Consider the following 72,089-nt stretch of genomic DNA (forward strand, 5'->3'; position numbering starts at 1 on the left):
TGCCTTAGCCAGACAGCCTGACCAGGTAAATGCTCACCTTCATTCCTGCATTGCAGCCGCAGGCGAGTTTGTGACTGCAATGCACTCCAATGGATTTAATAGGTCTCTGTACACATTCTGGGGGATATATAACGTCCAGGGCCAGCTCCAGGATTTTGTGGGCCCAGGGCGAAAGAGTCTCTGTGGGCCCCTTTAACACATACCACGCTTCATGATGCACAGATACAGCAGAGAAATATATATATAGTAAAAGGCCAAAGATTTCACTTCTTACATTACATGACCGATATCTATTGTAAATTCCACAGCTCAGAAACCGGTGAATAATGGCCCCCATATTACGCTCTGTACAGGATACTGGCCCCCTTATAATGCTCCATACAGAATACTGGTCCCCAAATAATGCTCCATGCAGGATACTGACCCCCATATTACGCTCTATACAGAACACTGGCCCCCTTATAATGCTCCATACAGAATACTGACCCCCAAATAATTCTCCATGCAGGATACTGGCGCCCATATTACGCTCTGTACAGGATACTGGCCCCCTTATAATGCTCCATACAGAATACTGGCCTCAAAATAATGCCCCATGCAGGATACTGGCCCCCATATTACGCTCTGTACAGGATACTGGCCCCCTTATAATGCTCCATACAGAATACTGGCCTCCAAATAATGCTCCATGCAGGATACTGACCCCTATATTACGCTCTGTACAAAATACTGGCCCCCTTATAATGCTTCATACAGAATACTGGCCCCCAAATAATTCTCCATGCAGGATACTGGCCCCCATATTACGCTCTGCACAGGATACTGGCCCCCTTATAATGCTCCATACAGAATACTGGCCCAAAAATAATGCCTCATTCAGGCTGTTCCCCCCACATAATGCCCCATGCAGTCTGTCCCCCCACATAATGCCCCATGCAGTCTGTTCCCCCCACATAATGCCCCATGCAGGCTGTTCCCCCCACATAATGCCCCATGCAGGTTGTCACCTCTCCCCTCCCTTATAATGACCCATGCAGGATGTCACCCCCTTATAATGCCCCATGCAGGATGTCACCCCCCCTTATAATGCCCCATGCAGGCTGTTTCCCCCACATAATGCCCCATGCAGGATGTCACCCCCCTTATAATTCCCCATGCAGGATGTCACCCCCCCTTATAATGCCCCATGCAGGATGTCGCCCTTCATATAATGCCCCAAGCAGGATGTCACCCCTCATATAATGTCTCATGCAGGATGTCACCTCTCCCCCTATATAATGCCCCATGCAGGATGTCACCCCCTCTTATAATGCCCCATGCAGGATGTCACCTCTCCCCCCCCATATAATCCCCCGTGCAGGATGTCACCCCCTCTTATAATACCCAATGCAGGATGTCACCCCCTCTTATAATGCCCCATGCAGGATGTCACCCCCCCTTATAATGCCCCATGCAGGATGTCATCTCTCCCCCCCTTATAATGCCCCATGCAGGATGTCATTTCCCCCCTTTATAATGCCCCATGCTGGATGTCATTTCCCCCCCATATAATGCCCCACGCCTCCATATATTAAAAAACAAAAAAACAAATATCTCACTTCTCACCTGCTGCCACTGCTTCAGACTCCTCACCCGCACCAGCATCTTCCTGTTCTGCGCTGTGACGGGTCAGGAGAGAGCACAGTGTAAAGACGTCACAGCACCTTCTGATCTGAGACGTCGCTGTGCAGCAGTCGCGGAAGAGACCGGAGCTGCTACAGAGGCACGGGAAGAGGTAAGTATTGTAGTATTGTGCCGGGGCCCTGAGCAAGCGGGGGGGAGTGGGCACTGGCACCGCAATGCTCACGGGTCTCATAGCACGCAGGGGTCCCCGACAGTGAGTGGGCCCCTCCGCCTGCTCAGGGCCCCGGCACCTGCCCGGGTGCACCGGGTGCTGACGCCGGCCCTGATAATATCCCTCGTATATTATCCCGGTTACTGCCTCACATATCCCCCCCCTCTGTTAAAACTTGTGGGGTTGAACATTTGACACCATACAGGCATTTGCCTGCGACTTCCCAGGGCGATGTTCTACAGAGAAACTGAAATTTTGCAGTGACAGGAACCACCTGGTGACTCGTGCACTCCTCTCCTTGGCGTTCCTCATCCAAACCAAGGGTGAGTGGTCTGTCACGAAGCGGAACTGATGCCCGAGTAAATAATAACGTAGTGATTCCAAGGCCCACTTAATAGCCAAACACTCTTTCTCTACCACGCTATAGTTTTTCTCTGCCGAGACAAGTTTTCTACTCAAGTACGTGACTGGGTGCTCTTCACCATTCACTTTTTGTGACAATACCGCCCCTAGGCCTACTTCCAAGGTATCTGTCTGTACAATGAAGGTTTCCTTGAAGTTGGGGCTGATGAGGACCGGCTGTCCACACAGGGCAAACTTCATGGACTGAAAGGCTTCTTCTGCCTGAGGGTTCCACCGAACCATTACCGATTTTTTTCCCTTTCAAGAGATCGGTCAGGGCCGCCGTTCTCTCAGCAAAACTAGGTATAAACCGGCGGTAATACCCAAGGATGCCAAGGAACGCCCTGACTTGCTTTGTACTTGACGGTTTAGGCCAATTTTTTATGGCCTCAACTTTATTGATTTTGGGCTTGATAACTCCATTGCCAATCACATACCCCAAATATCGGGCTTCCTCTAGCCCTATCACACATTTTTTTGGGGGTTGCCGATAACCCCGCTGCTCTGAGAGAATCCAGCACTGCTTGTACCTGGGATAGATGCGTATGCCAGTCGGTACTAAAGATGATAATATCATCTAGATATGCGGATGCGTACTCCTGATGAGGCTTGAGCACTGTGTCCATCAACCTCTGGAATGTAGCCGGGGCCCCATGTAACCCAAAAGGTAACACCACATAGTGATATAGACCCTCCGGAGTTATGAAGGCGGTCTTTTCCTTCGCCGATTTCATGAGAGGTACCTGCCAGTAACCCTTGGTGAGATCGAGCATGGTAAAGTACTGGGCCTGCCCCAGTCTCTCAATCAGCTCATCCACCCTGGGCATTGGATAAAGGTCAAACTTGGGCACTTAATTTAGTTTTCGGAAATCATTCCAGAAGCATAACGATCCGTCTGGTTTCGAAATTAGTACGATGGGGCTAGCCCACTCACTCCGTGATTCCTCGATGACGCCTAACTGGAGCGTTTGTTTTACCTCAGCCGTGATGGCTTGCCTCTGGGTTTCGGGTACCTGGTACGGTCTCATTCGCACTGTTACCCCAGGTTCGGTGACAATGTCATCTTGGAGAACTGTAGTCCTACCCGTTAGCTCTGAGAACACGTCGGTATTCTGCTGCACCAGTGAGCGAGCCTCCCGTCGCTGCTGTTTAGTGAGAGCATCACTTATCCTGACCTCTCCCAAGGACACATCCCTGGCTGAAGGTAGAGAACTCTCTGGTGATATGCCCGGTGTGACATCTGTAACTAAACACTCTCGATCTTTCCAAGGTTTTAGCAAGTTTACATGATAAAGCTGCTCAGGTTTCCTCCTTCCGGGCTGATAGACCGGGTAATTTACCTTCCCCACCTTTTCTCGAACCTCATATGGCTCTTGCCACTTGGCCATGAGCTTACTCTCGGCTGTGTGTCCCAGTACTAACACCCGATCGCCCTTGTTAAAAGACCTGACTCTGGCTCTTTTATTATATGTGCGCCTCTGGGCTGCCTGGGCATCTAACAGATGTTCTTTCACGATGGGCATGACCGCCGGGATATGGTCCTGCATACTAGCCACATGTTCAATTATACTCCTATGTGGAGTCGGCTCTTGTTCCCACGTCTCTTTGGCTACGTCCAACAGACCCCTAGGGTGTCAGCCGTACAATAACTAAAAGGGAGAGAACCCTGTGGAAGCCTGGGGTACCTAACGGACGGCGAACATCAGATAGGGTAGCAACATGTCCCAATCCCTTCCGTCCTTAGAAATCACCTTTTTTAACATGGACTTGAGGGTTTTATTGAAACGTTCTACTAGCTCGTCAGTTTGAGAGTGGTACACCGAGGTGCGCAATTGTTTAATTTTTAGCAGTTTGCACAGTTCCCTTGTCACTTTGGACATAAAAGGGGTCCCCTGATCCGTCAGGATCTCCTTAGGCAGTCCAAGGCAACTGAACATGGCAAACAGCTCCCGTGCAATCAGTTTTGCCCAGGTGTGGCGTAGCGGTATAGCCTCCGGGTACTGGGTGGCATAGTCGACGACCACCAGTATATGTTGGTGGCCACAAGCGGATTTTACAATGGGCCCTACCAAGTCTATTGCAATCCGTTCAAAAGGTACCTCTATCACTGGCAGGGGTACCAATGGGCTACGGAAACTTGCAGTGGGTGTGGTCAACTGACATTCGGGGCAGGATTCGCAGTACTTTTGGACCTCCGCGTAAATCCCCGGCCAAAAGAACCGCTGCAAGATGCGCTCTTGCGTTTTTTTAACCCCTAAGTGTCCACCCAGCAGGTGTGTGTGTGCCAACTCCAGAACCGCCCTACGGTACGACTGAGGTACCACTAACTGTTCCACGACCCCGTCCATGATTTTGTCTACCCTATAGAGCAACTCACCGTTGACTACCATGCGTGTAAATACAGTATCTGCACGGGGCTGTTGAGCTACGCCATTTACCTCTAACACCCTTTCCCGCGCCTGAGCCAGAGTGGGATCCTGTAGCTGAGCTGTCCCAAAGTGCCCCGGGACACTTCCAGCTCGGGGATCGATGGGGTCTCCTCAACCTCTCCTGCCAGCACCTCTAGGGGAAACCTATTGGGGTCACACTCTGTCCCTAGGTTGGACATCCCTATGGCAGGTACCCCTGACTCGGGTTCGTCGGGTACAGCGCCTGTAATAGATTTTACCGGGGGAGAGTGGATTTTGTTTTTCCACAGAGTCCGGAAAAGGGGCAAGTCTCTTCCCAACACAGTCCCATAGGGAAGAGTTTTTACCACCCGCACCTCATGTTTTATGTCTGCACATGGCGTGGACAAAACTACCTCCGCGGTTGGGTACTCTCGGAGGTTCCCATGGATACACACAACCCCGACTGTCTGTCCACTGGGGTTGTCTCCTGCCACCAGCGACCCATGTACCAAAGTCACTAGGCTCCCCGAATCTAGGAGGGCCTCCGTGGGGTACCCATTAACCAGTACCTGGCACAGTTGGGGTTAACGGTCCAGGGGGTCGGAGCTCGCAGTGCAGACAGTCTGGGCGTACATTGAGACCCGGTGGATAAACCCACAGTCCATGGGTTCTGTAGTCAGGGGGCAGTTAGCAACCATATGTCCCGGCCCCTGACACCGTCAGCACCTAATGGTGGAGGTACTGTTAGGTCTTATGACTGTTTGGGAGAGAACCAGTCTCCTGCTACTCTCATTCCGGGTTACCCCTTCAGCACGGGTACGGTGCTGACTGTCCTCAGCAGAGGGACGTGACCCCTTGCCCGGTTCCTCGGTTGGCAGGGATCGGTGTCACAGCCGCGAGGGGGCAGAGTCCCGGATAAAGTCCTGACTGGTCGAGTGTGCCAGGGTCCCCTTGCCCCACCCAATGTTGGATAGCGGTTGGCAGAGTCCTCACCAGCCGGTCAACCACCACCCTCTCCACCATCTGGGCTGGAGACAAAGTCTCAGGCTGGAGCCACCTTTTCACCAGCTGCAGGAGGTCATAAGCCTGAGACCGGGCTGGTCGGGTCTCCATGTAGGCCCATGAAAATACACGCTGAGCCCTCACATATGTATTGACCCCCAGTCAGGCAAGGATCTCACCTTTGAGCCTCTGGTAGTCCTGGGTGTCCTTCCGACTGAGATCGAAGTAGGCCTTTTGGGCATCGCCGACCAGAAACGGAGCCACCACTTCTGCCCACTGGCCGGCCGGTAGGTTTTCCCGCTCTGCTGTGTGCTCATAAATGGTCAGGAAGGCTTCAACGTCGTCCTCCAGTCCCATCTTCCTCAATGCTGAGCGAACCTTGTACCAGGCCCCTCGATGTTCCGGGGCTGGTGCCGTCGGCGTCTCCTGCAGGGCTGTGAATTGCTGCACGATCAGCTCATTGGTGGGCTGCTGCTGCTTAAGCTGCTCATGCTGCTTGAACTGTTCCTGCTGCTGCAGCTGCGTGAGGACCAATTGCCTTAACAGCTCCTCCATTTTGTCCACGGGGTTAGGCTGAAAGGTGGCTGGCCGGATTATGGTCATGCAGCTGCCGGTGGGGTATGCCTCAGTCACTATGCCCGCATTCTCCACCAAGCTGTAAAGCGGCGGTGTTCACATCGTGCAGTAACTGAGGCAGTGACCCAAAGCAAGTCCAACATAAACAGCTTTATTCAGCAACTCACGGGTAAACAGAAAAGTCCTCCGCTTCGCAGCCGGGTTAACACGAGTCCTTAAACAACGGTTGCCGTGGGCAACGGCCGCGCCGGGCCGCTTAGAGCCTGACAGGTGCAGAGCCTTCCCAGGCGTGGGTTCAGCCACACTCAATCCTGCTGAGTTTTCTTGCTAAGCTCCTAGCAGGTTCCAACATAGAACAACACATCCTTAGTGCAGGGTTTTTAAAGGACCTGTGGCAAGAGACACTGGTAAACTCGAGTTGGAGGGAGGAGGCCGCCCCACTGCCTTCCTGTAGCCTCCCCCAAGAAATGAAGGCCCTGCCGGGTTTTACTTAATCTGCCTTAGCCAGATAGCCTTACCAGGTAAATGCTCACCTTCATTTCTGCATTGCAGCCGCCGGTGAGTTTGTGACTGTAATGCACTCCAATGGATTTAATACGTCTCTGTACACATTCTGGGGGATATATAACGTCCTCATATACGATCCCGGTCACTGCCTCACAGTAGATAGATAATAAATAGATAGATACAAGATAGATAAATAGATAATAGATAGATAAATGGATAGATTAATAGATAGATAAATACTTACAGTGGGTACGGAAAGTATTCAGACCCCTTTAAATTTTTCACTCTTTGTTTCATTGCAGCCATTTGGTAAATTCTAAAACTGAAATATCACATGGTCATAAGTATTCAGACCCTTAGCTCAGTATTGAGTAGAAGCACCCTTTTGAGCTAGTACAGCCATGAGTCTTCTTGGGAATGATGCAACAAGTTTTTCACACCTGGATTTGGGGATCCTCTGCCATTCTTCCTTGCAGATCCTCTCCAGTTCCATCAGGTTGGATGGTGAACGTTGATGGACAGTCATTTTCAGGTGCTCAATTGGGTTTAGGTCAGGACTCTGGCTGGGCCAGTCAAGAATGGTCACCGAGTTGTTCTGAAGCCACTCCTTTGTTATTTTAGCTGTGTGCTTAGGGTCATTGTCTTGTTGGAAGGTGAACCCTCGGCCAAGTCTGAAGTCCAGAGCACTCTGGAAGAGTTTTTCATCCAGGATATCTCTGTACTTTGCCACTGCAAGAAAGTCCTTACTGAGAACTGGAAGAGCCTTTAAAACAGTGTCGATAATTCTTCAAAGCAGAGAATGAAGTTTATTCAGAGGTACATGGCAGAACAGTTCAGAATACAGGCAGGGAAAATACATTTGACACTTGCAGGTGTCTAGATAAGCAAAACAGCATTGGGATATGTGGCAATGGTCTGGCCATGGTATTAACAATTTTAACACCTTTGTCCCTTGGTTTGTTAACCCTGCGCACTCCTAAAACCATGGGGCCTATTATGCTAATGATAACAAAGGGACCTTCCCAATTAGCTTCCCAGGGTCCTGTTTTTCTGAAATTCTTAATCATCACCTGAGCTCCTTTAATAAATTTAGACTCTTAGGATTTTTCCGTAGGATCTGCACAACTTTTTGCCATCTGAAAAGCAGCATACTGCTGAAGGTGCTTAATGTGTTGTTGTATTTGTTGTAACCACTGATCCCTCTGCACTACGGCTTGCTCAGGACTAGGAAGTACAATATCATTTTGAAACTGAACAGGCATCTGTCTCCCATTCATTAATTCAAATGGGGAAATGTCGGACTTGGATGCCACAGCACAGATGGCTAACAGAATAGCCGGTAAATGATTGACCTAATCATTGCCTTTTTCCTGAATCATCTTGGACATTTTCGACTTTAGGGTTCTGTTCATGCGCTCTACCATTCCTGCAGACTGCGGATTATAGGGGACATGAAACCTCTGCTGGACCCCCAGCAGAACACAAAGGTGGATCATAACTAGAGATGAGCGTTGTTCTACTCGAACTGTTCGCCAATCTCAAATTCGAGCTGTTTTGGGCGGTGTTCGAGCCGGTCGGCGAACACGAACAATTTGAGAAAAATTCGGCTGTTCGAGGTTATGTTCGATAACTGTTCGTGCACCAAAATCATAACTGGATTTTTTCTCAGTAATGATGAAAATTAATGTTAATACGCAGTTTGAGTGTACAGCGGGGCGGGGGGAGGGGCAGGGGATGGATCTCTGCAGGAACAATGAAGATCTCCATTTTTTTTTCTCTTTCCCGCATTTGCAGTGGGGAGGTGCAATCTGTCAGCCTATCAGCAGCGCACACACGGAGCGAAGTGCTTTTTTTCACACAAGCAAGGGCATGTGTGATTGGCAGTGTATGTCACATGTCCTTGCCCTATAAGACCAAGCCATTTTCCCCGTCGCCACCATTTTCTCACTGCTGCAGCTGCGTGTTAGACGGCACCGCTGTTGCTGTGTGCGCTATACCTTGTTAATTTCAAGCCAATTTTCGCACAAATATACAGATAGCTTGGGAGTAGGGAATAGTTGTGATTGCAGTCCTTTTAAGGACTAGGTTACAGCATTTCCTACGACTTTTATCAGGCAGGTCTGTGCTCTTTAATAGATAGATTGTGGGAGTAAAGACTAATTGTAATTGGAGTCCTTTTCAGGACTAGGTTACATCAGTTCCTATCAGTTTTTGCCAGGCAGGTCTGTGCCAGTGCTGTGCAAGTTTTTTTCACAGCATTTGGCTGAATCTAGCAAAGCTAATCCTTTTTGGCCTATTGCAGAGTGTGTTAGTCAGTGGAGTAGCCTATCTGTGTTGCAAGATATACCACCTGTGTATAGAATACCAATTTTTTTACTGCAGTGAAGTAAAATCTTTTGGGCATAGCATCATTCTATTAGTCCATCTATACTGACCTCCATCAGGTTGCAAACTGAATATCATTTTTTTCTGCATCCAGCTCTGAAAAAATATTTGGGCTTCTAGCAGTGTGTGGGACTTGGTCTATTAGTCCATCTATACTGACCTCCATCAGGTTGCAAATTAAAAATAATTTTTTTCTTCATTTAGCTCTGAAAAAATATTTGGGCTTCTAGCAGTGTGTGGGACTTGTTCTATTAGTCCTTCTATACTGACCTCCATCAGGTTGCAAATTGAATATAATTTTTTTCTGCATCTAGCTCTGAAAAAATATTTGGGCTTCTAGCGGTGTGTGGGACTTGGTCTATTAGTCCATCTATACTGACCTCCATCAGGTTGCAAATTAAAAATAATTTTTTTCTGCATCTAGCTCTGAAAAAATATTTGGGCTTCTAGCAGTGTGTGGGACTTGGTCTATTAGTCCATCTATACTGACCTCCATCAGGTTGCAAATTAAAAATAATTTTTTTCTGCATCTAGCTCTGAAAAAATATTTGGGCTTCTAGCAGTGTGTGGGACTTGGTCTATTAGTCCATCTATACTGACCTCCATCAGGTTGCAAATTAAAAATAATTTTTTTCTTCATTTAGCTCTGAAAAAATATTTGGGCTTCTAGCAGTGTGTGGGACTTGTTCTATTAGTCCTTCTATACTGACCTCCAGCAGGTTGCAAATTGAATATAATTTTTTTCTGCATCTAGCTCTGAAAAAATATTTGGGCTTCTAGCGGTGTGTGGGACTTGGTCTATTAGTCCATCTATACTGACCTCCATCAGGTTGCAAATTAAAAATAATTTTTTTCTGCATCTAGCTCTGAAAAAATATTTGGGCTTCTAGCGGTGTGTGGGACTTGGTCTATTAGTCCATCTATACTGACCTCCATCAGGTTGCAAATTAAAAATAATTTTTTTCTGCATCTAACCCAGCCAATAGTTTTGGCCTAATACCACAGTTTGGCCACTCAGCTCTGCTCGGTTACCATCCATTGTTTTTTTGTGCAAACAACTCCAGAGTTGTGAATTAGTTAACCACCAAAATGAGTGGAAAAAGGCCTGCTGCTGGTGGAAAGGGGAATAGGCGTGTTGGGAAGGGGAAAAAAGGTTGTGTCCGTGGGGTAGGTGCAGAAGAAAGACCATCTTCCAGCCAAACTAAAATGTCTACTTCTTTTAGCGGACAATGTGATAAGATCCCTTTCTTACGGCCACGCCAATCGCTACAAATTCCAGATGAAGCACAAAAACAGCAGGTGCTTCAACGGATATCAAGTGCTCCTTTAAGTGGGCTCTCCTCCACATCAACTTCAACATCACAAATACTCCAGTCCTCAAAGGTGTCACCCAAATCGCACTTGCTTCCTCACAGCTCCCAAATCTCCAGCTGCCCGTCTGAGTATAAGGTAGAACAGATGGTTGAGTCTGCAGAGCTGTTTACTCATACTATAGCCTGGGAATCAGAGGTCGACTCCAGCGCTTCTGTGAATCCAGACGAGGAAATGATCTGCACTGATGCCCAGAATCTTTATGAGTCGGATCCAGGACCAGACGCAGAAGGTTCTGACCATAATGTAGACCCTCATTCCCAAACTGTAACTCCTGTTGGTGGAGACAATGAGGAAGACGATGATAAGACTCAAATACCTGATTGGAGCGACAACTTTAGTTTTTTGTCAGGGCAGGAACAGGTTGGCTCTGAGGACGACGGGTGTGATAACGCACAGGGTGATGATGATGAGGTCGGAGATCCCACTTACTGTCAACCCACTGTCAGCCAAGAGATGAGGTCAGCAGAGGAGGTGGAGGAAGATGCTAGTGACGACGAGGTCAGGTTGCGCCTTCCTGGACAGAGACGTAGTACTGGAAGCACGTCAACAACTGCATCCTCAAACACAACTCTGCCTCTCACCACAAGTCGTGGTGGCTCTTCAGGTCGCATGGGTGCTTAGCCTTGCATAGCCTGGGCATTTTTTCAGATCGATAAAGATGACCCAACTCGTGTTATCTGTAACATTTGTCAGCAAAAGCTAAGTAGAGGCCAAAAAATACATAGTTTGAGTACTTCATGCATGAACCGGCACATGGACATGAAGCATAAGTTGCAGTGGGAAGCTCAGTGTGCTACAATGCGGTCTAGCCGGCCGGGCCAACCACCGTCTGCCATATCTTGTGCATCCGCGGCCTCTTCATCCTCTGTGACTGGGGGGACAGCAGTCACACCTGTTTTGGGGCGCAGACCTGCCACCTCTTTACCCGCAACAGCCAGCGTGATTGGCAGGTCATCATTTTCTTTGGAGGTGGTAACACCAGCTGGTCTTGAGCGCTGTCCGACATCGATAGCACCACCTTTGGATCAAGGCAACCTAACATGTCCGCCTGCATCTTCCTCACAGACCGGCAGTTTGCCGGGGACACCCTTATCAACCCCGTCTAAGCACAATAGCCAGCCCTCGGTCCCTCAGATGTGGACAAGTAAAAGACCATTTCCTCCTAGCCATGAGAAAGCTAAGAGGTTGAATTTCACCATCTGCAAGCTCTTGGCTACAGAAATGCTGCCTTTCCGCCTGGTGGACACAGAGGATTTTCGAGACCTTATGTCCGTCGCAGTGCCCCAGTACCAGATGCCCAGTCGGCACTACTTCTCAAAGAAAGGTGTGCCTGCGCTCCACCAGCATGTCGCACACAACATCACCGCTTCTTTGAGAAACTCTGTGTGTGACAGGGTGCATTTCACCACAGACACTTGGACGAGTAGGCATGGACAGGGGCGTTACATGTCGCTGACTGGGCACTGGGTAACTATGGTGACAGCAGGACAAGGGGCTGCTGTCCAAGTCTTGCCGTCCCCACGAGTTGTGCGTCAATCCTCTTTATGTCATTTTTCCTCCACTGCTTCTGCCTCCTCAACCTCCTCTCGGTCTTCCACCTGCACCCAAAGCCTGTCTGGTCATGCCACAAGCTTTCTAACTGCGCAGAAGGGATCCTGCACACCCCCTTACTATGCTGGCAGTAGGGCTCAACGTCATCAGGCGGTTTTTACATTGAAATGTCTGGGAAATGTGAGTCACACAGCTGAGGAGTTGTGGTCAGCTCTGGAGAACCAATTTCATGAATGGTTGTCTCCACTGGACCTGAAACCAGGGAAGGCCGTGTGCGACAATGCTGCAAACCTGGGTGCGGCCCTTCGCCGGGGCAATGTCACACACGTGCCTTGTATGGCTCACGTGTTGAACCTGGTTGTCCAGCAATTTTTAGCCCACTATTCCAGACTAGATGGCTTTCTGCAGAGGGCACGGTCGCTGTGTGCTCACTTCCACCGTTCGCATCCCGCAGCTCAGCGACTTACATCTCTACAGAAGTCGTTGGGCCTGCCACTTCACCGGCTAAAATGCGATGTGCCTACCCGGTGGAATTCAACTCTGCACATGTTGCAGCGACTGTGGCAGCACCGACAAGCCCTGGTGCAATACGTTCTGACGTATAGCCTGGGCCAACGAGATTCAGAGGTGGGGCAAATCACGCTGGAGGAGTGGTCTCAGATCAGGGACCTATGCACCCTTCTGCACAGTTTTGAAATGGCGACGAAGATGTTTAGTGCTGACGATGCCATTATCAGCATGACTATTCCGGTGATTTACATGCTGGAGCACATGTTAAACAGAATTTGGAGTCAGGTGGTGGCACAAGAGGAGGTGGAGGAAGTAGAGGAGGAGGAGAACCACTCTCCATAATCTTTGAAAATTCTTGGAGAACAGGAGAAGTCCCAGAAGACTGGAGAAGAGCAAATGTTGTTCCTATCTTCAAAAAGGGGAAGAAGGTGGACCCAGGGAACTATAGGCCGGTGAGTCTGACTTCTATACCAGGAAAGATCTTTGAACAAATTATTAAACAACATGTATGTAAGTACCTGGATAAGAATGAAGTGATTAACCAGAGTCAGCATGGGTTTATAACTAACAAGTCATGTCAGACTAACTTAATTTCCTTCTATGACAGAATCACTGACTGGGTGGATCAGGGAAATGCTGTAGATATAGTATATCTTGACTTCAGCAAAGCATTTGACAAAGTATCTCACACCATCCTTATTGAAAAAATGACCAAGTATGCAATGGACCAGGCAACTGTTAGGTGGATTCATAACTGGCTTAGTGATCGGACTCAAAGGGTGATTGTAAATGGCTTCACATCCAGCTGGATGAATGTCTCAAGTGGGGTACCACAGGGCTCCGTCCTGGGACCTGTATTGTTCAACATCTTTATCAATGATTTAGATGAAGGAATTGAGGGTAAACTGATTAAATTTGCTGATGACACAAAGCTAGGAGGGATAGCTAATACTAGAGAAGAGAGAGAGAGGATTCAAAAAGACCTAAATAAACTGGAGCAGTGGGCAGCAACCAACAGAATGGTTTTTAACAGGGAAAAATGCAAAGTACTACATCTGGGCAATAAAAATGAAAAAAGCATATACAGAATGGGAGGAATAGAGCTAAACAACAGTACATGTGAAAAAGACTTAGGTATACTAATAGATCATAGACTGAACATGAGTCAACAGTGTGATGCAGCAGCAAAAAAGGCAAATACAATTCTGGGATGTATTAACAGAAGCATACAGTCTAGATCACGTGAAGTCATTATTGGTCTTTACTCCTCTTTGGTCAGACCTCATCTGGAATACTGTGTACAGTTTTGGGCACCACATTTTAAAAAAGACATAGACAAACTGGAGCAAGTTCAGAGAAGAGCGACCAGAATGGTGACTGGTCTGCAAACCATGTCCTATGAGGAACGGTTGCAGGATTTGGGAATGTTTAGCTTGCAAAAAAGAAGACTGAGAGGAGACTTAATAGCTGTCTACAAATATGTCAAGGGCTGTCACATTGTAGAAGGATCATCTTTATTCTCATTTGCACAAGGAAAGACTAGAAGCAATGGGATGAAACTAAATGGGAGGAGACACAGATTAGATATTAGAAAAAACTTTTTGACAGTTAGGGTGATTAATGAGTGGAACAGGCTGCCACGAGAGGTGGTGAGTTCCCCTTCAATGTACGTCTTCAAACAGAGGCTGGACAGACATCTGTCTGAGATGATTTAGTGAATCCTGCTTTGAGCAGGGGGTTGGACCAGATGACCCAGGAGGTCCCTTCCAACTCTACCATTCTATGATTCTATGATTCTATGAGTTGTATGCGGAAGGGCTAACATCTGCAAGGTCCAGACGGTTGGCAGCACCAAGGCGGCAGGCATGTGAGGGTGGGGGAGATGATTTTACCAGGGCGCATGGTAGCAGCCAAACTAGTGAGGAAGGTGCAGGAGCCCAGGAAGAAGTGGAGGACGAACTGATGGAAGACTCATCAGATGAGGGAGACCTTGATCACATTTCTGTTGTGCGAGGTTGGGGGGAGAGGACAGAGGAAGGAAGCATGATTGCTACCTCGCCACCAACACAACAGGGACTTGGTGCTCCTGGATGCGCAACACACATGAGTGCCTTCTTGCTGCACTACCTGCAACATGACCCTCGAATTGTGAGAATTAGAAATAATCCTGACTACTGGGTTGCCACACTGTTAGATCCCCGGTACAAAAGTAAATTTGCAGAAATTATTCCTGCCATAGAAAGGGATGCACGCATGCAGGAGTATCAGCAGAGACTGTTGCAGAATCTTACATGTGCTTTTCCACAAAATACCAGTGGTGCACGTAGTGAATCTCACAGTTCCAACTTGCCAACCGTGGGACCGTCAAGTGTTCAGCACTCAAACTGTAACAGAACCACAGTATCTGCTGGTAACATCAATTTTGCGGAATCATTTCACCACTTTTTTAGCCCATCCTTTGCAAGGCCACAGGAGACAAGAAGTCTGACACATAGTCAACGCCTAGAGACGATGGTACAGGAGTATCTCCAAGTAAACATTGAAGCCACGACTGTGTCACTGGACCCTTGCTCTTTTTGGGCTTCCAATCTGGATAAATGGCCGGAGCTAGCCACTTACGCCTTGGAGATCTTGTCATGCCCCGCAGCCAGCGTTCTGTCTGAACGTGTGTTCAGCGCTGCTGGTGGTGTGCTGACAGATAAGCGCACGCGGCTCTCCACTGATAATGTAGACAGACTCACGTTCATAAAGATGAACAAATCATGGATCCGAAACGACTTTTCTACCCCTGTGTCATCCTGGGGAGAGTAAAAGCTTGATGATTGGTTAAAATCACCCTACCAACCGTTTTAAGCTTTCAAATTACTAATCATGTTTATCTGTATCTTGACTGGAAAATAATTTGGCCTTTGTAGCAGTGTGCAGCACTGATCCTATTAGGCCATCTATAATAAGCTTCACCAGATTTAAAATTAAAAATAATTTTTAGCTGCATCTAGCCCGGAAAATAATTTTGGGGCTCCGAGATGCGCAAGACACATAAGTGCCTTCTTGCTGCACTACCTGCAGCATGACCCTCATATTGTCAGAATTCGAAGTAATCATGACTACTGGGTTGCCACACTCTTAGATCCCCCAAACTTTTCGATCAACCTTTTCATTTTAATAAAGACCAAAAAAATGGTCATTTTTGAAATTATAAGCATTAGCAGGTTGTTAGAAACTGAAATCAAACAGTTTTCAACTCAAAACTTTATTCTAGGTGATGTTACATTTTCACATAGGACCCCTTGTTCGAAAGGAGCTTCTGAACTCTCTCGTCCATTGAATTTGTCAGGTTTTGGATGGTTTCTGCTTCAATTGTTTTGCATGAGGACAGAATACCCTCCCAGAGCTGTTGCTTAGATGTGAACTGCCTCCCGCCATCATAGACACTCCTTTTAATGATGCTCCAAAGGTTCTGAATGGGGTAGAGGTCAGGGGAGCATGGGGGTCACACCATAAGTTTGTCCCCTTTTATGCCCATATCAGCCAGAGATGCAGATGTTTTATGTGCAGCATGAGATGGTGCATTATCATGCAGAAAAATGATCTTGCTGTGAAATACACGGTTCTTCTTCTTGAACCATGGCAGGAAGTGCTGTTTGAGAAAATCCACATACATTATGGAGTTCATCTTTAGCGGCTTCAGGGATCCTAAAGGGGCCGACAATCTCTCTCCCCATGATTCCAGCCCAAAACATTACTCCACCTCCTCCTTGTTGGCGCTGTAGCCGTGTTTGCGTGGGGTGTCCATCAACCAGCCATCCTCCACTCCATTCATCTGGACCATCGAGCGCTGCACGGCACTCATCCGTGAACAAAACAGTTTTGAAATCAGTCTTCATGTAATGTTTGGCCCACTGGAGCCGTTTCTGCTTGTGTGAAGTGGATAGAGGAGGTCGACAGGATGGCGTATGCACAGCTGCAAACCTCTGAAGGACCCTGCATCTTGTTGTTCGGGGGACGTTGGAGGCACAAGCAGCTTCAAAAACTTGTCTGCTGCTATGACAAGGCTTTTTTGCCGCTGCTGTTTCAACCTGACGTAATTGCCTGTAGGAAAGAGTCCTCAATTTGCCCTTATCAGCACGCACACGTGTGTACTGTGAATCAGCTACATACTTCTTGATTGCCAAGACACTTCATCCTGATCATCGCACAATGTTGATTGTAGTCATGCCTTGACCTAATCACTCCACAATTTGTTGCTTCTCAGCAGCCGACACATCCTTTTTCTTTCCCATTTTGGCAGAAAATGTAGGCTGCTTAATAATGTGAGAGAGCCTTCTTAAGTAGTCTTGCCTTTCATTGGACACACCTGCCAAACTAATTAGCACAGGTGTCTGCAATTGCTTACAGTGATATAAAGAGCCCTGACACACATCACCATCAATGAGTTTAACTGACAAACAAACAAATTCTTCCCTTATCACTCCTAAACACTTTTTGCATAATAATTTGGAACGCGGTGTACATGTGCTTTTCCACAAAACACCAGTGGTTCACGTAGTGAATCTTACAGTTCTAACTTGCCAACCGTGGTCTGTATGGAATTGTTCAATAAAGGGCCCAAAATTAAGATAACATAGATGGGAGAGGTCTCTATGAATAGGAATTCCTAAGTATTTGATACCCTGTGAGGGCCAGGCAAAGGGAAAGTTGGACTGGATGGAATCCTATATGGATTTAGGGAGGGAGACATCGAGGGCCTCAGACTTCGCTGCATTGATTTTAAAATTTTACCATGTAACAAAGTGATCTATTTCAGCCATAACAGCAGGGATGGATATATGTGATTGAGTGATATATACTAGGACATCATCAGCAAATAGAGAGCACTTGTACTCGGTGCCTCCCACCTCAATCCACCTAATATTGGGGTTATGGCGAATTGATGAGAGCAGGTGCTCCGTCACTAGGATGTATAAGAGAGGGGACAGAGGACATCCCTGCCTTGTCCCATTGGTGATTGTGAAAGGTGATGAAAATGTTCTGACGCACCCCCTGGGCCTTGGGACACCCGGAGCCGGACCCTTTTTGGTGGATGCTGGTGGTTGTAGTCTTCGTGGCGGCGATCCGGTTCCGTGGCTCAGGGCGGTCAAACCAGTGGCGGAACTATTTATGTGGTTTTGATGTTTAAATGTCCGACTACGCCACCCGTGGATTGCGGTCAGAGTGAACCGCCGCTACAGGGCAGACCGCTAAGGCTGGTGTTGTGGGTGCAGCAGAGCGTAGCATAACTCCCCACGGGAGGAGTATAGCCTCAGGGCAGTGTATGCGGAGGATGGGGGTGATGGTGCAGGGCAGCAGCAGTAACGACACGGAGTCAGTGATGCAGTTCAGGGCCTTTACTCACAGTTCTTATTATCCAGACCACGTCTGCAGGTAACGGCTGCCCACGTCGTACTGTGCTCACCAGGTGAGGGGCTCAGACAACTCCCAGATAACTTTGGAGCGCTTCACAGGACCCCCTTTGTGTGTCCTTTGTCTGGCCTTTCTTACCAACACTTCTGTCCGGCTGCCTCGGGCCTCCTCTTGGTAAACTTGGCGCCAGTTTCCGTGACCCTATGTGGTGCCTTCCTAGCGGGTGGAGCAAGGGGCTGCGCCACATAAAATGTCAGAGCCTCCGGTTTCTAGCTGAGGGTCGTTTCCTGCCTCCACTAGTTCGGGGACCGGTCTCCCCTTTTGGCCTGACCCCTCCACGCAAGTGGATTCGGGCGTGCGGTGGCGACTCGCCCGTCCGCACCCCTGGGATCCCTTCATTCCTCGTTCCTGGAGCCTTCTCCGCTCCTCTTCCTTCCTTCTCCCTCTTGCAGGCCTGGGCCTCTGTTACTAGGCCCGCCTCCGGAGCAGAGCTCATGCAGAGCCCCTGCTCCCTGCCACTTCTGCTCAGACTTCTCTGCACTGAACTAAGATGGTGCCCACCTTTTATACTCCCTTCTCAATGCACCCAGGAACTGCTTCCTCCCTGCTCCTGCACTGCAGGGTTCCCCTTCCTCAGTGTTCCCTCCCCCCACTCCAGCCAGGGACAGGGGCTGTCGTGCCCATCTCAGGGGCATATTGGTCGCCCTGCCCCACGGCAATGTGGTGTAATGCATGCAGGTGTCGGGTCCTGATCCACACTCCATCCTTATCTGAGAGTGAGATATCACACCTCTGGGTGAGGTGCAATACGTCTGTAGCAACCGAGCCCTCGGTGCTACAGTTCCATTTATCTTCAGCCTAGGTGACGTATTGTGATACAGGGCCGTGATTTTGGCTATAAAAGGGTCCCCTAGACCCCTACCCCAAGCTTTTTAAGAGAATCATATATGGCGTGCCAGGAGACTCTATGGAATGCTTTCTCAGCATCCAACGAGAGTATCTACTTACAAATTTTTAACTGCATCTAGCCCAGGAAATACTTTGTGCCTAGTAGCAGTGTCTGCTAGTCAGCGGATTATCCCGGCTGTTAAGCAAGCTACACCACCTGTAGTTTGGACACTTAATTTTTTCAAAGGAAATGCTTCGGGACCACGGGATACTTAGTGAAGAGCATCAGGAGGCACCCCAAGGCATAGGGGCTGGGACTGGCACTAGGATGCCTTGCGGTGGACAGCCGAGCTCGATCCTTATAAAAGCTTTTTAACTGCAGCAGCTTTAGTGGACGCTACTGGAGCTGGAATTACGCGGCTGCTGGCATGAGACTTGCCCTCCAATAGATCCTTGTAAATGGATTTAAAGTGTATTCATTCAAATTAGAGGGACAATTTAAATTAAAAAGCTTAGAGCTGCCTCCACCACAGGGGGGCTCTCTCGACCCACCAGCGGACAGGCACCAGTATTGGGAGAGGGGGGCTGGCCGTCAGGGTTCACCGCGGCTCTGGCACAAACCCGGCGACACGGAGGTGGCACGGGCAGGAGCGGACTGGCCGTCTCGGCTTCTCACTTTTTGGATTTTAGAAGGGCATGACATGCCTATATCTGTGTCTCCCCCTCCTTTTACTCCTCCACCTCTTTTCTTTTCGCATGACTATATGTACTTGTCACTTTTCCATGTGTTAGTTGTGTCTTCTGAGCAGTTTGTCAGCTTTTGGACACCTTTGAAGGTGTTTTCTATGTGTTTCTATGTGTTTTTGTTTGCCTGCCATTGGTTTTAACGGTGTTCGACGAACAGTTCGACGAACAGTTCGGCGAACACACGGGTGTTCGACGAACCGAACCGAACTCGAACACTACGGGGGTGGCTCAACACTAATCATAACCTGTCCCACAAAGTGAGGGCCAATGTGACTTTTAATTATTTTAGGGAGACCCCAATGTGAGAAGACATTTTTCCACAAAAGTCTAGCTGTAGTCAGGGCAGTATTGTTTGTGGCTGGGAGTGCCTCTACCTATTTAGAAAAGACGTAGACTAACACAAGGGCATATTCAAAACCTCCTTTTGCTGGAGGGAAGGGACCAATAAAATCTATTTGAATAGACTGCCAGGGACCCCAGGGCCGGCCCGAACGTATAGGCGAACTAGGCGGCCAGAGAAAAAATAGAAAAAATTATAAAAAATCTTTTCAAAAGGCAAAAAGTTTTAGGGATGGAAAGAAAAGTGTACATAAATTTTTTTACCATAAATTTAAAAGAAAAACCGTTGAGCTTCAATTTACGCATGGAAAGGAGGTGCTAAACTACGGACGTGAGTCGTTTGCATCGTCTGCTGACAGGTGTTTGATCCCGCGCGTTTATTTTGCTCCAAAGTTTTCAAATGTTGGCAAAGCAAAGCAAACAACCAAAAATGCACACACTACACTAAGGGGGCGCCCGAGAGAAAAAAATACATATACTTAAAAGGTAAGTGTACCATATGGCCTATTTATACGTAGTTTGGACTTTAGGTACTAGGTACTAGTTGGCGATTATATTGATAGATGTCATCAGCAGTCGATGCGGCTAGTGGGAGGAGTCTGTTTTGACGCATTGGCGTAGACTGCCCTGACTGCCAGTCAGGCCAGCTAAGGCAAGGGAGATAGTATCTATGTTTTTTGCATATCGGCGCGCGCGATTATAATATTTTCGAGGTATATCTCTACTGTTTGCATGCTTTATCATGTGAGCCATTGCTGTTATTTTGTATATTCATTAGATTCATTGTTCCATGAGGTTTCATGAATGCAAATAGAAAATAGGAGGTTTTTAGTAAATTTTTGGCCTAGGTTCTAAAGTGTTAGGCGCTGCGAGGTAGGTATATTGTTTTGATTTTCAAAAATATTGGAAACATTGGAAATTGTTAAAGAAATTTGTGGTTTTTGTCTTAAAAGTAAAATCGTATTATATAATGTTCAGATAACAATTTTAATCGGCGCGTTAACTTTTAGGTAAATGCTGTGTGCTGTAACGAGTCATGGCTGATAAGAAGAAAAACCTTTCGGGGTTTCAGAACCGTAAAAGAAAAGCTGAGGAGGAGAAATTACTTTCAAAAATCAAAGGGTCATTTTTAAAATATCTAAGCAATAGAAATGAAGACGCGGAATTCCAAACGTTGGAACAACAGGCTTCTGTTGCCTCGGAAATATCGAATGTGGAAATAGAATTTGTTTCTCATGCTGAAAATAGTGAACTACAACCATCAATATCTGGTGGTAGATCTGATCAAAGTACCAGTACTGACATGGAGGCTGGTACATCTATAGAAATACTACGCAAAGACTATTCGGACGATCCCTCTACGTGGACCGTAATCAATGATGACTTACGCCTAGATGTAGTAAAACTCGGCCCCACACAAGTTAAAGATTTTGATTTTCCTTTGGACACTAATCGCAGAAAATTTTCTTGTGTTCACTATAAACGTCGTCTTGTCAATGGTGAAAGTCTTGAATGCAATTGGCTAACGTATTCTATTCTGAAAAATTCAGTTTTTTGTTTTTGCTGCACGTTGTTTCCAGACTCATCACTTCAACTAGGAATCATCAAACGCTCAGCCTTAGGTACTGATGGTGTAAATGACTGGAAAAACATATCTGCTATTTTAGCCAGCCACGAAAAAATCAAAGATCACATGATTAGCTTTCAAAAATGGAAGGAACTCGAAAATAGACTTAAGATGAACAAGACCATTGACGAAGAACACTTACGCAAAATTGAAGAGCAAGAAAAATACTGGCATCAAATTTTAGAAAGGTTGATAGCTCTAGTGAGGGTACTAGGTACGCAAAACTTAGCGTTCCGTGGATCAAATGATGCATTGTTTGCATCTAATAATGGGAACTTTTTGAAATTTGTGGAGTATTTGGCTATGTTCGATCCCGTCATGTGTGAGCACATTCGGAAAATCCGGGACAAAGAGATTCATGCACATTATTTGGGAAAAACAATACAGAATGAGATGATTCAACTGCTAAGTAATGGTATTCAGGAAAAGATTCTTGACGATGTCAAAACTGCAAAATACTTTTCTGTAGTGCTGGATTGTACTTCTGACGTGTCTCATGTTAAACAAATGACTATCATTGTTCGGTTTGTTTCCACATCAGAAGACAAAAAGTTTGAAATTAAAGAGCACTTCTTGGGATTCATTCCTGTTTCTGATACAACTGGAGGTGGTTTGACAGCCGCTGTCTTGAACAAATTTGAAGAACTGTCGCTCTCTGTGGACAACTTACGAGGGCAAGGCTACGACAATGGGAGCAACATGAAGGGAAAAAACATTGTACTACAAAGACAAATTTTGGACACAAACCCACGTGCATTCTTTGTGCCTTGCAGCTCCCATTCTCTAAACTTAGTCATCAACGATGCCGCTAAAAGTTGTTTTGGAGCGACAACTTTTTTCCTGTTAGTTCAAAATCTCTACGTATTTTTCTCTTCGTCAACTCAGCGTTGGGAAGTACTCGTGCATCATTTGCCATCTCTGACTCTAAAACCTCTAAGCGAAACAAGGTGGGAAAGTAGAATTGATGCTCTGGCCCCCCTCCGTTACCAACTGAGCGAAGTCCATGATGCCCTAATGGACATAGCAGAAAATATTAGTCTCACAGGAAGCTCTGGAAATGTCTCCCGGCTAGAAGCTCAAGGTCTTGCTAAACAAGTTGGAACCTTTTCTTTTGTTACATCTGTTCTAGTATGGTTCAACATTTTGTACGAAATCAATTTGACAAGTAAGTTACTTCAGTCACAAGAATTCGATTTAGCTGCTGCTTCTCAACACCTTGACAAAACAAAGAAATATCTGCAATCATTAAGAAGCGATGAAGAGTTTGAGAAGCTGTTAGTTGATGCGAGGGAAATCGCAGAAGAGCTTGGAATACCAGCTAATTTTGAGTCAAGTTCTGCGCTAAAACGTTTAAAGAAAAAAAACAGACAGTTCTCTTATGAAGGGAAAGATGAGCCCATAAGAGATGAGAAACAGAGTTCCAAAATTAACTTTTACTTTGCGATCTTAGATACTGCTATAAATTCAGTTGATGAGCGGTTCACTCAGCTGAAAGAAATGGAATTGAAATTTGGATTTTTGTACCACATCCGTTCACTTGAGGGAAAGCCAAGCAAATTTGTTCTGGATAAGTGTAAAGCTCTGGAAAAGTCTCTTACACACAACGAAGTAAAAGACATCGATGCCATAGAGCTATGTGGTGAACTGCAGGCAATGTCAAGACGTGTTCCAGAAGATTCATCACCAAAAGACGTTCTTGAACTTTTGCTTAAATCTGACTTGAAAGAAAGTGTCCCCAACCTGGTGGTGGCTCTAAGAATTCTTTTGACTCTGCCTGTGTCCGTGGCCTCAGGAGAGAGAAGCTTCTCAAAACTAAAGCTAATTAAAACATATTTAAGGGCAAATATGACGCAAGAGAGGTTGGTTGGGTTGGCAACAATTTCGATAGAATCTGAAGTTGCTAAACAAATTAATCTCGGTGACTTAGTGTCATCCTTTTAAAAAAAAAAGGCAAGGAAACAAAAATTTTAATTACCTATGGTCGTTTTTGTTTTGTGTTATTGATTACTTTGTATATATTTGTCCTATACAACTTCTCAGAAGATTAAAGAGTTAGGAGAGAGTTAATTAGTCATTGTTGTTGTGGTTTATTTTGCTCCTAAATTTATATCCCAAGTTTTCATCTACTGCCAAGAATAGTAGGGGCACAACAAAATAGTTTCGCCTAGTTCGCCGTAATCTCTCGGGCCGGCCCTGTTGCTCTTAAGACTTTCATTGGGGTGTACTCATTTTTACAACTTGATCTTGCATTAATTTAAGAAAATTATTTTTTGGAGTGAAAAATAAAAAAATCGTGAGTGCAATCAATGGCCCTCATTTGTGGGAGTATTTTTAGTATGGTATCCCATAGAAAATGTTGATTCTGAAAGCAAAATAAAAGCTTGCTGACAAATCTGTTTGGGCGTACTCATTTATGCTGATTAAAGAACATGTAGACAAGTCCCATTCCCCCACATATTACATATAAATACATTTCCCCCTTCCCCACATATAGTATACTGTAAGTGCCTAAAAAAAATCCACAATATCAATAAACGTAATTTTTGTGGGTAGCCTAAATTATATTCTTATCATAAACACTAATGCTTCTTTTAATGAATCTCATAACTTTATTTGCCTTGACAGTAGCTACATGCCAGTGGTAGCAAGTCAAGTTTACTGTTCACTAATATTCCCACCAATGTCAGTTTTGCCAAGTGTTTAACTATTTAATACATATTTATATAATTTGCTTTCTCAGCCCAAGTGCATGACCTTACATGTATCACCATTAAATTTAATTTCACATTTCTCCACTAAAGACTTAAAATTCCTCAAATTATACAGTAGTTTAGGTGCAGTGTTAATTTCCTTACAGAGTTTAGTATATTTGCAAAAACTGGTATTATATTGTGTATGTCCCCTAGCTGTGCATGAAAAACATGTTGTTATGGTGGCACAATGGCTAATGTGCCAAACTGAACTTAAGTAATCAAACAACTGTTGGACAACTGTGTAGTAAATAGAGATGAGCGTTGTTCGACTCGAACTGTTCGCCAATCTCAAATTCGAGCTGTTTTGGGCGGTGTTCGAGCCGTTCGGCGAACACGAACGATTTGAGAAAAATTCGGCTGTTCGAGGTTATGTTCGATAACTGTTCGTGCACCAAAATCATAACTGGATTTTTTCTCAGTAATGATGAAAATTAATGTTAATACGCAGTTTGAGTGTACAGCGGGGTGGGGGGAGGGGCAGGGGATGGATCTCTGCAGGAATAATGAAGATCTCCATTTTTTTTCTCTTTCCCGCATTTGCAGTGGGGAGGTGCAATCTGTCAGCCTATCAGCAGTGCACACACGGGGCGAAGTGCTTTTTTTCACACAAGCAAGGGCATGTGTCATTGGCAGTGTATGTCACATGTCCTTGCCCTATAAGACCAAGCCATTTTCCCCGTCGCCACCATTTTCTCACTGCTGCAGCTGCATGTTAGACGGCACCGCTGTTGCTGTGTGCGCTATACCTTGTTAATTTCAAGCCAATTTTCGCACAAATCTACAGATAGCTTGGGAGTAGGTAATAGTTGTGATTGCAGTCCTTTTAAGGACTAGGTTACAGCATTTCCTACGACTTTTATCAGGCAGGTCTGTGCTCTTAAATAGATAGATTGTGGGAGTAAAGACTAATTGTAATTGCAGTCTTTTTCAGGACTAGGTTACATCAGTTCCTATCAGTTTTTGCCAGGCAGGTCTGTGCCAGTGCTGTGCAAGTTTTTTTCACAGCATTTGGCTGAATTTAGCAAAGCTAATCCTTTTTGGCCTATTGCAGAGTGTGTTAGTCAGTGGAGTAGCCTATCTGTGTTGCAAGATATACCACCTGTGTATAGAATACCAATTTTTTTACTGCACCTAGTGAAGTAAAATCTTTTGGGCATAGCATCATTCTATTAGTCCATCTATACTGACCTCCATCAGGTTGCAAATTGAATATAATTTTTTTCTGCATCTAGCTCTGAAAAAATATTTGGGCTTCTAGCAGTGTGTGGGACTTGTTCTATTAGTCCATCTATACTGACCTCCATCAGGTTGCAAACTGAATATAATTTTTTTCTGCATCTAGCTCTGAAAAAATATTTGGCCTTCTAGCAGTGTGTGGGACTTTCTCTATTAGTCCATATATATTGACCTCCATCAGGTTGCAAATTAAAAATAATTTATATCTGCATCTAGCTCTGAAAAAATATTTGGCCTTCTAGCAGTGTGTGGGACTTTCTCTATTAGTCCATCTATACTGACCTCCATCAGGTTGCAAATTAAAAATAATTTTTTTTCTGCATCTAGCTCTTAAAAAATATTTGGCCTTCTAGCAGTGTGTGGGACTTTCTCTATTAGTCCATCTATACTGACCTCCATCAGGTTGCAAACTGAATATATTTTTTTTCTGCATCTACCTCTGAAAAAATATTGGGCTTCTAGCTGTGTGTGGGACTTGTTCTATTAATCCATCTATACAGACCTCCATCAGGTTGCAAACTGAATATATTTTTTTTCTGCATCTACCTCTGAAAAAATATTGGGCTTCTAGCTGTGTGTGGGACTTGTTCTATTAATCCATCTATACAGACCTCCATCAGGTTGCAAACTGAATATAATTTTTTTCTGCAACTACCTCTGAAAAAATATTTGGGCTTCTAGCTGTGTGTGGGACTTGTTCTATTAGTCCATCTATACTAACCTCCATCAGGTTGCAAACTGAATATCATTTTTTTCTGCATCTAGCTCTGAAAAAATATTTGGCCTTCTAGCAGTGTGTGGGACTTTCTCTATTAGTCCATCTATACTGACCTCCATCAGGTTGCAAATTAAAAATAATTTTTGTCTGCATCTAGCTCTGAAAAAATATTTGGCCTTCTAGCAGTGTGTGGGACTTTCTCTATTAGTCCATCTATACTGACCTCCATCAGGTTGCAAATTAAAAATAATTTTTTGTCTGCATCTAGCTCTGAAAAAATATTTGGCCTTCTAGCAGTGTATGGGACTTTCTCTATTAGTCCATCTATACTGACCTCCATCAGGTTGCAAATTCAAAATAATTTTTTGTCTGCATCTAGCTCTGAAAAAATATTTGGCCTTCTAGCAGTGTGTGGGACTTTCTCTATTAGTCCATCTGTACTGACCTCCATCAGGCTGCAAATTAAAAAATAATTTTTATCTGCATCTACCTCTGAAAAAATATTTGGCCTTCTAGCTGTGTGTGGGACTTGTTCTATTAGTCCATCTATACTGACCTCCATAAGGTTGCAAACTGAATATAATTTTTTCTGCATCTAGCTCTGAAAAAATATTTGGCCTTCTAGCAGTGTGTGGGACTTTCTCTATTAGTCCATCTATACTGACCTCCATCAGGTTGCAAATTAAAAATAATTCATATCTGCATCTAGCTCTGAAAAAATATTTGGCCTTCTAGCAGTGTGTGGGACTTTCTCTATTAGTCCATCTATACTGACCTCCATCAGGTTGCAAATTAAAAAAAATTTTTTGTCTGCATCTAGCTCTGAAAAAATATTTGGCCTTCTAGCAGTGTGTGGGACTTTCTCTATTAGTCCAGCTATACTGACCTCCATCAGGTTGCAAACTGAATATATTTTTTTTATGCATCTACCTCTGAAAAAATATTGGGCTTCTAGCTGTGTGTGGGACTTGTTCTATTAATCCATCTATACAGACCTCCATCAGGTTGCAAACTGAATATAATTTTTTCTGCATCTACCTCTGAAAAAATATTTGGGCTTCTAGCTGTGTGTGGGACTTGTTCTATTAGTCCATCTATACTGACCTCCATCAGGTTGCAAACTGAATATAATTTTTTTCTGCATCTAGATCTGAAAAAATATTTGGCCTTCTAGCAGTGTGTGGGACTTTCTCTATTAGTCCATCTATACTGACCTCCATCAGGTTGCAAATTAAAAATAATTTATATCTGCATCTAGCTCTGAAAAAATATTTGGCCTTCTAGCAGTGTGTGGGACTTGTTCTATTAGTCCATCTATACTGACCTCCATCAGGTTGCAAATTAAAAATAATTTTTTGTCTGCATCTAGCTCTGAAAAAATATTTGGCCTTCTAGCAGTGTGTGGGACTTTCTCTATTAGTCCATCTATACTGACCTCCATCAGGTTGCAAACTGAATATATTTTTTTCTGCATCTACCTCTGAAAAAATATTGGGCTTCTAGCTGTGTGTGGGACTTGTTCTATTAATCCATCTATACAGACCTCCATCAGGCTGCAAACTGAATATAATTTTTTTCTGCATCTACCTCTGAAAAAATATTTGGGCTTCTAGCTGTGTGTGGGACTTGTTCTATTAGTCCATCTATACTGACCTCCATCAGGTTGCAAACTGAATATATTTTTTTTCTGCATCTAGCTCTGAAAAAATATTTGGCCTTCTAGCAGTGTGTGGGACTTTCTCTATTAGTCCATCTATACTGACCTCCATCAGGTTGCAAATTAAAAATAATTTTTATCTGCATCTAGCTCTGAAAAAATATTTGGCCTTCTAGCAGTGTGTGGGACTTTCTCTATTAGTCCATCTATACTGACCTCCATCAGGTTGCAAATTAAAAATAATTTTTTGTCTGCATCTAGCTCTGAAAAAATATTTGGCCTTCTAGCAGTGTGTGGGACTTTCTCTATTAGTCCATCTATACTGACCTCCATCAGGTTGCAAATTCAAAATAATTTTTTGTCTGCATCTAGCTCTGAAAAAATATTTGGCCTTCTAGCGGTGTGTGGGACTTTCTCTATTAGTCCATCTATACTGACCTCCATCAGGCTGCAAATTAAAAATAATTTTTATCTGCATCTACCTCTGAAAAAATATTTGGCCTTCTAGCTGTGTGTGGGACTTGTTCTATTAGTCCATCTATACTGACCTCCATCAGGTTGCAAACTGAATATAATTTTTTTCTGCATCTAGCTCTGAAAAAATATTTGGCCTTCTAGCAGTGTGTGGGACTTTCTCTATTAGTCTATCTATACTGACCTCCATCAGGTTGCAAATTAAAAATAATTTATATCTGCATCTAGCTCTGAAAAAATATTTGGCCTTCTAGCAGTGTGTGGGACTTTCTCTATTAGTCCATCTATACTGACCTCCATCAGGTTGCAAATTAAAAATATTTTTTTGTCTGCATCTAGCTCTGAAAAAATATTTGGCCTTCTAGCAGTGTGTGGGACTTTCTCTATTAGTCCATCTATACTGACCTCCATCAGGTTGCAAATTCAAAATAATTTTTTGTCTGCATCTAGCTCTGAAAAAATATTTGGCCTTCTAGCAGTGTGTGGGACTTTCTCTATTAGTCCATCTATACTGACCTCCATCAGGCTGCAAATTAAAAATAATTTTTATCTGCATCTACCTCTGAAAAAATATTTGGCCTTCTAGCTGTGTGTGGGACTTGTTCTATTAGTCCATCTATACTGACCTCCATCAGGTTGCAAACTGAATATAATTTTTTTCTGCATCTAGCTCTGAAAAAATATTTGGCCTTCTAGCAGTGTGTGGGACTTTCTCTATTAGTCCATCTATACTGACCTCCATCAGGTTGCAAATTAAAAATAATTTATATCTGCATCTAGCTCTGAAAAAATATTTGGCCTTCTAGCAGTGTGTGGGACTTTCTCTATTAGTCCATCTATACTGACTTCCATCAGGTTGCAAATTAAAAATAATTTTTTGTCTGCATCTAGCTCTGAAAAAATATTTGGCCTTCTAACAGTGTGTGGGACTTTCTCTATTAGTCCATCTATACTGACCTCCATCAGGTTGCAAACTGAATATATTTTTGTTCTGCATCTACCTCTGAAAAAATATTTGGGCTTCTAGCTGTGTGTAGGACTTGTTCTATTCGTCCATCTATACTGACCTCCATCAGGTTGCAATCTGAATACAATTTTTTTCTGCATCTACCTCTGAAAAAATATTTGGGCTTCTAGCTGTGTGTGGGACTTGTTCTATTAGTCCATCTATACTGACCTCCATCAGGTTGCAAATTGAATATAATTTTTTTCTGCATCTAACCCAGCCAATAGTTTTGGCCTAATACCACAGTTTGGCCACTCAGCTCTGCTCGGTTCCCATCCATTGTTTTTTTGTGCAAACAACTCCAGAGTTGTGAATTAGTTAACCACCAAAATGAGTGGAAAAAGGCCTGCTGCTGGTGGAAAGGGGAATAGGCGTGTTGGGAAGGGGGGGTAGGTGTTAAAGCAACAGTAACATCTGCAGAAGAAAGACCATCTTCCAGCCAAACTAAAATGTCTACTTCTTTTAGCGGACAATGTGATAAGATCCCTTTCTTACGGCCACGCCAATCGCTACAAATTCCAGATGAGGCACAAAAACAGCAGGTGCTTCAACGGATATCAAGTGCTCCTTTAAGTGGGCTCTCCTCCACATCAACTTCAACATCACAAATACTCCAGTCCTCAAAGGTGTCACCCCAATCGCACTTGCTTCCTCAGAGCTCCCAAATCTCCAGCTGCCCGTCTGAGTATGAGGTAGAACAGATGGTTGAGTCTGCAGAGCTGTTTACTCATACTATAGCCTGGGAATCAGAGGTCGACTCCAGCGCTTCTGTGAATCCAGATGAGGAAATGATCTGCACTGATGCCCAGAATCTTTATGAGTCGGATCCAGGACCAGACGCAGAAGGTTCTGACCATAATGTAGACCCTCATTCCCAAACTGTAACTCCTGTTGGTGGAGACAATGAGGAAGACGATGATGAGACTCAAATACCTGATTGGAGTGACAACTTAAGTTTTTTGTCAGGGCAGGAACAGGTTGGCTCTGAGGACGACGGATGTGATAACGCACAGGGTGATGATGATGAGGTTGGAGATCCCACTTACTGTCAACCCACAGTCAGCCAAGAGATGAGGTCAGCAGAGGAGGTGGAGGAAGATGCTAGTGACGACGAGGTCAGGTTGCACCTTCCTGGACAGAGACGTAGTACTGGAAGCACGTCAACAACTGCATCCTCAAACACAACTCTGCCTCTCACCACAAGTCGTGGTGGCTCTTCAGGTCGCATGGGTGCTAAGCCTTGCATAGCCTGGGCATTTTTTCAGATCGATAAAGATGACCCAACTCGTGTTATCTGTAACATTTGTCAGCAAAAGCTAAGTAGAGGCCAAAAAATACATAGTTTGAGTACTTCATGCATGAACCGGCACATGGACATGAAGCATAAGTTGCAGTGGGAAGCTCAGTGTGCTACAATGCGGCCTAGCCGGCCGGGCCAACCACCGTCTGCCATATCTTGTGCATCCGCGGCCTCTTCAACCTCTGTGACTGGGGGGACAGCAGTCACACCTGTTTTGGGGCGCAGACCTGCCACCTCTTTACCCGCAACAGCCAGCGTGATTGGCAGGTCATCATTTTCTTTGGAGGTGGTAACACCAGCTGGTGTTGAGCGCTGTCCGACATCGATAGCACCACCTTTGGATCAAGGCAACCTAACATGTCCGCCTGCATCTTCCTCACAGACCGGCAGTTTGCTGGGGACACCCTTATCAACCCCGTCTAAGCACAATAGCCAGCCCTCGGTCCCTCAGATGTGGACAAGTAAAAGACCATTTCCTCCTAGCCATGAGAAAGCTAAGAGGTTGAATTTCACCATCTGCAAGCTCTTGGCTACAGAAATGCTGCCTTTCCGCCTGGTGGACACAGAGGATTTTCGAGACCTTATGTCCGTCGCAGTGCCCCAGTACCAGATGCCCAGTCGGCACTACTTCTCAAAGAAAGGTGTGCCTGCGCTCCACCAGCATGTCGCACACAACATCACCGCTTCTTTGAGAAACTCTGTGTGTGACAGGGTGCATTTCACCACAGACACTTGGACGAGTAGGCATGGACAGGGGCGTTACATGTCGCTGACTGGGCACTGGGTAACTATGGTGACAGCAGGACAAGGGGCTGCTGTCCAAGTCTTGCCGTCCCCACGAGTTGTGCGTCAATCCTCTTTATGTCAAAGTTCCTCCACTGCTTCTGCCTTCTCAACCTCCTCTCGGTCTTCCACCTGCACCCAAAGCCTGTCTGGTCATGCCACAAGCTTTCTAACTGCGCAGAAGGGATCCTGCACACCTCCTTACTATGCTGGCAGTAGGGCTCAACGTCATCAGGCGGTTTTTACTTTGAAATGTCTGGGAAATGTGAGTCACACAGCTGAGGAGTTGTGGTCAGCTCTGGAGAACCAATTTCATGAATGGTTGTCTCCACTGGACCTGAAACCAGGGAAGGCCGTGTGCGACAATGCTGCAAACCTGGGTGCGGCCCTTCGCCGGGGCAATGTCACACACGTGCCTTGTATGGCTCACGTGTTGAACCTGGTTGTCCAGCAATTTTTAGCCCACTATCCCAGACTAGATGGCCTTCTGCAGAGGGCACGGTCGCTGTGTGCTCACTTCCGCCGTTCGCATCCCGCAGCTCAGCGACTTACATCTCTACAGAAGTCGTTGGGCCTGCCACTTCACCGGCTAAAATGCGATGTGCCTACCCAGTGGAATTCAACTCTGCACATGTTGCAGCGACTGTGGCAGCACCGACAAGCCCTGGTGCAATACTTTCTGACGTATAGCCTGGGCCAACGAGATTCAGAGGTGGGGCAAATCACGCTGGAGGAGTGGTCTCAGATCAGGGACCTATGCACCCTTCTGCACAGTTTTGAAATGGCGACGAAGATGTTTATTGCTGACGATGCCATTATCAGCATGACTATTCCGGTGATTTACATGCTGGAGCACATGTTAAACAGAATTCGGAGTCAGGTGGTGGCACAAGAGGAGGTGGAGGAAGTAGAGGAGGAGGAGTTGTATGCGGAAGGGCTAACATCTGCAAGGTCCAGACGGTCGGCAGCACCAAGGCGGCAGGCATGTGAGGGTGGGGGAGATGGTTTTACCAGGGCGCATGGTAGCAGCCAAACTAGTGAGGAAGGTGCAGGAGCCCAGGAAAAAGTGAAGGACGAACTGATGGAAGACTCATCAGATGAGGGAGACCTTGATCACATTTCTGTTGTGCGAGGTTGGGGGGAGAGGACAGAGGAAGGAAGCATGATTGTTACCTCGCCACCAACACAACAGGGACTTGGTGCTCCTGGATGCGCAACACACATGAGTGCCTTCTTGCTGCACTACCTGCAACATGACCCTCGAATTGTGAGAATTAGAAATAATCCTGACTACTGGGTTGCCACACTGTTAGATCCCCGGTACAAAAGTAAATTTGCAGAAATTATTCCTGCCCTAGAAAGGGATGCACGCATGCAGGAGTATCAGCAGAGACTGTTGCAGAATCTTACATGTGCTTTTCCACAAAACACCAGTGGTGCACGTAGTGAATCTCACAGTTCCAACTTGCCAACCGTGGGACCGTCAAGTGTTCAGCACTCAAACCGTAACAGAACCACAGTATCTGCTGGTAACATCAATTTTGCGGAATCATTTCACCACTTTTTTAGCCCATCCTTTGCAAGGCCACAGGAGACAAGAAGTCTGACACATAGTCAACGCCTAGAGACGATGGTACAGGAGTATCTCCAAGTAAACATTGAAGCCATGACTGTGTCACTGGACCCTTGCTCTTTTTGGGCTTCCAATCTGGATAAATGGCCGGAGCTAGCCACTTACGCCTTGGAGATCTTGTCATGCCCCGCAGCCAGCGTTCTGTCTGAACGTGTGTTCAGCGCTGCTGGTGGTGTGCTGACAGATAAGCGCACGCGGCTCTCCACTGATAATGTAGACAGACTCACGTTCATAAAGATGAACAAATCATGGATCCGAAACGACTTTTCTACCCCTGTGTCATCCTGGGGTGAGTAAAAGCTTGATGATTGGTTAAAATCACCCTACCAACCGTTTTAAGCTTTCAAATTACTAATCATGTTTATCTGTATCTTGGCTGGAAAATAATTTGGGCTTTGTAGCAGTGTGCAGCACTGATTCTATTAGGCCATCTATAATAAGCTCCACCAGATTTAAAATTACTAATCATGTTTATCTGTATCTTGACTGGAAAATAATTTGGGCTTTGTAGCCGTGTGCAGCACTAATCCTATTAGGCCATCTATACTAAGCTCCACCAGATTTAAAATTAATAATAATTTTTAGCTGCATCTAGCCCGGAAAATAATTTTGGGGCTCCGAGATGCGCAAGACACATAAGTGCCTTCTTGCTGCACTACCTGCAACATGACCCTCATATTGTCAGAATTCGAAGTAATCATGACTACTGGGATGCCACACTCTTAGATCCCCCAAACTTTTCGATCAACCTTTTCATTTTAATAAAGACCAAAAAAATGGTCATTTTTGAAATTATAAGCATTAGCAGGTTATTAGAAACTGAAATCAAACAGTTTTCAACTCAAAACTTTATTCTAGGTGATGTTACATTTTCACATAGGACCCCTTGTTCGAAAGGAGCTTCTGAACTCTCTCGTCCATTGAATTTGTCAGGTTTTGGATGGTTTCTGCTTCAATTGTTTTGCATGAGGACAGAATACCCTCCCAGAGCTGTTGCTTAGATGTGAACTGCCTCCCGCCATCATAGACACTCCTTTTGATGATGCTCCAGAGGTTCTGAATGGAGTAGAGGTCAGGGGAGCATGGGGGTCACACCATAAGTTTGTCCCCTTTTATGCCCATATCAGCCAGAGATGCAGATGTTTTATGTGCAGCATGAGATGGTGCATTATCATGCAAAAAAATGATCTTGCTGTGAAATACACGGTTCTTCTTCTTGAACCATGGCAGGAAGTGCTGTTTGAGAAAATCCACATACATTATGGAGTTCATCTTTAGCGCCTTCAGGGATCCTAAAGGGGCCGACAATCTCTCTCCCCATGATTCCAGCCCAAAACATTACTCCACCTCCTCCTTGTTGGTGCTGTAGCCGTGTTTGCGTGGGGTGTCCATCAACCAGCCATCCTCCACTCCATCCATCTGGACCATCGAGCACTGCACGGCACTCATCCGTGAACAAAACAGTTTTGAAATCAGTCTTCATGTAATGTTTGGCCCACTGGAGCCGTTTCTGCTTGTGTGAAGTGGATAGAGGAGGTCGACAGGATGGCGTATGCACAGCTGCAAACCTCTGAAGGACCCTGCATCTTGTTGTTCGGGGGACGTTGGAGGCACCAGCAGCTTCAAAAACTTGTCTGCTGCTATGACAAGGCTTTTTTGCCGCTGCTCTTTTAACCTGACGTAATTGCCTGTAGGAAAGAGTCCTCAATTTGCCCTTATCAGCACGCACACGTGTGTACTGTGAATCAGCTACATACTTCTTGATTGCCAAGACACTTCATCCTGATCATCGCACAATGTTGATTGTAGTCATGCCTTGACCTAAACACTCCACAATTTGTTGCTTCTCAGCAGCCGACACATCCTTTTTCTTTCCCATTTTGGCAGAAAATGTAGGCTGCTTAATAATGTGAGACAGCCTTCTTAAGTAGTCTTGCCTTTCATTGGACACACCTGCCAAACTAATTAGCACAGGTGTCTGCAATTGCTTACAGTGATATAAAGAGCCCTGACACACATCACCATCAATGAGTTTAACTGACAAACAAACAAATTCTTCCCTTATCACTCCTAAACACTTTTTGCATAATAATTTGGAACACATTGTACATGTGCTTTTCCACAAAACACCAGTGGTTCACGTAGTGAATCTTACAGTTCTAACTTGCCAACCGTGGTCTGTATGGAGTTGTTCAATAAAGGGCCCAAAATTAAGATAACATAGATGGGAGAGGTCTCTATGAATAGGAATTCCTAAGTATTTGATACCCTGTGAGGGCCAGGCAAAGGGAAAGTTGGACTGGATGGAATCCTATATGGATTTGGGGAGGGAGACATCGAGGGCCTCAGACTTCGCTGCATTGATTTTAAAATTTGACCATGTAACAAAGTGATCTATTTCAGCCATAACAGCATGGATGGATATATGTGATTGAGTGATATATACTAGGACATCATCAGCAAATAGAGAGCACTTGTACTCGGTGCCTCCCACCTCAATCCACCTAATATTGGGGTTATGGCGAATTGATGAGAGCAGGTGCTCCGTCACTAGGATGTATAAGAGAGGGGACAGAGGACATCCCTGCCTTGTCCCATTGGTGATTGTGAAAGGTGATGAAAATGTTCTGATGCACCCCCTGGGCCTTGGGACACCCGGAGCCGGACCCTTTTTGGTGGATGCTGGTGGTTGTAGTCTTCGTGGCGGCGACCCGGTTCCGTGGCTCAGGGTGGTCAAACCAGCGGCGGAACTATTTATGTGGTTTTGATGTTTAAATGTCCGACTACGCCACCCGTGGATTGCGATCAGAGTGAACCGCCGCTGCAGGGCAGACTGCTGAGGCTGGTGTTGTGGGTGCAGCAGAGCGTAGCATAACTCCCCACGGGAGGAGTATAGCCTCAGGGCAGTGTATGCGGAGGATGGGGGTGATGGTGCAGGGCAGCAGCAGTAACGACACGGAGTCAGTGATGCAGTCCAGGGCCTTTACTCACAGTTCTTATTATCCAGACCACGTCTGCAGGTAACGGCTGCCCACGTCGTACTGTGTTCACCAGGTGAGGGGCTCAGACAACTCCCAGATAACTTTGGAGCGCTTCACAGGACCCCCTTTGTGTGTCCTTTGTCTGGCCTTTCTTACCAACCCTTCTGTCCGGCTGCCTCGGGCCTCCTCTTGGTAAACTTGGCGCCAGTTTCCCTGACCCTATGTGGTGCCTTCCTAGCGGGTGTAGCGAGGGGCTGCGCCACATAAAATGTCACAGCCTCCGGTTTCTAGCTGAGGGTCGTTTCCTGCCTCCACTAGTTTCGGGGACCGGTCTCCCCCTTTGGCCTGACCCCTCCACGCAGGTGGATTCGGGCGTGCAGTGGCGACTCGCCCGTCCGCACCCCTGGGATCCCTTCATTCCTCGTTCATGGAGCCTTCTTCGCTCCTCTTCCTTCCTTCTCCCTCTTCCAGGCCTGGGCCTCTGTTACTAGGCCCGCCTCCGGAGCAGAGCTCATGCAGAGCCCCTGCTCCCTGCCACTTCTGCTCAGACTTCTCTGCACTGAACTAAGATGGTGCCCACCTTTTATACTCCCTTCTCAATGCACCCAGGAACTGCTTCCTCCCTGCTCCTGCACTGCAGGGTTCCCCTTCCTCAGTGTTCCCTCCCCCCACTCCAGCCAGGGACAGGGACTGTCGTGCCCATCTCAGAGGCATATTGGTCGCCCTGCCCCACGGCAATGTGGTGTAATGCATGCAGGTGTCGGGTCCTGATCCACACTCCATCCTTACCTGAGAGTGAGATATCACACCTCTGGGTGAGGTGCAATACCTCTGTAGCAACCGAGCCCTCAGGGTGCTACAGTTCCATTTATCTTCAGCCTAGGTGACGTATTGTGATACAGGGCCGTGATTTTGGCTATAAAAGGGTCCCCTAGACCCCTACCCCAAGCTTTTTAAGAGAATCATATATGGCGTGCCAGGAGACTCTATGGAATGCTTTCTCAGCATCCAACGAGAGTATCTAATTACAAATTTTTAACTGCATCTAGCCCAGGAAATACTTTGTGCCTAGTAGCAGTGTCTGCTAGTCAGCGGATTATCCCGGCTGTTAAGCAAGCTACACCACCTGTAGTTTGGACATTTAATTTTTTCAAAGGAAATGCTTCGGGACCACGGGATACTCAGTGAAGAGCATCAGGAGGCACCCCAAGGCATAGGGGCTGGGACTGGCAGTAGGATGCCTTGCGGTGGACAGCCGAGCTCGATCCTTATAAAAGCTTTTTAACTGCAGCAGCTTTAGTGGACGCTACTGGAGCTGGAATTACGCGGCTGCTGGCATGAGACTTGCCCTCCAATAGATCCTTGTAAATGGATTTAAAGTGTATTCATTCAAATTAGAGAGACAATTTAAATTAAAAAGCTTAGAGCTGCCTCCACCACAGGGGGGCTCGCTCGACCCACCAGCGGACAGGCACCAGTATTGGGAGAGCGGGGCTGGCCGTCAGGGTTCACTGCGGCTCTGGCACAAACCCGGCGACATGGAGGTGGCACGGGCAGGAGCGGACTGAACGTGTCGGCTTCTCACTTTTTGGATTTTAGAAGGGCATGACATGCCTATATCTGTGTCTCCCCCTCCTTTTACTCCTCCACCTCTTTTCTTTTCGCATGACTATATGTACTTGTCACTTTTCCATGTGTTAGTTGTGTCTTCTGAGCAGTTTGTCAGCTTTTGGACACCTTTGAAGGTGTTTTCTATGTGTTTCTATGTGTTTTTGTTTGCCTGCCATTGGTTTTAACGGTGTTCGAAGGTGTTCGACGAACAGTTCGACGAACAGTTCGGCGAACACACGGGTGTTCGACGAACCGAACCGAACTCGAACACTACGGGGGTGGCTCAACACTAGTAGTAAACCACAAAATGCACCACAACCCTGTAAGCCGAATGTGAGGGAGTTGCCAATAATAAATGGTGACACGTTCCACCATTAGATATTAAATAACATTAAAAATATATTCTGCTCATACCATTCAAAAGTAGAAGTATATGGTCCGGTCTGACTCATGTATAATGGCTGTTTTCAATGTAGAAACAATAGATGGCAAATCAATCCAGATGTGTTACTAGCACAAAAAAATCATACGATCTCCAGAAAGAAGCAATAATAGCTAAAATATGTAGCCTAGCCTTTTCAGTTATGTCAGGGGCAGGACCACACAGAAGAGGGCCCCTTGCAAGAAGAGTATATGATGCCTTTGCAGTCCAATAATGTGTCTGTGGCAGAAGCTGCTTGCTGCTTTTGAGGCTGTAGAAGTTGCACCACTGGTATGTCCAGCCCCGAGTGGATCTGATGCAAATTCCAAATTAATTCAGTAGTCCACTTTTTGATGAATTCTTATCTCACAGTTAGTTGTGTCGCACCCCCGGGGGCCTTACTGTTTGGGGACAGTATATATATCACGGTGGCTGGCCCAGGGCGGACAATGCACAAAAGGAGTAGCGATTGCTAATAAAGTTCAGAGAAATTCGTGACGCCACCTGTGGTGTCTGGTGAAGGTCACCAGCGCTGCAGCAGTCCTCTGAGGCAGGTGACAAGGCAGCTAAAGATGGTACAGCTCCCCACAGGTGGAGCGGGCCTCAGGGCAGTGTAGATAGATGGTGGAATAGTGTGCTGTGCGTTGTTGTGCAGGTAGAGAACACAGCAGGAGTAACGGTCAGAGACAGGGGGTTTTGCTTCGTTACCTTTACTGGTACAGCTGGTAGATACGGTCCAGGGTACTCTAGGTGAAAGGCGCACTTTTGGACTTCTCCCCATGGAGTGGGTATAAGGCCTCCTGATCCGTGTCTGCCTCTGTGTAAGCTCCTGGCCAGCCTGCAACTGTGCCTAGCTTATGTGTCTTGCTTTTTCTACTCCACCTGTTGCTCTGAAGTAGGACCTTCGGTTGGTAACCACTTTCCCTGGACGTTGGGGCCTTCGTGGTTCCTGGTCCTGTATGTGTCTAGCTTCAGGTTTGCCAGGGACCTGTAGTCCTCCTGGGATTCCGGTTATCCCTACTGGGGGTAAAGGGTCCCTGTAGGCTCGGACCCGGTGTCCGGTGTATATACTGGGGTGAGCCTGTTATGCTCCTCTGCCCCCTTTTTGTCACTCTTTCCTTCCTCTCGCCTTCGGCCAAGCTCGGGGCCCTCACTAGGCTTCAGTGCTGCTGGAGCCCTAGCTTGCCTCACACAGCAGCCTGCGTGCTCCTCTCTGAACACTAACTGTAGACCAAACTAGAAAAACTCTAGACTAGACTGAGCTGCCTGGCTCCACCTTCCCTTTATATATCCCTATCAGGGCTCCCTCTGCTGGTATGAGGTAGAAGGTGGAGGTGTTTGCATGTAGTGAGGGCCTCTTGTGGAGAAATCCATCCGTGCACCCTTCCGGGTTTTGTGGCACCTTGCGCAGCAGGGCGCCACAGTTGTAAGTCGCAGTTAACGGGGCTCTGCGGGCAAAATTAAAATTTTACCAGTGGCTTAGTATATTAAAAAATAACAAATGAGGCCATACTCACCTTACGGCAATTACCCAATTACCTGGATATAAGGAAGGCCGCTTCATGATCTGTATTTACACCGGAAGGAAGATGTCACCGTTTAAGTGGCACTAAGACCAATTTGGCTGCCTTAACATGCCCCCTTAACTATATAGAGAAGATGAGAAAGGAAATTGTCGTGGGAGTACTGCAACAGAGAGTAGTTTCCTCTATTGCAGGGGTCAGAACATCTCAGTGTTTGGCTATACACACACCAGCACTGTTTGGATCTGCTTTGCTTTCCAGTTAGCTGCGGAGATTTCCCTTGTTGTGTTCTTGCAAGGGTTAAACACTTCTGCTTGTCTCCTAAAGCTTTCCATCCTGAGTTATCTCAGCTGTTCTGATTTATTCACTCCCCTCTGGTATAAGTACTCACCTGTTAGCTTCTTTAATTGCCAGTGATAGCTTGCAATATCTTGAAATTGGTTTGGAGCTGTTAGCCATGGATAGAGAAGTCATTTAGGAGTCGTCTACAGAGTTTGCTGTTTGGAAGTTTGTCTGTTGTCTTCCTTTTCCTTCTCCCCTCCTTTCCCTTTATATATCATTCCGTAGTCTGGATGCGCTTAGAGTGTGTTACGGATCCGGGTGGTGGAACCTCTGTGCTGTGATACAAGGAGGGACCAGAGGGGCGTAACTAAGTCCCTACCCGGACCGACCTTGGCCACTCGGCGGCTTAGTCAACTCCGTGAACCAAGGAGGGACTAGGAAGGTGAACCAGGTGCCACTCTGGGACCGACCTTGTGTGAGAGCAGACGACTCCCACGGGACTAATGGCCGAGGCCGACAGGCACAGCAGATGAGCACGGCTGGTAGACAGGCAGGTGATGCAGGTAGGCAAGCAGGTGGACATGGCAGATAGACAGGCACCTGGGCACGGCTGATAGGCAGGCAGGTGGGCTCGGCTGATAGGCAGGCTGGCGGGCACGGCTGATAAACAGGTTGGCGGGCACAGCTGATAGACAGGCTGGTGGGCACAGCTGATAGACAGGCTGGCGGGCACTGGAACCTGAGGGCTGAGGAGAGTGTTAGCATGCAAACAACAACCTTGCACAGGCACCTCCATTTTAGAGGAGGTGCCTTATATAAGGGCAGTCCTCCAGACATTGGCCAAGGACTCTTTAGTACAGTGCCCGGGGAACTGCGCGTGGTGCGCGCACCCTGGGCAGACGCAGCAGGGGAGCCGTAAGACGCCGGACTGGGACCGCGGCGGAGAGGGGATCGGCATCTCTGCCCGGCAGGAGGCAGAGATGCCGACGCTACAGAGTGATTGCTGTTTTCTTTTACCCTTGTCTGTTTTCCTTTGTGTCTGTAATATAGGGCAGGATTAACGTTCCTGATGCCCCACACACTAGCCAGGGCTGTGCTTAGGGCAAGACAGGAATAGGAATACGATCGCCGCACAGGGTGAAAGAACCTGTCGAGGGATGTCAGGGAGCTTAGGGATGCGCAGGGCAAGTTTCAGCACCTTTAGTTTTTCCCTAATGCCAGTGTTCCCCTTGCCATCCTTATCGCCGTGCGCATTCTGGCTCCTTGGTGGAGCGTGACAGGAATTTAGGAAATGCAAAAGCAAACACATAGGAGGCATTAGACACAAAAGAGACACCCCCATTTCTCACCATGTTAGAGAATTTCATCAAGGAGATAATGGAGTGTTATCATTTTGTGTCCTGGAGGTAGTAAAGGAGGACCCAGCTTACAATGAGGAGAAAAGATGGGGGACCCCAGCAAATAGGGAAAGAGGGAGTGGAGACTCCTAGATAGATCTTACAACACCCTGGCTCCTATATCGTCCCTAAATAGGTTCCGCACATATCGCTGAGCAGGATACCTAACCCTTACTGACCCTAGGGCTAGGCCCTAGGTAGGGAGGGGAAGGGGTGAGCACTAGTCAGCCCCACTGCAACTAAAGACAAAAAAGGTAAACAGACAAGGGAATACACTTAGCTTTGAGAAGACAGCTGAGCAATCATGGCAACGATCACAAATGAACTCCAAGAAGAAACTAGCCAACTGCTAGAACTCCAGGCCTGAACAGAGGAATATGCTTCTATCACCAGCGATTCTCTGAAGAGACTAGGTATTATTTAAAGCTCCAGCAAGGGTGTGTTAATTAGCAGCAGGAAAGAGAGCTCACTGCTGGGTCCTAGAGAGGGAAGGATGGTGAAAGAATCAAGAAGGTGTCTGCAAAGCCAAGCGCAATGACCTTCTACACCCGGATCCTGAATGACTGTCTGTCACACCCGACACACACGTGACAACAGGAGGAAGGGTGACTGGTATAGATTAATTCTTCAGAAAGAAGCCCAATGTGTAATGCACACGCCCGGGCTGAGCGGCGTGTGCGTGTGATTCCACTGGACCGTGCCGGAGAGTGAATGCCTAGAGGGGCGTAACTAGGTATTCACCCAATCCGACCAGGGTCGCACGACGGCATACGACGCCAGTGCACCAAGGAGGAACCGAGCAGAGGGACCAAGTGCTACTCCAGGACAGACCCCGGACACGGCTGTTGACCCACACAGGGGAATACAGGAACAGACTGGTTAGGCTGGCACACAGACTGGTGGGAATAGGCAGGTACGACTGGTATGCAGGCAGGCGGTATGCAGGCAGGGGGGTACAGGCAAGCACGGCTAGAGTGCAGACAGGGAGGCACTAGCAGGTAGGAACTCAGGCGGGATAGGACCCAGTACACACTGGGACTCAGGAACAGAACCACAGATGTGGCGGATAAACACAGGAAAGTGAGGCCGCCCAGAGAGATGAGCGAGAGCAGGGCAGGACGAGACCGCCTGGAGCAGTGAGCAAGAGTAGAGCAGGACAAGGCTGCCTGGAGCGGTGAGCAAAGGGTCAGAGCTGAGCGAGACAGACGGAGCAGTGAGCAAGGAGTCAGAGCTGAGCGAGACAGATGGAGCAGTGAGCAAGGAGTCAGAGCAGAGCGAGACTGCCGGGGCAGTGAGCAAAGGAGTCAGAGCAGAGCGAGACTGCCGGAGCAGTGAGAAAAGGAGTCAGAGCAGAGCGAGACAGCCGGAGAAGTGAACAAAGGCAGAGCAGGCTAGAACCGCCGGAGCGGTGAGCAAAGGCAGAGCAGGCTAGAACCGCCAGAGCGGTGAGCAAAGGCAGAGCAGGCTAGAACCACCGGAGCGGTGAGGAAAGGCAGAGCAGGCTAGAACCGCCGGAGCGGTGAGCAAAGGCAGAGCAGGCTAGAACCGCCGGAGCGGTGAGCAAAGGCAGAGCAGGCTAGAACCGCCGGAGCGGTGAGCAAAGGCAGAGCAGGCTAGAACCGCCGGAGCGGTGAGCAAAGGCAGAGCAGGCTAGAACCGCCGGAGCGGTGAGCAAAGGCAGAGCAGGCTAGAACCGCCGGAGCGGTGAGCAAAGGCAGAGCAGGCTAGAACCGCCGGAGCGGTGAGCAAAGGCAGAGCAGGCTAGAACCACCGGAGCGGTGAGCAAAGGCAGAGCAGGCTAGAACCGCCGGAGCGGTGAGAAAAGGCAGAGCAGGCTAGAACCGCCAGAGCGGTGAGCAAAGGCAGAGCAGGGGGGACAGGGCTCTGTTCACACGGAACAGACAGGAAGGGAAAGGCAGAACCAGATACCCACAGGGTACTTGCAGAGAAGTAGCGAGTGGACCACAAACTCACAAACGGGAGTACAGTGACAACGAGCCGGAGTTAGGTACGAGTTCAGACTCTGCAGAAAAAGGAAAGGTACGGACATAGAGAAACACGGGAAACAGGCTAGAAGAGTATACAGACAAGAACAGATGCAGTAGCAAGATACAGGAGCGGGTCTAGGAAGCAGCCCCTAGAAGGCGGGAGGAACAGGCTAGGAGCGTGTTCAGACAGGACAGACTAGATACAGGAGCGGGTCTAGGAATGCAGCCCCTAGAGGGCGGGAGGAACAGGCTAGGAGCGTGTTCAGACAGGCCTGGAAATACAGCCTCCAGGATAGGCAGACAAGAGAACACAGAAGGGACCTGGCACATTCAGAGTACAAGAGCACACTAAATGAAACACAATGCTCAGGCATGGGTTAATTGGAGCAGCTGGTTTAAATACCAGGTGACAGACAGCAATAGGCTGAGGACGCACAAGGGGTGTGCCTGCAGCAGGTACAAAAAGCAGGAAGTGATCGGGCGCCGCCCTTAAGCAGCAGCACACAGAAGCAAACAGACAGCATGGAGGGAAGCCAGAGAGACATTCTGGATTGGAGATCAAGTGCGCGCTCTTGCACAGTGGGAGATGGACCACTATGCAAGGACACCGCCAGGTATGTTACACAATGGATTTTTAGAATGGATACAATTTTCCCTGAAGGCGGAAAACATGTGTTATGCACACGCCCGGACTGACTGGCGTGTGCGTGTTTAGTGATTCCACTGGACCATGAACCGGAGAGTGCCTGGAGGGGCGTAACTAAGTATCTACCCGATCCGACCAAGGTCGCACGACTTCATACGACGCCTGTGCACCAGGGAGGAACCGAGCAGAGGGACCAGGTGCAACTCCAGGTCAGACCTCGGACACGGCTGTTGACCCACACCGGGGAATACAGGAACAGGCAGGGTAGGCTGGCACACTGACTGGTGGGTATAGGCAGGCACTGCTGGTATGCAGACAGGCGGGCACTGGTAAGCACGACTGGTATGCAGGCAGGGGGTACTGGCAAGCACGGCTGGAGTGCCGACAGGGAGGCACTAGCAGGTTGGAGCACAGACTGGATAAGGTCCAGTACAGACCATTACTCAGGAACAGAACCGCAGATGCGGTAGACAAGCAGAGCAGAGCGAGGCCGCCGGAGCGGTGAACAAGAGCAGAGCAGGGCGAGGCCGCCTGGACCGGTGAGCAAAGACAGGGCAGAGCGAGACCAACTGGAGTGGTGAGCAAAGGCAGAGCAGAGCGAGACCGCCTGGAGCGGTGAGCAAAGGCAGAGCAGAGCGAGACCGCCTGGAGCGGTAAGCAAAGGCAGAGCAGGCAGGAACCACCGGAGCGGTGAGCAAGGCAGAGCGGGCAGAAACCGCTGGAGTGGCGAACAAGGCAGAGCGGGCAGAAACCACCGGAGCAGCGAACAAGGCAGAGCAGAGGGGACAGGGCTCTGTTCACACGGAACAGACTGGAAGGGAAAGGCAGAACCAGATACACACAAGATACTTGCAATGAAGTAGCGAGTGGACTCTAAACTCACAAACGGAAGTACAGCTACAACGAGTAGGAGTTAGGAGCAGGTTCAGACAATGCAGAAAAAGGGAAGGTACGGACATAGAGAAAAACAAGAGACAGGTTAGGAGACAGTTCAGACAGGAACTGTTACTGCAACAAATACAGGAACGAGCCAAGGTAAAGCCAAGTGCTGGTTCAGACAATGCAGGAGAAAGGGAAGGTACGGACATAGAGAGAAACAGGAAGCAGGTTAGGAGACAGTTCAGACAGGAACTGTTACTGCAACAAATACAGGAATGAGCCAAGGTAAAGCCAAGTGCTGGTTCAGACAATGCAGGAGAAAGGGAAGGTACGGACATAGAGAGAAACAGGAAGCAGGTTAGGAGACAGTTCAGACAGGAACTGTTACTGCAACAAATACAGGAACGAGCCAAGGTAAAGCCAAGTGCTGGTTCAGACAATGCAGGAGAAAGGGAAGGTACGGACATAGAGAAAAACAGGAAGCAGGTTAGGAGACAGTTCAGACAGGAACTGTTACTGCAACAAATACAGGAGCGAGTCTGGGTATGCGGCCCCCAGAGGGCGGGACGAACAGACTAGGAGCATGTTCAGACAGGCCTGGAAATACAGCCTCAAGGAAGGCAGACAGGCAGGCAAGAAAACACAGAATAGGACCTGACACATTCAGAGTGAAAGAGCACACTGAATGAACACGTTGCTCAGGCACCAGTTTCCAGGTGAAGCTGGTTTAAATATCCACTGACGGACATCAATAGGCTGAGGACGCATTAGGGGTGTGCCCACAGCAGCTACAAGAAGCAGGAAGAGATCGGGCGCCACCCTTAAGCAGCCAGAACAGAGGCAAGCAGACAGCACGGAAAGAAGCCAGGCTAGCAGACTGGACTGGTGATCAAGTTTGCGATCTTGCATAGTGGGGGATGGAGCACTATGCAAGAACGCCACCAGGTATTTTACAACATGACTGCTTTGGATAGGAGTAGTCATCTTTATCTTTATTGGTCAATAGAAAATTTGTGAACCTGCTATGGTTATTCATAATCCTAAAAGATGGACTATATTCATATCATCAAATGGTTAAACTTGATCCCCGGATGTATATTCTTTTTTGTTGAATATGGGTCCCCTTTTAATATACCATTCTCTACCATTATATCTTATATGGTTTACATTAATATATTTTTGTCTTTTTTACAGTATCCCTTTATAGATATATATTTGATAGATGGTAGGTAGATTCAATGGAACACATTTGATGAACTCTCAGAGGCATCTGATATTGCAGCACTTCCTTTTGAATAAATATAGACTCTATTCAGGAGCCTGACTCACAAGTATAGAGAGATTTAGCATTCACCCTAAGGCTGTGTGCCCACGATGAGTTTTTTAAGCGTTTTTGAGGCAACAATGCTGCTTTATACCTGAGCACCTACCTGTTTCAGAGACGGCTTTAGGCTGTGTGCCCACTATGCGTTTTTCAAGCGTTTTTGCCGTGGAATTTCCGCAGCGAAAACGCTTAAAAAACGCTTGGTAATACGTGCCCCATGGTTCCCAATGATAATCCGCATGTGCTGTGCACATGCTGCGTATTTTTCCTCAATGATAATCCGCAGCGGAAATGTCCATTAATTTTGCGGACATGCAGCGTAATTGCCGCCATTGACTTGCATTGAATCGCTTAATATCCGCATGACTACATGTGCACATGCGGACGTTATGCGATTCAATGTGCGGATGGTACCCGAGTCTGGAGAAGAGGAGACTCTCCTCCAGACCCAGGTGCCATAGAACCTCTTAAAAAAAGAATTTAAAATAAAAAATAAACATTATACTTACCTTCCGATGTCCCCCGGTCTCCTGTACGATGCTTCCAGTCTCGGGTCTCCTGTACGATGCGTCCGTCTCTAGTACGGCTCGCGATGGTCTAAAACAGTGCTTCCCAAACTCCAGTCCTCACGGACGCCATCAGCTTATGTTTTCAGGATTTTCTTAGCATTGGCCAAGTGGTGGAATTATCATCAAGGCATCAGTAATTCTCCGAGCTGTGCAGCACTATGGAAATCTTGAAACCTGTGGGGGGCCATGAGGACTGGAATTTGGGAAACACTGGTCTAAAAGGACCTGCGGTGACGTCATTTAGTCATGTGACAGGTCTCCTAAAAAGCTAAAATCACTTGAAAAAGCGCTTGATAACCCGCATGCACAAATGCATGCGAAAACGCTTGACAAACGCTTCTACCTGGCAGGAAAAACGCATGTAGAATCCGCAACCAGGGAGATGCGGAAAAAATCTGCAGCATTTCTGCATCGTGGGCCTTAAAAGGATTGGGTGATTATGACAGAGGAGTTTGCTGGGTTACCTGAGAAACATAGCATGGACTGCAAAGGTAGGTGACCATAACACAAGAGAGCTAAGCCTGGCACTGTTGCAGAGAGCGGTGAGTACCATTAACAAGGAGTCCAGTTCTTCAAGGCACAGGGGCCCCAAAGAATCCCTGAGATTAATAATCTTAAAATGGATCTTGTGTGCAAAGGTTGTAACCCCTAGCTAAGTCTATTTCCACACCCTAAATGGAGGAAGTGAGGAAATAATTGTAAAAGGGGACTAATGATAGGTTAAATAAGACAGATGCGAGGCAACAAACCCTGTCACATATCTCTGTGTAAGTATTACTATCTCTATTTCCTTCATTAACATAGTGATGATAGCTGTGTAAACATGGAATTGCTATAAATAATGGTCAGAATTACGGAGTGAAAGGGTTACTTGTAGGTGGGACTAAAGGCCCTGAATGCCTTTTTATCATCTAAGTAGTAGTGATAATTTGCTAGGTAGTGCACCAACAATCTAAACACTGAAAAAGAGTGGGCACCAACAAAACTAAAAATGCAGAGATAAACCAAAGACAGAAAAGCTAATTTACATCACAGTGACAATCAAATAATATACAAGATCATGTTTATTTAATTAAAGATAGACTGTATTAAAAGAAACAGACCCCTGCGAAAGCTGCCATTTTTACAACAATAAGTGTAAGCCATTTTCCTAGAAAGTACACCAACTTCATCTGTCTGGGCCCCTTGCAAGAGATGTAGAGGTCAGAGGGCCTCTTGAAAAAAATGTTCCCATTATTAAGAAGTGGGTCTCCCATACTATTTGCCTATGCAGTGAATGCAACGGCTGCCAAAAATTTGGAGGCACTCCAATGCCCCTTGCAAGAGATGTAGAGGAGGGCCTACTGAAAAAAATGTTCCAATTATTAAGAAGTGGGTTTCCCATACTGTTTGCCTATGCGGTGAACGCAACGGCTGCCAAAAATTTAGAGGCACTACCAATGCCACTTGCAAGAGACGTAGGGGAGGGTCTCCTGAAAAAAAAGTCCCCATTATTAGGAAGGGGGTCTCCCATACTGTTTGCCTATGCAGTGAATGCAATGGCTGCCAAAAATTTGGACCCACTCCAATGCCCCTTGCAAGAGACATCACTCCATTTAAAGTCAGCCAGCTGTGTTTTGTTGAACCAATTGACACTTGGTCACTTACAAATACCATGCTATTAGGTGACTGCCTGAAACCGTGGCCATCAGATGTTATCCCATATGACTGCCATAATAATACAGAAATTTTGTGGAGCGTGCCAAATATTACACTCCATTTAAAGTTAGCCAGATGTGGTTTGTTGAACCGATTGACACTTGATCGCTGATAAATACCATACCATTAAGCGACTGCCTGAAATTGTGGTCATCAGACGTGATCCCATATTACTGCCGTTATAATACAGAAATTTGGGGGAATGTGTCACATATTACACTGCATTTAAAGTATATTTTTCAAATTTTGGTGAAAAATAAGTATTTGGTCACCTACAAACAAGCAAGATTTCTGGCTCTCGCAGACCTATAACTTCTTCTTTAAGAGGCTCCTCTGTCCACCACTCATTACCTGTAGTACTGGCACCTGCTTGAACTTGTAAACTCCACTATGGTGAAGACCAAAGAGCTATCGAAGGACACCAGAAACAAAATTATAGCCCTGCACCAGGCTGGGAAGACTGAATCTGCAATAGGCAAGCAGCTTTGTGTGAAGAAATCAACTGTGGGAGCAATAATTAGAAGATGGAAGACATACAAGACCACTGATAATCTCCCTCGATCTGGGACTCCACACAAGATCTCACCCCGTGGGGTCAAAGTGATCTCAAGAATGGTGAGCAAAAATCCCAAAACCACACTGGGGGACCTAGTGAATGACCTGCAGAGAGCTGGGACCAACGTTACACAGGAAACCATCAGTAACATACTACGCCGCCAGGGACTCAGATCCTGCAGTGCCAGACGTGTCCCCCTGCTTAAGCCATTACATGTCTGGGCCCATCTGAAGTTTGCTAGAGAGCATTTGGATGATCTAGAAGAGTATTGGGAGAATGTCATATGGTCAGATGAAACCAAAGTAGAACTGTTTGGTAGAAACACAACTCATCGTGTTTGGAGGAGAAAGAATGCTGAGTTGCATCCAAAGAACACCATACCTACTGTGAAGCATGGGGGTGGCAACATCATGCTTTGGGGCTGTTTCTCTGCCAAGGGACCAGGACGACTGATCCGTGTACATGAAAGAATGAATGGGGCCATGTATTGTGAGATTTTGAGTGCAAACCTCTTTCCATCAGCAAGGGCATTGCATTGAAGATGAAACGTGGGTCTTTCAGCATGACAATGATCCCAAGCACGCCACCAGGGCAACGAAGGAGTGGCTTCATAAGAAGCATTTCAAGGTCTTGCAGTGGCCTAGCCAGTCTCCAGATCTAAACCCTATTGAAAACCTTTGGAGGGAGTTGAAATTCCGTGTTGCCCAGTGACAGCCCCAAAACATCACTGCTCTAGTGGAGATCTGCATGGAGGAATGGGCCAACATATTAGCAACAGTGTGTGCCAACCTGGTGAAGAATTACAGAAAACGTTTGACCTCTGTCATTGCCAACAAAGAATATATAACAAAGTACTGAGATGAACTTTTGTAGGTGACCAAATACTTATTTTTCACCAAAATTTGAAAAAAGTTTCTTTCCAAATCAGACAATGTGATTTTTCTCATTTTGTCTCTCATAGTTGAGGTCTACCTTTGATGTGAATTACAGGCCTCTCTCATCTTTTTAAGTGGGAGAACTTGCACAATTGGTGGCTGACTAAATACTTTTTTTCCCCACTGTAGCACCTGTCCCTATTTTAAATGCATCTAACAGCATTATCTTTAGGGAATAGAATAGATTTACATTTTTTTTGGGTAGCACCAGCAGCCGACAGCATAAGGCAATAATAGCTGGATGTATTGGTGTAATATGCTATCCATACTGCAATACCTCACCCATAAACAAATTTCAGATAAGAAAGTTAATATTCTAGAACATAGAATCTATTTCAATTGTCCTTCCCATTATTAAGGAGTGGGTCTCCTATACTGTTATTGTATACAGAGCAATTTCAAGGGCTGCCAAAAATTAGGATGCACTGCAATACATATTTGAAGAGACGTAAAAAAAAACATAATTAAAAACACAGTTGGATCTTTTGTATAAAAACCAGACTCGCCAATGTAACCTCAATGTAATCACATTGTTCAGCTCCTACACCTGCTCCTCCTCCTGTTCAGATTCCATCTCCGAAATGACTACATCAGTCACAAGCTGGAAGCACTGCAGCACTGCCTCGGCCAAGCGGCAACAGGCTGTGCTGAAGATAATATGCTTATGCTTAGGTGACAAACCGCACATCGCTGCAGAGCTGTTGAAAGTTGTAACACAGCTGAACATACAGCTAGGCATGGTCGTTTGTGACAATTTCCAGAACCTGGTGGTAGAGAAATGACAGCCAGAGTAGATACAGTTTCCCTCTATGCCAGTCCTTTCACCGAGCTAAAGAATATGGCTGTGGTGAAATACAACTGTCATCGAGAAGCATTGTCAGACTGAAAAACATTGGGTCCACCAGAGGATTTGATTATGAGGGCCCACCTTTCTCACCTGCTCAAGAGCCCCATAGCAGCTGCAAAGTTTGCACTGTGAACTCTCCTGATGGGGAAGCCAGGGCCCACCGAAAGATTCTCCAGTTCTCTAGTGGGCCCGTCCAACCCTACCGAGATGCAGCCCTGGCTAAGAAAAGTCTGTGTGAAGGTTCCTTGACACTCTATGGCTGCTTTTTTACTGAGGGGGAAACCCACGCAACAGGGGAGAACATACAAAATCCTTGCAGATGTTGTCCTTGGTGGGATTTGAACCCAGGACCCCAGTGCTGCAAGGCTTCAGTGCTAACCATTGAGCCACTGTGCTGCCCTCTCTGTTCTCCCTCTGATATCTAACATGCTGGAGAAACTTGCACCTACTGCCCCTTAGTCTCTTCAGCTTCTTTGTGAGAAACTAATGTATTTGGCCAGCCACTCAGTCTACCAAATAAAATTCCTGAGAAGGAAATTATGGATGACTTTTCTACTGGTACTGGGGGCACTGATAATACCATGGTGTCGTGCCATAATTCACTGGAAATGTACCAGCAGGAAGCTAAGGAGATGGTGGCCTCTATCATCATCACGACCTGCAAGGTTTGCTCTATGAACTCTCCTGAAGGAGAAGCCAGGACCCACCAGAGGAGTCTCCAGTTCACTGGTGGGCCAGTCCAACCCTGCCGAGAAGTAGCCATGGCTAAAAAAAAGTCTGTTGTGGGAAGGTTCCCAGACACTCTATGGCTGCTTTTTACTGTGGACTGGCTCCAGCAATCTATAAGATTGCAATCTATAAGATCCCTTCACTGGCTCCCTATTGCCCAGTGTATCCAGTTCAAACTACTAACACTGACCTACAAGCCATCCATAAGCATTCTCCTCCGCACGTCTCTGAACTAATCTCTCCCGATATATTCCCTTATGTAATCTCCGGTCTAACATGCTGGAGAAACTTGCACCTACTTCCACTCAGTATCTTCACCTCCTTTGTGAGAAACTAATGTATTTGGCCAGCCACTCAGTCTACCAAATAAAATTCCTGAGAAGGAAATTGTGGATGGCTTCGTTACTGGTACTGGGGGCACTGCTAATACCGTGGCGTTGTGCCATAATTCACTGGAAATATTCCAGGTTGGTTGGTGCCAAGCTGATTCCCACAGAAAACTACTAGCAGCAAGCTAAGGAGATGGTGGCCTCTATCATCATGAATAATTTTCTCGTTGACTAGGAGACCGACTACTAGTGCTGTCTACCTTGTGAATATTGTGTTGAAGCTTGATTGACCCAGGGGCCGCAATCCTATGCATCGGGAAGACGTATTCCGTCCCAGAGTCCCACTGGGTCCCGGCTTCCACAATATTAATCCAGTGATGCGTCAGTGAGATGTACCATCCCTGGCCACATTCACTTGTCCACGTGTTTGTGGCTAGGTGGTCTTTCCCACTAACTGCGCTGGTGAGGGTACAGGTAATGTTCTCGGATGCATGCTTGTATAAGGCGGGAACGACACCACGAGAAATAGTGGCGGCTGGGGAGCAAAGGCCAGCCGCTTCCATGAGGTTGCGAAAAGCATTTGCCTCCATGAGCCTAAAACGCTAAATTTCTAGTGCAAGCAGTCGAGAAAAGTGGCAATTTAGTAGTGTGGTCTGTGTTAGAACTCTCCTGTTAGGTTTTTTTTAGTTTGCTGGTCACATGACCATTTTTGCCTATTTAATTCGGCTCCGCCCTCCTGGTCTTGCTGGACTTCATTGTATTTACTACTCTTGAGCTAGCTTGGTGCTCTGTTGCCGTTCTCTGTTAGTTTTGCTAGGTCTTCTGACCTCTATGCTTTTTGTTGTGTGTTTGTCTTTGACTGCTACTATTTCTGCTAGGAGGTGTCCAACTTATCCCAGTCCCTAGTTCTTGTAGGGATCCCTCCCTCACATCTATAGGTCTTCGTTCAGACTAGCCGAGGACTTTAGCGGGTCTGATCGCAGGATCAGGTTCCCCGTTACATCGTAGGGATCTAGTTTAGTTCTATTGTAGGGACAGTTCTCCTGTCTTTCCTTAGTCCCTGTAGCAGATCATAACAGTAAGTCCAGCCCTAAAAGAAAAAAAAAATAATTTTCTCTAAGGAAAGACCTCTAGTTTTCCATCATGGTCTCGGTTCAAGATTTGGCTCAACGCTTGCAGGGACTCTCTCTGGAGGTGGCCAAGCTCCAGCAACACGTGAGTAGCTGTTCTGGAGCACATTTTGTGGAACCAAAGGTACGTCTGCCTGATTTATTTTTTGGCGATCAACAAGATTTTTTTTCTTTTAAAAATGCTTGTTTATTGTATTTTCGTTTGAGACCTGGATCCTCTGGTGATGAATCACAGCGCATAGGGTTCATAATGTCACTTTTGCGCAAAGATCCTCAGGGATGGGCCTTCTCTCTCCAACCTAGTGATCCGTGCTTTAGATCAGTGGATAGTTTTTTTTTTCTGCTTTGGGTTTGTTGTATGATGATCCTGATCGTGTCTCAGCTGCTGATTCTGAATTGAGACGTTTGAGGCAGGGATCAGGTAATGTGGAAAAATATTGTTCTCACTTCCGTCGGTGGTCTGCCCAGGTGGGGTGGAACGATTCAGCTTTGAAAAGCTTGTTTCTTGCAGGGCTAGGTGAAAGGGTTAAGGATTTACTGATTGCTTATCCCACACCTGGAAACTTGCAGGAGGCTATGCAATTAGCTATACGGGTGGACAGGAGACTGCGTGCAAGGGTTAATGAGAGCAAATCCTCTGCTATGTCAGCTCCGAGTTTTGAGAGGGTCTGTGCTGACAATGGAGAGCCGATGGAGATTGGGGCGATGCCACCCCGCTCTCAGGAAAAAGATCGCAGGCTTTCTGAAGGCTTGTGCTTCTATTGCGGAAATTCTGGTCATTTTATTAAGAACTGTGTGCTTCGTTTGAAGAAAGAAAAAAAAAATGGTCAGTTATGCCCGTATTGCCTGTTTAAATTCTAAGGGAGTATTCCTATCTGCCACTACTGCTGCTCAGGATGAATTAATTGAATTTCGGGTATTTGTGGATTGTGGTTCTACTCTGAATGTGATTGATGGGGGATTCTTGGAAAAACTTAGATTAGACCCTAAAACTTTGTCATCCCCTATTGCTGTGGTTTCTGTTGATGGCTCTCCCTTGAAGAGTGTTACTCATAAGGTCTGTGAATTTCCCCTCACTATTAATGGTATTCACCAAGAAAATTTGGATTTGGTGGTATTGGATAATTTGCCTTCTCCAGTAATATTGGGGTTACCCTGGTTAAAACTGCACAATCCTGTACTGGATTGGTCTACCAATGAAATTAAGTCCTGGAGCCCTAAGTGTTATGACAAGTGTTGTAACGGACGTATTGCTGCTGTGGATAAAGGGGAATTGCCTGTACCTATTCAGGATTTTTGGAGAGTTTTTTCTGAGGAGTCACAAATTTTGCCTCCCCATAGAGACTATGATTGTACCATTGAATTTGTCCCTGGAGCAACTCTTCCTAAAAGTCGTTTATTTAATCTTACTATTCCTGAGAGAAAGGCTTTGGAGGAATACATACAGACAAGCTTGGCCGCCGGTCACATTAGGCCTTCCAAGTCTCCTGTGGCTGTTGGATTTTTTTTTGTAAAAAAAAAAGATGGCGGTTTACGTCCTTGTCTGGACTTTCGTGAGATTAATAAAATTACTGTACGCAATCCTTACCCACTGCCATTGATTCCTGATTTATTTAACCAGCTAGTGGGGGCCAAGTGGTTCTCTAAAATTGATCTCCGGGGGGCATACAATTTGTTGCGCATGAAGGAGGGTGATGAATGGAAGACTGCTTTTAACACTCCTGTGGGTCATTTTGAGAATCTGGTTATGCCTTTTGGTCTTACCAATGCTCCAGCATTTTTTCAGAATCTTATTAATGACATCCTTAGACCTTTAATCGGCAAAAATGTGGTTGTGTATTTGGATGACATTCTGATTTATTCACCTGATCTGGAGTCTCATTGGCGGAGCGTACGTGAGGTATTACAGTTATTAATGGACAATTCGCTTTTTGCTAAGCTGGAGAAATGTGAGTTCGCTGTACAGAGAATTAGTTTTTTGGGCTACATTATCTCCAGTGAAGGTTTTGAGATGGACCCGGTTAAAGTTCAAGCTGTGCAGGAATGGCCTAGGCCTATTGGTTTGAAATCGATACAGAGGTTTTTGGGTTTCGCCAATTATTACAGAAAATTCATAAAAAATTTTTCTATTATTGTCAAACCGCTGACCGATCTCACCAGGAAAGGTGCTAATGCGGTTCAGTGGACTTCTGAGGCCATTGAAGCTTTTGTGTTTCTAAAGGAGAGGTTCACCTCTGCTCCCATCCTTATGCAGCCTGATGTGACTAAGCCGTTTTTGGTTGAGGTTGATACTTCTTCGGTGGGGGTCGGTGCGGTGTTGTCTCAGGAAAACAAGGATGGAGTACATCCCTGTGCCTTTTTTTCAAAAAAATTTTCTGAGACTGAACTTAATTACGATATTGGTAATCGGGAATTGCTGGCGATTAAACTCGCATTTGAACACTGGCGTCACCTCTTGGAAGGTGCTGAATTTCCCATTCAGGTTTTCACTGATCATAAAAATCTGATCTATCTTGATGCTGCCAAGCGCTTGAATGCCCGTCAGGCTAGGTGGGCACTTTTTTTCTCGCGGTTTAATTTTTCCGTTACTTACATCCCGGGTATCAAGAATGTTAAAGCGGATGCTTTGTCTCGCAGCTTTTCTCCCATGGTCGGTGTTGAGGAGGAAGAGGAGAGCATTTTACAAGAAGGTGTTGTGATTGCTGCTTTGGATTCCGTTTTGGAGGATGAGATTCTTAAAGCTCAGGATAATGCCCCATCTAACACTCCCCATGGGAGGTTGTTTGTGCCTAGGACCTTTAGGAGAGATTTGTTTGTTGAGTGTCATGAGTCTCGGTTGGCAGGTCATCCAGGAATTTCTGAGACCAAGAGACTTGTGGGTCGCAGTTTTTGGTGGCCTGGATGGCAGAAGGAAGTCATTAAGTGGGTGCGCCAATGTACTGTGTGTGCTAGATCCAAGTCTTCACATGCTCCTGCTGCGGGGTTGCTTTGCCCTCTGGAGGTTCCTAGTGCACCTTGGACACATCTGGCTATGGACTTTATTACTGACCTTCCCCCCTCTGAAGGTTTCACGGTCATCTGGGTGGTCGTGGACCGTTTTAGTAAGATGTGTCACTTGGTTCCCTTCATCAAACTGCCTTGCGCTAAGACACTCGCTAAGGCCTTTGTCAAGGAAATTGTCAGACTACATGGTGTTCCTACTGACATTGTTTCTGATAGGGGACCTCAGTTCGTGGCTCGTTTTTGGCGTGCCTTTTGTGACAGGTTGGGAGTTCATTTGTCGTTTTCATCTGGATATCATCCTGAGTCTAATGGCCAGACAGAAAGGAAGAACCAGGATGTTGAGCAGTTCTTGCGTTGTTTTGTGGCAGACAATCAAGAGGGGTGGTCTGAGTTTCTGCCACTTGCTGAATTTGCTCTTAACAACCATACATCCTCTTCTGCTGGGTGTTCGCCATTTTTTTGTTGTTCTGGGAAACATCCGTCTTTTGGGTCATTCTCCAAATTGGTTTCGGCTGTGCCTGAGGAGGAGAGTTTTTCCGGTGATTTGGAGAGAGTTTGGACGGATGTGCGTGGTAATCTTCAGGAGGCTAACAAAAAATCTAAGAGGTACTTTGATAGGAAACGGCAAGAGGTTTTGTTTGCTGTTGGTGACATGGTTTGGTTGTCCTCTAAGAATCTGTGATTGAGGATTCCTTCTAAAAAATTGGGTCCCAAGTTCGTAGGGCCCTTTAAGGTGCTTCAGATAGTTAACCAATCTGCTGTTAGGTTGGAGGTTCCTACGTCCTGGAAGATTAACCCGGTGTTTCATGTTTCTCTGTTGAAAAAAGCTGATGTGTCTGATGGTGACGCCTCTGCCACTGTTCCTCCGGTGGTGGAGGACGGGGAATATGAAATTTCCCGCATCCTAAATTCTAGACGGTATAGAGGGAGTTTGCAGTATCTCGTCACTTGGAAGGGTTTCGGACCTGAGGATAACTCATGGGTGAGGGCGGATGATGTTTCTGCTTCCAGACTTGTCAGAGCGTTTCACAGGAGGTTTCCTGGTAAGCCTGGGCCTAGGGGATCCGGAGGATCCTCTTAGAAGAGGGGGTACTGTTAGAACTCTCCTGTCTACCTTGTGAATATTGTGTTGAAGCTTTATTGACCCAGGGGCCGCAATCCTATGCATCGGGAAGACGTGTTCCGTCCCAGAGTCCCACTGGGTCCCGGCTTCCACAATATTAATCCAGTGATGCGTCAGTGAGATGTACCATCCCTGGCCACATTCACTTGTCCACGTGTTTGTGGCTAGGTGGTCTTTCCCACTAACTGCGCTGGTGAGGGTATAGGTAATGTTCTCGGATGCATGCTTGTATAAGGCGGGAACGACACCACGAGAAATAGTGGCGGCTGGGGAGCAAAGGCCAGCCGCTTCCATGAGGTTGCGAAAAGCATTTGCCTCCATGAGCCTAAAACGCTAAATTTCTAGTGCAAGCAGTCGAGAAAAGTGGCAATTTAGTAGTGTGGTCTGTGTTAGAACTCTCCTGTTAGGTTTTTTTTAGTTTGCTGGTCACATGACCATTTTTGCCTATTTAATCCGGCTCCGCCCTCCTGGTCTTGCTGGACTTCATTGTATTTACTACTCTTGAGCTAGCTTGGTGCTCTGTTGCCGTTCTCTGTTAGTTTTGCTAGGTCTTCTGACCTCTATGCTTTTTGTTGTGTGTTTGTCTTTGACTGCTACTATTTCTGCTAGGAGGTGTCCAACTTATCCCAGTCCCTAGTTCTTGTAGGGATCCCTCCCTCACATCTATAGGTCTTCGTTCAGACTAGCCGAGGACTTTAGCGGGTCTGATCGCAGGATCAGGTTCCCCGTTACATCGTAGGGATCTAGTTTAGTTCTATTGTAGGGACAGTTCTCCTGTCTTTCCTTAGTCCCTGTAGTAGATCATAACAGTCTGTGGGTGGTTGGCTGCATATTTGTGCTTGCGTTCAAAGGAATGGGGTAAGGACAACTGAACGTTGCGGTGTGACAAGGACATGGACGTGGTTGCTGATGGTGATAGTTGCAAGAGTGCATCGACAGGTGCAGGGTGGGAGGCATTTTTGCTTGTATCATAGACGGAGGCTTGTCGTGCATGTACAACAGGGGAAGAGACAGTGGTGTCACCTGCAGACACTGTTTCTGGAACCTGGCGTTTGGCCTATCGAGATCATCATCCAACACCTTGTCTTACACTTCCACACCCTGGTCCTCCTCCTGACTTTCTTTCCATTGTGTCTCATCATCCACCTCTTGCGACAGTAATTGCATTTTCCCGCCGTCACCTTCGGGTGACCATGGCTGCTGAAATATTTGGGCATTGCTAAATGTGATCTTCAGTTGCCCTGCTTGAAGCTGGCTGGGCGAGAGGCCCGAGTCTATAAATGGAAAAGTGAACAGCTCTTCGGGTAACCCTGGACTCTAATCTCTCCTTCAAACCACATATCCAAACTCTTTCCACTTCCAAGCAGACTGAGTGTGAGGCCAGAATCTATAAATGGAAAGATGAACAAAACAGTTCCAAGCGTGGGATCAGTTGTCTCAGGGTATTCGGAACGGTGGGAGGAAGGAGGATCAGGGTGAGGAATATGCCAACTCCAAGTAATAAAAATCTCCCGGATCCGGACATTCCTCAATCATGAATCTGCAAAAACACTAGTGCACGCCCTCATCATCTCCCACCTTGACTACTGCAATCTCCTGCTCTGTGGCCTCTCTTCTAACACTCCCGCACCCCTCCAATCTATCCTAAACTCTGTTGCCTGACTAATTCGCCTGTCCCCTCACTATTCCCTGGCCTCTGCTCTCTGTCAATCCCTTCACTGGCTCCCCATTGCCCAGAGACTCCAGTTCAAAACCCTAACCTTGGCATGCAAAGCCATCTAAAACCTGTCTCCTCCATGCAGGGTCGGTCTGGCCTGGCGGGAAATCGGGAAATTTCCCGGTGGGCCCCGACATGAGAGTGAGAGAATTGGTGGCGGGGGCCCTTTAAAAGTGTGGGCCTTTTAAAAGCGCGGCTGAATCAAATGTAGCGTCGCGCGCACGGCACATTCATTGGTGACAGCGGGCCTGCGGTGACGTGCATGCAGCATACTTACCACTTGACTCTCTGACACTAAGAGGATGGATTCTGTGGCAGACTGTGGTGTCAGGTGACATTGAAGGTGCTCTCGTCTGGCCTCTGATACGCCGCGGCCGCGCTCTGCTTTGCTTTCTCTCTGCTCCGAGGCCGTCCTATGATACGCCGGAGCCACAGAACCCGACGTCTCGCTCTGCTCTCCCTGCTCCAGGGCTTCTCATACGGTTCCATCCCGGCTCCATATCTGTTCTGGCCTGCTCCCCTGTAGTAATACCGGCTCCCGACCAGGTGGTGGCACCGGAGCACCGCCCCCTTCTCTCCTGCTCTGACTCTGGGCTTTTTAATACCGGCTCCGGGGCTGGATATGTGGAATGTGGCCTGGCCTGGAATTGGAAACAAGGCTGCAGGCCTACAGCTCTCACTGCTTCGATTTCATGTCAAGAGCACCGTGCCAAATTTTTATGGGTGAGTTATATGGCTGTGTGTGTGTGTATGTGTGTGTGTGTGTGTGTGTGTGTGTGTGTGTGTGTGTGTGTGTATATATATATATATATATATATATATATATATATATGTATATATATATGCCTGTGTGTGTGTATATGCATGTGTGTACAGTTTGTGTATATGCCTGCATGTGTGTGTATATGCCTGCATACAAGCTTGTGTGTGTGTATATATGCCTGCATACATGCATGCGTGTGTGTGTATGCCTGCATACATGCATGTGTGTGTATATGCCTGCATACATGCATGTGTTTGTGTATATGTGTGTGTATGCCTGCATGCGTGTGTGTGTGTATATGCCTGCATACATGCGCGTGTGTGTGTATATGCCTGCATACGTGTGTGCGTGTGTGTGTATATGCCTGCATGCGTGTGTGTGTGTGTGTAAATGCCAGCATGCATGCGTGTGTGTGTGTATATGCCTGCATGCATGCATGAGTGTGTGTGTATATGCCTGCATGTGTGTGTGTGTGTATATGCCTGCATGTGTGTATATGCCTGCATGTGTGTGTATGCATGCATGTGTGTGTGTGTGTATGCCTGCATGTGTGTGTGTGTGTGTATGCCTGCATGCGTGTGTGTGTGTGTGTGTATGCCTGCATGCGTGTGTGTATGCCTGCATGTGTGTGTATATGCATGCATGTGTGTGTGTATATACATGCATGTGTGTACAGTGTGTGTATATGCCTGCATGCGTGTGTGTACTGTATATGCCTGCATGTGTTTGTGTGTATGTATTTGAGTGCCTGCATGTCTACGTGTGTATATGTGTCTTCACACGTGTGTGCGTACTTCCCTGCGTGTCTGCATTTTTGTATTTTTGTGTGTGATTGAGTGTGTCTGTGCATGACTGCGTGTGCATTTCTGTGAGTGCTTGCCTGCGTGTGTACGTGTCCCCATTTCTGTATGTGTATCTGCGTGTGTATATTAGGGCTCTTTCACATGTCCTGATATTTACGGGACTGGAGATATCCGTGTCCACCTGTATGTCATCCGTGTGACACATACCGGCGCTTGGGAATCAGTGTACAGTTAGCGCTGTTCCCAAGAGCCGGGTGCTGAGTGCTGCCCTCATCATAGATCCCTGCCGGTGCTGCGATCAGCAGCAGCAGGGTCAATGATGAGAGTAGTACCTCTCCTAAGCGTCACCCGCTGTAATCCGTGTGAGCGCTCACTCCGAGGAGAATGACTCCTGCAGCGAGCGGGCCCCGGAGCTGCGCTCAGTGATTGACAGGGCACCCCTTGTTGAGCGCAGCTCCAGGGCCCACTCGCTGCAGGAGTCGTTCTCCTCGGCGTGAGCGCTTGCACGGATTACAGCGGGTGATGCTTAGGAGAGGTGAGTATAAGGATTTTTTTATTTTATTCCTATTTTTACAGTTCTACACGGCGGGAGTAGACTACTACTCTCATCATTGACTCTGCTGCTGCTGATCACAGCGCCGGCAGGGATCTATGATGAGAGCAGCGTTCAGCACCCGGTGCTTGGGAAGAGCGCTGTCATCAGTGTGCAGAACGTTTTGCGGGAGGTGCAGCAGGTAAAAACATTAATTTGAATGGGTCTACGTGTACCAATGTCTCTGGTACGTGTGGAAACTGTCACCGCATGTACTGACGTGTGAAAGAGCCCTTAGTATGTGTCTGTGTGCGCTTGTTTTCGTGTGTGTAAGCACGCTTCTGCATGTCTGTGTGCTCTTCCGAAGATTTATTATATTTGGGGAGAGAGGGGAGAGAAATTTTAGGAGACAGAATGGGGAGATGTGTGAAAAAACAGTATGGTGAACCAGAGGAGGGGTGGGAATGAGTGCAGGAGCAGAATGGGGAAGGGGGATGTGTGAGGAAACAGTATGGAGAGTGGGGGAATAGTGTGAGGAGACAGTATGGAGGGAGAAAAATGTGAGGTGACACAGCACAGAGACTAGGTAGTGTGGGGGAAGGTATAGAGATGCAGCAGTATGGGGGAAACAGTGTGAGGGCACAGAATGGGGGGAACAGTATGCTGAGGAGGGGGGAGTGTGATGAAGGGGCACAGTATAGAGACTGGGCAGTATAGAGGGGACACAGTGTGAGAGGACAGTGTGAAGAGGGGGCCCAGTATGGTAAGGAGAGGACAGTGTGGAGAGCAGGTACCATAAGAGGGGTAGAGTGTATGTCATGTTTTGTGCAGGGAGCATTGTAAGAGTTAGGTTTATTCAGGGGCTCAGTGTAGATATTTTTATTCAGGAGCATTATAATGACTCTGCTATCTTTAAGGGCATCGTGTCGGGATGTGCTGCAGAAGACCGGAGAAGATGGAAGTCTGCAGAGACGAGCTGTGGATGAGAAAAGTCATCATGGCGTCTGGACAAGAGGAAGAAAAGAAAGAGAACAACTCTAATCAGAGAAGACATCTCAGGTAAGATACCTGGATGTAAATGTTCATCTGTGATCCTCCCTGTGTCTCATCAGTACTGTGGTTCCTGTGACGCACCCCTGGGCCTTCGTCGCGCGGCATCGCGCGCACGGGAGCTTACCCGGAGCCGGATCTGTTGAGGGTTGTAGTCTCGTGGCGGTGACCCGGTCCGTGCCCAGGGAGTCAAACTGAGCGGCGATGTATTAGCGGTAGATGTTGGACGACTACGCCACCCGTTGAATGCAGCGAAGGAGCTGCCGCTGCAGGGCAGACCGCTGAGGCCGGTGGTAGGATTGTGCAGCGTGATAGTATCACCCCCAACGGGAGGGGTATGGCCTCAGGGCAGCCGACGTGGATGATGGGGGTAGCAGGAATCACTCAGAGACGATGCGGTGTAATTCAGGGTCTTTACTGGTGATAAAGATAGACCCTCCCGGAGTACTGGCTAGCGATCGGGGCCTGGTCAGTACTTGAGCAGATGGGATCTCCCCTGGCCAGGCGGAGTTGTAGGCCTCCCAAACTGACTGTACTCTTCTGGCTACCTTGCTAGAGGCGGGTATAAGTAGCCCACGTCCCTGAGTGTACCGTGTGGTGCTCACCCGTATGGCCGGTGACTCGGGGCCTTCTAGTGGCGTCCGCTCCACGACGGCGGTGCTGGTCCCACGCGTGTGACCGTGCCTTCGGGTTTCTTGGCCAGAGGACCTGAAATCCCCTGCCGGGCGGTTTCTGCTGCTGGGTAAAGATTAGTCCCCACAGCCTCGGACTCCGGGTCCGGTGATAGCTTCTCAGTCAGGGCGAGCTCTGCAGCTGCCAGCCCCTGACTCCTTGTAGCACTGCTCCCACAGAGCTCCTGATGTTCTTTTTCTAGATCTGCTTCTCTTCTCTGTCTCTACTTCTTCTCTACTCTCTAACCCTGCCTAAGCCCTAGGTTTATATAGGGGAAGTTCTTCCCCTCCCAGGACTGGGCAGGAGGTGTGGCATGCATAGGATTCCTGACCAAGAGACCTCCCACCTGCTCTCAGACATAACATTGCTGTTACTGTGGAAACCAGACCCCTGGGGTGCCACATTCCCCCCTAGTGAAATTTAGTACTCCGGGACTAAACATATTTTTAGAAAAACATAACAAGGTATAAACAATAATAATACAATAAGAAAAACACATAAAGATGGTTACGGCGTGTCCGCAACCGGGTGCAGTTTTGAAGAAAAGCAAGGTGTCCATTTCACCAAAACAGGGAGACGTAACCAGGTAGGGGTCTGTCCTGCCCCGAGTCCTTAACAGTCTTTAGTCCATTCCTGGGTTACGCTCCAACCATGTACAAAGGATTCCCGGTAAATCCACCAAAGACTCCCATAAATTACTAGAAACACATAATTATTTACAGGATATGGCCGCTCTCAGTCCTCGGCCAGTGGGGATAAGGAATGGCTGCTCACAGTCCTCAGCCTGGTTTAAGATAGGGGCACATGGGGAACAATTCACTAATCCCAACGGGGACCATATTTTAATTAGCAGCAGTCCTTGTACCCTTACGGGTAACTATTTACAGCTCTTTATTCACGCTACTTCCCTTCAGTAGCTATGTCCTCTTTGTGCTCCCTCCTGAGGGTAGTCCTCAGACCCGTCCGGGTCCTCTTGGCTTTCCTCGTATTGGTAGTACTGCAGCTCCTCCTCGGTTAGCTGGGTTAGTATCTCTGCGACAGTCCTCCTCCCAGGTGGCCAGGACTTTACCTCCCTTTGGGCTGCCCCGGTTAATTGGGCCACCAGGATGCTCACTTTTTGCTCCTCTGTGAGGGGGTACACCTGGAAGAGGCTATCCAGCTTTTCTCTAAAGTCATGCAGGGTATGTGACTCCCCTGAGTACTGGGGTAGCCAGGCTGCCCCCGGGATATAGGGCATGGTGAAAGGCATGACCGCAACAGCGGTGGCGCTGGCGGGGGTTGAAGCGGTGAAGCTCTCCTCCGTATCCGGCATCCTTCTCCCCCCTAGTGGACCGTGGCCTACCTTGCGATGATCCTCTTCCGTAGGCCGCGGCTCCGCAGTGGATCGTCAGGGTTGAGGACCTTCCGTCGCGCTCCTGTGACGTCGGCGTCTGCTGGGCTCCTTCCAGGACCTTACGCAACGTCCGGACGTGAGACGGGGCTTCAGTTCTCGCGCGCTTTCGGAGTCCACGCCCCTCTTCTTCCCGCGCGGCGTCCTCAAGATGGCGTCCAATGGCGGGAAAACTCCACGTATGGCGGGAAGAAGGCCGAAGATGGCGCCGGATGGTGGGAAAACTCCACCGATGGCGGGAAGGAAGCGGAAGATGGCGCCGGATGGCGGGAATCTTCACCACAGGTAAGTTTGAACAGTCTTTTTCAGGCACGCAGTACCCGGTGGTTGCGGGCACGAAATCCTGCCGACTACGCCAAAAGTTGACGCACCCCTGGGCCTTCATCGCGCGGCATCGCGCGCACGGGAGCTTACCCGGAGCCGGATCTGTTGAGGGTTGTAGTCTCGTGGCGGTGACCCGGTCCGTGCCCAGGGAGTCAAACTGAGCGGCGATGTATTAGCGGTAGATGTTGGACGACTACGCCACCCGTTGAATGCAGCGAAGGAGCTGCCGCTGCAGGGCAGACCGCTGAGGCCGGTGGTAGGATTGTGCAGCGTGATAGTATCACCCCCAACGGGAGGGGTATGGCCTCAGGGCAGCCGACGTGGATGATGGGGGTAGCAGGAATCACTCAGAGACGATGCGGTGTAATTCAGGGTCTTTACTGGTGATAAAGATAGACCCTCCCGGAGTACTGGCTAGCGATCGGGGCCTGGTCAGTCCTTGAGCAGATGGGATCTCCCCTGGCCAGGCGGAGTTGTAGGCCTCCCAAACTGACTGTACTCTTCTGGCTACCTTGCTAGAGGCGGGTATAAGTAGCCCACGTCCCTGAGTGTACCGTGTGGTGCTCACCCGTATGGCCGGTGACTCGGGGCCTTCTAGTGGCGTCCGCTCCACGACGGCGGTGCTGTTCCCACGCGTGTGACCGTGCCTTCGGGTTTCTTGGCCAGAGGACCTGAAATCCCCTGCCGGGCGGTTTCTGCTGCTGGGTAAAGATTAGTCCCCACAGCCTCGGACTCCGGGTCCGGTGATAGCTTCTCAGTCAGGGCGAGCTCTGCAGCTGCCAGCCCCTGACTCCTTGTAGCACTGCTCCCACAGAGCTCCTGATGTTCTTTTTCTAGATCTGCTTCTCTTCTCTGTCTCTACTTCTTCTCTACTCTCTAACCCTGCCTCAGCCCTAGGTTTATATAGGGGAAGTTCTTCCCCTCCCAGGACTGGGCAGGAGGTGTGGCATGCATAGTATTCCTGACCAAGAGACCTCCCACCTGCTCTCAGACATAACATTGCTGTTACTGTGGAAACCAGACCCCTGGGGTGCCACACCTGTATGGTCCGCAGTCTGATGATGACTGATAACAACTCCCAGTATCTCTATTGTTAATTACATACTGGGAGTTGCAGGTTTATGCGATGCAAAGATATATGGGTCTGACCTGACATTACAAATGATGGTGGTTCAGATGATGTATTCATGTACTGATGTGTTTGCGCGCGTCTGCGTGTTTGTGCACGTCTGCGTATCTGGAATAATATGTATTTTTGTAAAATGCGTGTATGTAACTGTGCATTGTGGTGTGTAATAACATTCATATGCTTGAGGCACCTTTACTAAATCTATTAGGTCTCTTTCACATGTGTTAGGGAATTCCATTTGTCTTTCCACATTTAGGAACAGACAAGTGAAATTTGCTAACCTTGTCATAACTGTCACCATTGGGATGTGCTTGTATGGAGCGGGTTCAGGAGCTGAGCCTGCTCCATACCGGGCAGATGTCGGCTGTGTTACATAGCCGGCGTCTGCCTGTAACAGCAGTGATCAGAGCTCGCCTTGATTGCTGCTGTTTTGAGTATTTAAGTGCCCTTGTCAATCACTGACAGCGGCATTTAGATAGCACAATGGCCGGTGCATGCAGTCACCTGTTCCCTTCAGCCCCCTGTAACGCAGTTGCAGGTTGCTGATGGGTTGCCAGTAGTGCTGAGTGAGCGTGGTCGGACAAGAGACATTACAGTCACCGCGAACTACAAAGTGAGCGTGCTGCAATAACTTCCGGCACCTTGATTGCGACACTTCCATGGAGCCCAACCTCAGGATGAGCTTCATTGAATGACTAACATGGCAGCCGTACCTGGCAACTAGTGCTGAGTGAGTGTGGTCGGATAAGGTGTGACCCCAGCATGCTCGGGTGTTATCCGAGTATCTTGTAGTGCTCTGCTAATATGCTCGAGTCCCTGCGGTAACATGTTTTGCGGCGGTAGACAGAAGCAACACATGCAGGGATTACCTAACAAACCGGCAATTCCTGCATGTGTTGCGTCTGTCTACCGCCGCAAAACATGCTACCCTGGGGATTCAAGCATAGTAGCACTACAATATACTGGGATAACACCTGAGCATGCTGGGATCACACCTTATCCGACCACGCTCGCTCAGCACTAATTGCCAGGTGCTGCTGCCATGTTAGTCATTCAATGAAGCTCAGCCTGAGATTGGGCTCCATGGAAGTGTCACAATCAAGGTGCCGAACGTTATTGCAGCATGCTCACTTTGTAGTTTGCGGTGACTGTAATGTCTCCCTCCTTGCACCAATCCTATGACAGGAAGCGAGTGGCAGTAGGGAGAATAAAATGTAATTTTCTCCGTGTAGCCAATGCTTTTCCAATAAGCCGTCTAACCAGGCTTTAAACCCTATTTACCTGCAGATTACCCCTATATCTGCAGATAAATAGCGTTTTTCAAGGTGACAAGTTACCATTAAAGGGACTCTGGCAGTACGGAATGACTGTCCGAAGAAAGTCCTGCCGCTCAGTGCTTCACAGTGCAGCCAATCATGTAACTATAGTGCATTATAGAAAAGCATAACAAGTAATAAAACCGTTTATGGTGGGCTGTAGTGTGGGCCCCTAGAGTCAGTTCTCCTGGTGGGCCCTAGGCACCCCAGTCCGACCCTGCCTCCATGCATCTGTGAACTAGTCTCCTGGTACATACCTGCATGCAACCTCCGATCCTCACAAGATCTCCTTCTCTACTCCCCTCTTATCTCCCCTTCCAGCAATCGCCTACAAGATTGCTCCCGTGCATCCCCCCTCCTCTGGAACTCTCTACCCCAACATTTCTGACTCTCGCCTACTGTTGAAATCTTCAAAAGGCATCTGAAGACTCACCTCTTCCGACAAGCGTACAACCTGCAATACCTCTTGCTCCACCATACCGCTGCACTACCAGCTCTATCCTCACCAATAGGATCCTCACTCATCTCTTGTAGACTGTGAGTCCTCGAGGGCAGGATCTTCTCCTCTCCTCTACCAGTCGCTGTCACATTTTTGTTCAAGGTTATTGTAATTGTTTTGCGATGTATAACCCTTTTTCACATGTAAAGCACCAAGGAATAAATGGTGCTAAAATAATAATAATAATGTGGTCCAGACATACAGCTACTGAGACTGGATCATGTGGAAGACAGGGTGGTGGTGGAGGCAAACTGACTGGAAGCATTATCTGCTGTCCAACCAACAACCTTTTCACACTGCTCTGGCTTCAATAGTGGTGTTCTGCGGCCCCCTAGAAATTGGGACAGGAAGGTTGTTCGACATGATGTGGCTGTTTGTTGTGCTCCCTCAGCAGGCACAGTTTCATCTTGCCCACGGCCTTGGCATCTGTGTGCACTATCACCATTACCATAACGTCCACTTCCCCGTCCCTTGCCACACACCTAGCCCATTTTAAATGGAGTTTAATATTTGTCACATCGCCCAAAATGTCTGTATTATTACAGCAGTAATATAGGATCACGCCTGATGACCACAGGCAGTGACCTGGGAATCAGAGATGCTTCCAGGGGTCTTCCCCATGGTGTACCCATGTATTTTCAGGACTGTATGGATGTGTTTGATCATGTCTCACACACCACATGGCTAGATAAGGTAGTAAAATTTTTAAAATGACATTTACCGGTGAAGACATTTGATTTTTTACCTGAAAAAGACGCCGGTAAGCGTTGAAACGCGTTGTTAATAAAAAGCCTTTTCATCATCATCATCATCTCTGAAGAATTGATTTACTTCAGCAGCGCAGCCCACTTATGTATTTACCGGTGAATGTATTTTTCTCCTTTGAAAGCAATGCAAAAGTGCAAAAATGCATCAAAAATGCTGCATGTGAACATAACCAAAGGTATGGAGGAGAATTTTTGTTTTTGTATATTTATTTTGCCTTATATACAAGTCATTACCCTGGAAAGGATGTTCCTTAATATTTTTCCCAGCAAAATCTATTTTGGCTTCGTTTTTGTATGTTTTATTGTGAACCTGTAAAAGTGGAGCAATACTCTGACAACATTGTTCACAGCAGTGACCTGGGAGTCAGAGATGCTTCCAGGGGTCTTCCCCATGCTGTTCCCATGTCATTTGAGCACTGTTCCCATCGATTTGGGCAGTTTTTGGGTCCTCTGCAGACCTCCGGGGGGGAAACGCCACAAAAATGCTCGAGTTTCCCATAGACTTAGATTGGGCTTGTTGCTCGGGTCGAGCAATCGAGCATTTCAATTTGCTTGATACAAGCAACGAGTATCTGAGCATTTTAGCATCACTAATGAAATCCATAAAAAAAATGGTGGACTTAAAATACTCACTTGACCTCTAGATAAATAGCTCAAGGGCCTTGCTGTGTGTTTAGTGAACACAGGAGAATCAGAACAATTATACAAGCAAATCTATAATAAATGATAAAATCTATAATAAAAAAATGTTATTTGGGAAATAAAGGAAATTTAATTTCTTTCACTTGTTTTGCATCAAATCCATTAAAAAATGATTACATGCTTACTATAGCCGTAAATAAATACCTGAACTGGTGTAATTTTAAATATGAGGTCCTTTATTGGGTGTTTCTAACAGCAAAAAAATAAAAAAATTGGTGCAAAATTTTAAAATTACTGTTATATTTATAAGCCTTGAAATATGCTCAGAATATAAAAAAAATCAAATTAATTGATGTAAAAATTAAAATAATATATACATTTATTACCAGATTTTTATAGAGTGCACCCACATATTTAACGTACAGCAATTAAAATCAGGAAAAGACACAATTTATGGGGTTTTTTTTACAATTTTTCTTGATTTTTCATAAATAAACTCAAAACATGTTTACCTCAATTTATCACCAAATGTAAGTATTACTTATGACAAAAACAGTCATATACCAAAATTGCTTTGATACATAAAAGATCTCAAGAATTATTCCCTGAAATATTCACACATACCAGATTTATAAAAACTTTCAAGGTGATTAACGTGAAAACTTGCTGTGTTGTTAAGGGGTTACATTAAAAATAGAAACATAGCAAAAAGGCAATGGTATTTACCAGCCAAGGTCTCAAGGAAAATGCACAAACAGGATGCAGCAGACCCCCTTGTTAGAAGGAGGTATATAAAAAATAGAGAAACTAAAAGTATGGATTTGGTCTGGCACTTGAAACATTAAAATTGATGTGATGTTCGTAGAATAATTTTATCAGTTCTTAAATATGAGTGTAATGTAAAATATTTTTTTTTATAAATTAAAAATATTAAACTAATATTTTCAGTCATTAAGAAATGCATTGTATAATATTACAATTAGTATTTACAAGTGATATACTAAACTATCCATACTTAGAAACTACCTAATCATATTTTACGAAAATGTTAAGGCTTCATCAATGTAAGATGAAAAATAATATGCCTGTCAGATCTAAATAATCTAAAAAGCTAAAAGTTACATTATTTAATTACAGTACATGGGAATAATGACGGAAAAATAAGAAGTTAATACTTTGCAAAATGTATAATTGTAAAATACTTGAATCCATATTTTTTAAATCGCTTACCGGGATTCCAGTGGGAAGGCTATTTACTGTGTTCATTAGATAAACCATTTGAAACTTTTTCTCTATTCTACATTCTACTTTTTACAATATATTTTCTTAGATTGTTTTCTGAATTTAATAACTGGAATAAAAAAAATCATTGGAGCATTCACAATGAATTGAGGTCAGTGGCCACTGTAGTCCAGAAGTATGGACAAGAACTGCAACAGAAGATGAAGCAAATGGAATCACAGTATGACAGAACTGGTAGGTGATTTGAAAGATTAAAGCTTGTGCATGCACTAACAGTCCGGGCTCATATCAAACTGTGAAATGACATCAGGCACACCTGTAACCTTTGGCTGGCCAAAGGGAGCAGATGCTAAGTTCACCAGAGATTTTCATATTACATATTAGTTAGTATTTAAAAGTGAAAATTAAAAGTATTGCCCACTGTCTGTTGACTCAGACTGTTGCTAACATCTGTTGGACCATCTGCATTATGAGTTTATTTACCTGCATTCAAGAACTGAAAAAAAAACTAAGAGAGACGACAACAACACAGGAACACAAAGGTTTTCTGTTTGGCTAGAGTTTTCTGCACACGGTACAATATATAAAGAAAACAGCATCAGCATCTCTGTGGGAAATTCTCTGATAATGCCGTTAGTCTCTCAAATGGTAGTTAACATTTCCCACAATATACACATTATAGCTACTCTTAAAAGCTTAATGAGTTTGTTCCAGCATCCAAGCTGGAGAAAAAAATGAACCATTAATCAGTCCTTAATTCTATCCCACAGCTGGATATAGCTCAGTAACTCCAAATTGGTTTGTGTCCATTAAATCTAACCATGTAATTATTGATGTGTAATTGTTAAAACTTGTAACATGTTAAGTTTAAATAACTTGGAAAATTCTTGAAAATGCAATTTTTTTATGTTTTATTAGTATTTTGTAAAGCGATGAAGACTAGAAAAATGATTTTTTTGTTGTTGTTGTATTTTTAAAAAAAACTATTGCATTCTGGCCCAAAGGTGGTGCCAGGCATTGCAGCTCATTAATTTAAAGGGAACCTCTCATGTCAAAAAGTACTATTAACCTGCAGATATGCAGTTAAAATGCACTGCACTGATGCACTGCTGAGCTGCCTGTCACTCAGTCACTGCCGAGGCGTGGTTACAGCTGCCACTCACTGTATACTGAGCGGTGACTGAAGACGCACCATCCGCCCCTCAATGACTGAATGCCAGAGGCTAGCAGGAGGAACAAAGTTCATTTCCTCCCGGTAGCCGAGCTTTCAATTCAGCAGCTGTGTAGTTTTAGAATGCTATTAACCTGCATTTTAACCCATTATCTGCAGGTTAATAGCACTTTTTGACATGATAAGTTCCCTTTAAATTAAAGAGCTGCAATGCCTGCACCACTTATGAGCCAAAATGGCATTGTTTTTTTTTTTAAAAAAAAAAACAGCATTTTTCTAATCTTCATCGCTTCTATGCCTGCTTTGTGGACTTCAAGAAGGCATTCAACTCAGTGTGGCACCCAGGACTATTCCTAGAATTGCTGCGGAGTGAAATAGGAGGCAAAAAATATTATGTAATCTGAAGCTCCTACACTGAGAACAGCTGCAGCGTGAGGGTAAATAGAAGGAGGATGGCCTATTTCCTAGAGAACCGAGGAGTGTGACAGGGCGGCAGCCTCAGTCCATCATTTGATTGGGCACTTAGCTGGGAGACCGAGGAGAGGGTCCTGACCTTGTCACAGGAGAGAAGTTTTAGTCTGACAGACTAGCAGAAGGCCCTTCACATCACACAGAGGCCTTGGGGGGAATCCAACTCTGCATCCAACCGTAGTCGTCCCCCCAAAGTGATTCTTTCTCTTTAGCCAAAGTCACAGGCAAAGCTTCACCTTCACTCAAAGTTCTGTTCCGCTCCCAACACGCTGCACACACAGAGTTCTTTGGATGCAGCACCACAAATCTCCCTCCTCTCCTCACTACTTGCTTTCACAGACTAATACACTATCAAGTTTTACATAGAGTCCCTTTTAGAGGCAACAGAGACCTCTTGTGGCTGGAGGCTGATACTGCAGCAATGTCCACACATCTCCTTCTTACACAGTTGTTGAAAGACAAGGCGTGCAAAGCTTTGTATGCCATCAGAAGATGTCTGTACCATCTCAAGGCACCTGTAACAGTCTGGCTAAAA

This window comes from Phyllobates terribilis, unplaced genomic scaffold, assembly GCF_046119375.1.
Source record: "Phyllobates terribilis strain yellow unplaced genomic scaffold, ASM4611937v1 Scaffold_3__8_contigs__length_932513732, whole genome shotgun sequence".
In the NCBI taxonomy this organism is placed as follows: Eukaryota; Metazoa; Chordata; class Amphibia; order Anura; family Dendrobatidae; genus Phyllobates; species Phyllobates terribilis.